This window comes from Chenopodium quinoa, unplaced genomic scaffold, assembly GCF_001683475.1.
Source record: "Chenopodium quinoa cultivar QQ74 unplaced genomic scaffold, ASM168347v1, whole genome shotgun sequence".
Taxonomy (NCBI): Eukaryota; Viridiplantae; Streptophyta; class Magnoliopsida; order Caryophyllales; family Amaranthaceae; genus Chenopodium; species Chenopodium quinoa.
In genome coordinates, this window is record NW_018745024.1 from 8574368 (window position 1) to 8628334 (window position 53967).

The 53967-nt window shown below is 35.2% G+C and overlaps 3 protein-coding genes across 8 annotated transcripts; all 3 read left to right on the forward strand.

The window, feature by feature from the left end:
* Positions 1-1256: 1256 nt before the first annotated feature.
* Positions 1257-16857, forward strand: LOC110708504 (WD repeat-containing protein 48-like). Of its 3 annotated transcripts, none has more exons than XM_021886635.1 (19): positions 1257-1766; positions 2825-2932; positions 4777-4944; positions 5226-5291; positions 5392-5481; positions 5662-5961; positions 6271-6368; positions 7892-7927; positions 9417-9537; positions 9636-9872; positions 10656-10751; positions 10870-10935; positions 11156-11194; positions 11274-11408; positions 12562-12923; positions 13694-13787; positions 14964-15155; positions 15533-15652; positions 16234-16857. In XM_021886635.1, exons 2-18 carry the CDS (start codon positions 2834-2836, stop codon positions 15629-15631), a joined length of 2298 nt encoding a protein of 765 aa, XP_021742327.1. In that variant the 5' UTR covers positions 1257-1766; positions 2825-2833; the 3' UTR covers positions 15632-15652; positions 16234-16857. The 3 variants fall into 3 exon arrangements, with proteins under 3 accessions (XP_021742327.1, XP_021742326.1, XP_021742325.1); XM_021886634.1 differs by having other exon boundaries at positions 1257-1761; positions 2800-2932; XM_021886633.1 differs by having other exon boundaries at positions 1257-1761.
* A 944-nt stretch (positions 16858-17801) lies between these two features.
* On the forward strand, positions 17802-32573 carry LOC110708505 (acyltransferase-like protein At1g54570, chloroplastic). 4 transcript variants are annotated; one of them, XM_021886639.1, is made up of 13 exons: positions 17802-17905; positions 18850-18901; positions 19394-19449; positions 20652-20810; positions 20915-21019; positions 21844-21950; positions 23691-23812; positions 24292-24400; positions 25554-25687; positions 27968-28331; positions 30165-30278; positions 31535-31620; positions 32062-32573. In XM_021886639.1, exons 2-13 carry the CDS (start codon positions 18852-18854, stop codon positions 32360-32362), a joined length of 1707 nt encoding a protein of 568 aa, XP_021742331.1. In that variant the 5' UTR covers positions 17802-17905; positions 18850-18851; the 3' UTR covers positions 32363-32573. The 4 variants fall into 4 exon arrangements, with proteins under 4 accessions (XP_021742331.1, XP_021742330.1, XP_021742329.1 ...); XM_021886637.1 differs by lacking the exon at positions 17802-17905 and adding an exon at positions 17934-18659 and having other exon boundaries at positions 32018-32367; XM_021886636.1 differs by lacking the exon at positions 17802-17905 and adding an exon at positions 17935-18659.
* A 100-nt stretch (positions 32574-32673) lies between these two features.
* On the forward strand, positions 32674-36281 carry LOC110708506 (sporozoite surface protein 2-like). The gene is made up of 2 exons (XM_021886640.1): positions 32674-33034; positions 33117-36281. Exon 2 carries the CDS (start codon positions 33926-33928, stop codon positions 35975-35977), a length of 2052 nt encoding a protein of 683 aa, XP_021742332.1. The 5' UTR covers positions 32674-33034; positions 33117-33925; the 3' UTR covers positions 35978-36281.
* Positions 36282-53967: the final 17686 nt, after the last annotated feature.

The window sequence follows — 53967 nt, forward strand, 5'->3', positions numbered from 1 at the left end:
TACTATGCAATTGCAAATTTACCCCTAAGCTAACTGCTAACTCTAATTAAGCTTATCAAGTGGCAAATATGAAAATAAAAAGAACTTTTGTATTATAAAATAATAAATAAAGTAAAACAAAATTGCAAAGTTAGTATTGATACCCACCGTTACCCTCAGTTTACAAAGTGTAGACTTTTCGTCCATATTTGCTAGCTGTTAAGGGAGCAAGATTGATGTTAATATGCAATTGCAAATTTACCCCTTGATAATTTCTATAAACTTATCAAGGTTAGGAGTTAGGCAGCCCTCGAGTTTGAGTTGGGCCAAAGGATTGTGCTTAGATTTTAAATTAGAATTTTTTAGAAAATAACACCACAAAATAACCAAAAATTTGATTATAACACCACAAAATTTCAAACTTTTATCATAACACCACAAAAAAAAACCAAAAGAAAAATTGATTTCACCACCACTTTCTAACGCCATAAAAAAAAACCGTTAGTGGGCACCACACTTTACACGTGTATTTGATTAAAACAAAGAAAAAAAAGAAAAAAACCAAAACTCCTAACCCCAGCCACCACTGGCGCCGATTCTCCCAGCCTCCACCGCCGTTACTCCATTCTCAGTTGTCGGCTCCCCAAGATGACCACCCCGGACTGACGAAACCACCCCTACTCCTCTGTCGTAAGCCCCTCTGCCACAAGCCCAACCAAGCCTCTCCCACCATCACCGGTGAAACATCCTCACCCGAGCCCATCCACCAAGCCCAACCGACGCTTAAAACATCCCAGCCAGCCACGAACGAAAACCATCCACCTTGAAACACCCTAGCCTTGAAAGTTGAACACGCTATCCCAACCACGACCGTAACGCCCGAAAGCCCGAAAACCACCCTTTTTTTTTACCGTTTCAAGGGTGGGGGAAGGGGGTGGTTTTACGTAGTGGTGGCCGTAGTAGGTAGGGAAGGGAGCGCTTGTGGTTGGCTAGGGTTGTGCGTAGGCCCATCTAGGCTAGGATGGAGCGCCGGCGGCTGGGGTAGGAGAAGAAAGGAGTGCCTGTGACTGGGGTTGGGATGCCGGCAGTGGTGGTGGTGGGGCTGGGTTTAATTTTTTTTTAACCAATAATATGGTGACATGTGGCAATATGGACCCCACTTAACGGATTCTGTCCAAAAATCTGTTAAGTGGTGTTGAAATAATTTTTTTGGTTTTTTGTGGTGTTATAATAAAAGTTTCTAATTTTATGGTGTTATAATCAAAATTTTGGCTATTTTGTGGTGTTATTTTCTAAAAAATTCTTTAATTTATCAAGTCTAAATATTTTTTTTAAGCCATCAAGTCTAAATAATTTTAGCTAAACTAGGAATCAACTTCGGGTCGACTTTGAATTGACAATTATCTAATCAGTTTCAATTTTCTTCAAGTCGATCATTAAAGTATTAAACATGTTCGGTTCTTAATTCTTATAGGTTTCTCATATCATGTATAGTTTAGTTTGAGATAGTATTTTTCGAGTTGGATCAATTTTTAACACACATACTAGTTCGATATAAATTTATCGAGTTGGGTCAATTTTTGACATCTATGCGGTTGACATAATACGAGTGTCATTAATTATTTTTCTTCCGATTTTCCTTTTTCCTCGTTTGTAGCTTTTTCACGTTTGCGCTGTCTCGCTGCATCCTTCTCTTCTCTCTCTCCTCCATTGAAGCCTACTCTCAATTCTCCATTGAAGCAGCTTCTCAGCTTTCTCTCTTCCATTGAAGCAGCTTCTGAGGTAAGGTATTTTATCTTTTCAATCATCGAATATCAATTTCACAATATAGTGTTTAATCGTTGATTTAATTGTTAGTATAGTCAATTTAGGGTTCTTCCAAGGTTGATTATTGAACTATTCGTTAATAAAACTTAGGTTATGAAAGATCACAACGAGCTATTGCGTCGATTGAATTTTCCTAATCATATTATAAAGCGAGAAGAATTCAACGTAATTTTTTTGAGCCTAGTTTGATAATTGAGTCAATTTGATTGCTAATTCTTTGCAGGTTTTTGTTTATGTAACCCTTTAATGTTAGGAAGAAACTATGAACATTAAACCTTTTATCTATCGGCACAAGGCGGCCGCCCCGCCTGCCCTGGCTTCGCTCAGGGACGGGCTTGCTTTTTGATTTGATCAACTCAGCCCTGATATAATTGTAGGATTAAGTCGTTTTCCTTACGCTCGCCCGAATTTAAATTCATCCCCAATGGAATCATAGAATAAAGTTGTTTTCTTCGATTACCATTTATAAAGTTATTATCTTCAAGTAAGGGAAAAATTAAGACTTGGCTTTTGTGCATCTTTGTAGAAGGTTACTATTTTGCAATTGGTGTGGGTTCTATTGGTTTAGTACCATAGAAAGTTGAATTAGATGCTGATGGTCGGGATTGACTTTTTTGCTATTGAGTATGGCCTATGTCTTAGAGCGGACTTTGGGACAAGGTTGCATTTTAGTTTCTTGGACTTAGATGTAGAGAATATGATGCATATGATGGGAATTTTGGGGTAAGCAATGTAGGTTGAAGAGCTGGTTTTGATAAATGCATAAGGTAGTGTACATGGTAATTTGTGTTTGATTCCTTTTTTTTTATAAAAAAAAATTCAGTCGTGGGAGGTGGGGGAGGGGGTGGGTATTGGCAATGTGCTTTCATATGACTATTTTGATAAAGGTTAAACCGAGTTTATGAACTTATCCATAACTTTTATTTCTTAGTCGAGAGTTTGATAAGCTTTGACGAATATAAGACAATTTTGTTCATGAGATATATATTGTAGCTCATAGCTGCAAAATATTGCTTAGGGGCTTGCGATGCATCGAGTTGGTAGTGCAGGAAATACATCTGGTTCAAATCGTCCTCGTAAGGAGAAGAGATTGACATATGTCCTCAATGCTTCTGATGACACAAAGGTGTGTACATCACTGTGACTTTATACAAGGTTTAAATTTCATTTTAATTGAATTTTTCTATTTGTCCCTTGTTATTCTCGTGCAACTTTACTTGTATTGGTCATGGATTTGATACTGTCTGGTATAATTGTCTGTTTGTTTACTCTAATACAAGTTACATTCTGAAATCTGTTGCCCAAAATAGTGGAATGCTTATAAGTATGAGTTCCTTTGTTGAATCCATAGCATTATACTAAAAGGTGTTGCTCATTAATTCAATTTGCCACTTGGCTCTCTCCAACTATTAATTACTTGCCCATGCTTCACGTGAGATGCCACCTGATATGAATACATCTATACATGTTCATATAGAATTATACATATAAGATTACTCAACCTGATAACCTTTTGGCAGTAATCCTTAAATGACTACCATCAAACCAACTTTAGAGTTGACGGTGTTAAGGTGATATTGAATAGAAACGGTTTTGTTTGAACTAATAAGAAATAAAAAGAAATTGTTACCCTGAACACCATCTCTCCTCTGCCTCACCATCAGTCGTGGTGTAAACTTTTACCATCAACTGTCTGAATGGCAATGCCAACTTATTGAAACATTACCTCAGATAGAGTAGGTCTTTACATTTTTAGGATTATTGCTGGCAATTCAGCTTCTGCCATGCCTGTTTTAAATGTGGGATTCATTGTCTTCTCTACGGATAAGTTTTTTTTTTTTTTTTTTTTTTTTTTTTTTTTTTTTTTTTTTTACTGTTTCTTAAGCCTCTAATAAAAAAGGATGTTCATCGCCTAAATGAGAGATGCTCCCCTCCTCCAGGGTCGTCCCAATGATTATAGAGGCCCTGTGCAATTGAAATAAAACTGGGCTCTTTTATTAATGAAATGCTAGATAAAGTAAGCTAGTGATTTAGAAATAAATATCATCTAATTAAATTTGAACCTCATATAAATGCAAGAATTTTGGATAGTAGCTACTACGTATTAGGTAAAGTGAACATATCATTGAGTTATAGGAACAACAAAAGGTAGCACTTTGTAGAGTTTTAAGAAAGTAGTACTCAATTAATAGCGTTTTTGCTTCAAAAAAATAACACTGATAGCTTTTTTATTTTGTATTTTATAATACAAACTGATTAATTGCCTTATAATTTAAAATTTAAAATAGCAAAGCAAAACGGGAAAAAAAAAATCTATAAACAGGTTGGCTTAGAGTCGATCTCATGACCTTGGACCTTCTCTAAGTGAATGGTCTCTTCAAACCACTGAACCAAAGCTTATCTATTTATATTTATGCTCAGCAAATACTTTATAAAGATTATTAGCCTGAGCCTTCCCAGACAAATTTGGGCCCTGTGCCACTGCTCAGCCTGCATCGCCTAGGTGCCTAAGGGCCGGGCCTGCCCTCCTCCCTGCCTATTTAGAAGCCATTAATGAACTCCATATCACCCTCACCCCCCCCCCCCCACCGTTCACCCTTTTGTGAATGATTTGATTGAGATTGAGCTACCAAAATTTTATGACTACCTGACATCATTGCTGAAAGGACCCTTTTTTTTTTTTTTTGTTCATCTACGTGGGGCTTTACTGTTCTTGTACCTTTCACAAGCAATATGTGATTGGATATCATTTATTCTTTTTGCTTGAATTTATATGGGCTTATGTTGTTTGTTTCCCGTATGTGTTTTTTTTTCCCTTCAATGTAGTCTATTTTTTTTTTAATATAAATGATATGGCTTTTCTCCTGTGATATGTCCTGTTCATGCTTATCATTTATTAAAACCCTGTGAATTTTAAAGCTTATTGTATTTTATCATTCTAATTGTGTTCCATTACTTGTTGCCTTTCAGCATTCAGCTGGAGTAAATTGCTTGGCTGTGTTGAAGTCAAATGGCTCTTGTAGGAGTGAGCACCTGTTTACTGGTAGTCGTGATGGAACATTGAAGAGATGGGCTATTGATGAAGAAGCAGACCAAGTAGCTACCTGCTCTGCTACTTTTGAATCTCATGTGGATTGGGTAATTTCTCTAACCTGTCTTGTAAGATAAAAATTTCTTTTTGATCGCAAGGATCTGTTGGTACCTCATCTCTGATTCATTATATGTTTATGTTACATCTTGGAGTTTCTCTGCACTGTTATTATGCAAAATTCCTTAAAATGTGTCCTACTAGAAAAGTAGAAATGCAAAGAATTAGGATTGTGGTGTTCTCATTCATCCTCCCTTGGTTATGGTTTTTTTTATAGTTATTTTCCTACATACCTTCGGATTCCACAAGTATCTAATTTTGATGTGTGCAGGTAAATGATGCTGTCCTTGTTGGTGATCATACTCTTGTGTCCTGTTCTTCTGACACTGCTCTTAAGGTTAGGCATACTTAACAAACTTCTCTTTATTTTATTATATGTTTTGGTTTCCCTTCTTGAGATGAGGTTTGTGTTTTGAAATTTAATCTTGTGCTTGCAGACATGGAATTGCATGTCCAATGGTGTATGCACGAAGACTTTGCGTCAGCACTCAGACTATGTTACCTGTCTTGCTGCAGCTGGAAAAAATGTAATATCATCTTCTATTTTTTGGAATTATTTAATGCTAGATTGCTTGATGCTATTCTTTTATTATCCTAGATTTCATTAATTCTCAATGACGTATAATCTCGTTTGCAATTTTGGCATTATTATTTCGTATTTCAAGGTTATCATTTCCTGATTCTCTAGTAGTGTTCATGCTTTTTAGAGCAATATTGTTTCCTCTGGTGGCCTCGGTGGGGAGGTTTTTGTTTGGGATATCGAAGCTGCACTTGCTCCAGTTTCTAAGTCAAATGACAGTACAGAGGAAGAAGCTTCGAATGGAATAAATGGTGGCGCGAGTAACCTACCAATTACAAGTTTACGTACTATCAATTCCAGTAATTCTTTGCATTCTACTCCAAATCATGGGTACATTCCTACTGCTGCCAAAGGCCATAAGGAGTCGGTGTACGCATTAGCGATGAATGATAGTGGGACCATACTTGTTTCTGGTGGAACTGAAAAGGTAAACTGATGCTTATGTTAGTTCACTCATTACCATGCCTCACTTATCAAGCATAATAAGGATCACTTTACTACATCTCTTAAACTAGGAGTAAAAAGGATAGAAGAATTGTATATGGCGAAGTAATTACCCGCTTTAAGTCATGAAAGAATCTTTTTAAAAAAATTTATGCTCTTGTTTGACTGTTGACAAATAGTCATGTTGGAAGCTTTGTTTGTATGAACATGCTGCACTCTAATGTTTCCTGTGTTGTTTTATTTAGGTATATATTTATCACATTCTCTTTTAATACTTCATTTTTGTACTCAGGTGGTGCGGGTTTGGGACCCAAGATCTGGTTCAAAGACCATGAAGCTGAGGGGACACACTGATAATGTCAGGGCTTTGCTCTTGGATTCTACGGGCAGGTCTGTTGATAGGGAGCTGTATTTTTGCTATAGATATTTCAATTTTGCTTGTAGTTGTCGATGCATTCTACACCTGATTCATCCTGGGTCATGACTCATTGTTGAAACAAGTTTTATTGATTGCAACGAGAAGTTATGGGTTGTCCCACTCATTAAGATGATGCATTTCCAGTATGCTTAGCTTGACATGTTAACAAAATTTTAATTTAATTGGCTTCTAATTTGATGGACTTTAGCTGTAGGAACTATTCAATTTTCATCCCAATTGTAAGATGCCTCGCCTTTTAAATTTCCCCCTTCAATAAGAAACGAGACCTTTTCCCCCTTCTGTCAGCGTTTAATTTTGGATGTTGATGCATATTTCTCATCTCAATCTTGTTTTGGGAAGTGTCTCACTGCTTTATTCACTAATTCACTTGGATTTAACATGGTGGTAATACTTTTCATGCTTCTCTTTAAGTATGCATCTTGTGTGAATGTCCTCTGAAGCTGTAAGCATGCGTCAGCTTGACATTTTGGGAATAGCATATTTTGCTCTCGGCAATAGTTTTCAATTTCTGGTGGCCATGAGAGCTTTTATAACGAATGTTCATGTTTATTTACGGGGACCTTGATGAAATCTATGACTAGAGAGTTTAGGTTATTTAAAAGCCTTTGTATGGGCTGGCTGGACCCTGCCGGAGTAAAGGTGTTAGGTTTTGAGCGGCTCTTGATTTTTTCTAATTCTGTGGTGATGTTGCTAGACCATCTTATAGTGAAAATTGAATTCTCAGATTGTATCTTCACAAAAGCCTACATAAAATAACCCTTTGTCCTTTCTGGTTATAAGTTTGCTTTGGTAATGCCCTGAAAGCTGTGCAGCTTGTATTGGGGTCAAAACTAATCGCTGTTTTTACTAGGACACTAGGCAGTGGCTGGTGCCTATTGTGATGATAAATGAATATAGAAAGTCTCATACCCTCCACTCCTAGTCCCCTACTGTTTAACCAATAAAATCATTGCCAAAAACATGCTGTATTAAATCTAAACTGTAACCATAAAAGACATTTGATTGCTATTTTCTTGTTTTAATTTTGAGATGAGATGCCTTTAATTTGGGTAGGAAAATTGGTCAATTACTTCATTTTATTCAGGCACTTTTATCACTTACTGTATTTATAAATCATTTACATATAATGCTACCTTTAGCTGGAGTTCAATGTTTTCATTCATGGTTTAATCTGTTATAGCATCAATGTTGATGTCTATTTGTTCATATCATCAATCTCGAAACCTTGGTGGTCTAGTTAAGCCTTGATTTGAATCACTTCAATCTGGCTAAAGGTAGTACTTTTGATGTATATGGTTTGAAAGGTTGTATTGGCCCCCCTTTTCTTGAACAGGCTGTAAGTCGCAGTCACTTGTTAAATATGTGGTAATAAACAAAAAATTTCAATAAGGGATCGCGTCGTTCCCTTTTCCATTAAGGAATGACATCTTTTCCTATGCCAAGCTTATATTGATATATTCCTTTCTTTATACAGGTATTGCTTGTCGGGTTCTTCTGATTCTATGATCAGGTATGCTTCTCTGCTGTGTTTTTCCAATTTTCTTGTGTATTAAACTGTGCAAGTGTTATTCTAAATTTTTTTATGCACCTAAATTGTGGCAGTTAAGATGCCAAGATTATTTCCCCAATATTGAAAATCCATCTTCTTTAGTGGCCCTAGCAAGAATGCCAGGACTACTATGACGCACCTTAGATAGCTCTTGCCCCTAAAAGTAGCTTTTAACGGGTCAAGGGGAACTGAAATTGGTAATTGGTCACTTCGATGATCTCATAACCTCTCTCCTTATATTCGCTACCCTTCACTTCCATTAGTCCATTACATTGTCATACCTTCCCCATTACCACTATACCACCCACTGTTGCATCCCTCATCAGTCAAAAATTCAATTTTAATAAGACTAGTAACTACTAACTAGAATGGGTGTATGCTTGAAATACTCTCTCTCTCTCTCTTATTCAAATACTCTGTTTGTTTCTGAAAGTGTGACTCTATCGTGTATATTCTTGTTTATAGGAAAATTTGAAACTAGTGAGTGGGTGTAAGAAAAAGGTGGATAAAGTAAGATGTAGTAATAGGAAAAAGGTGGATAAAGAGAGAGTGTGTGGTAATTTGTAAGAAGTGTGGGTAAGAGGGGTAAGGAGGTATTAAAAGGGGTTTGTCAAAATTGGAATTAAATGAAAGTGGGCCGAATTTTCTGGAACAAGCCAAAATGGAAATTAATTCTAACTTCTGGGAATGGGGTATCTTAAAAATAGATAAATTGTGAAAGTTGAGAGTTTTTTTATACTTAGTCTCAATTTTGGAGCAATATACGGGGTTACTAATTTCCAAGAAAGAACTTCAAATTTTGAATTTGTAGAAAACCTAACTTAGTATGCAATTAAGTAAGTAACTATTTAATAGATCTTAGGAATGTATGACATTCTAAAAATTTCTGGAACTTCAAAAATGAAACCGCCAGTTGTAAAGGGGTTTGTCAAAATTGGAATTAAATGAAAGTGGGCCGAATTTTCTGGAACAAGCCAAAATGGAAATTAATTCTAACTTCTGGGAATGGGGTATCTTAAAAATAGATAAATTGTGAAAGTTGAGAGTTTTTTTATACTTAGTCTCAATTTTGGAGCAATATACGGGGTTACTAATTTCCAAGAAAGAACTTCAAATTTTGAATTTGTAGAAAACCTAACTTAGTATGCAATTAAGTAAGTAACTATTTAATAGATCTTAGGAATGTATGACATTCTAAAAATTTCTGGAACTTCAAAAATGAAACCGCCAGTTGTAGTAGGTGGAATGTCTCTTACCCAATTATATTAAGTTTATCACTGATACTATGTTAGGTTTTCTACAAATTCAAATTAAAACTTTGTTCTTCAAAAATTTTGCAGTATGCCTATGCCTTTACTTGTGAATCAAAGATGTTATGTACTATTCAGAAATTCTTTCTTCAGTTATTATTTCCTAGTTTTTGTTGATCACTCACTGTCCATGTTGACAGACTATGGGATCTTGGTCAACAGCGTTGTGTCCATTCATACGCTGTTCATACGGATTCTGTCTGGGCTCTTGCCAGCACAGCATCATTTAGCCATGTCTACAGTGGTGGAAGAGACCAATCTGTGAGTATTTGCTAACCGTGCTGACTGGCAAAGCTTTGGCTATTTCTACCTATTCTTTGTTAGGCAGTCTTCTCATATTAAGGGTTTTCTGTTTACAGTTATATTTGACAGATTTGTCCACTAGAGAAAGCATTTTGCTTTGTTCAGAAGAATACCCAATATTGCAATTGGCACTTGATGATGAAAGCATATGGGTTGCAAGTACAGATTCTTCGGTTCATAGGTGGCCTGCAGAAGGGCACAATCCTCAGAAAATGTTCCAACGAGGAGGATCCTTCTTGGCTGGAAACTTGTCATTTTCAAGAGCGAGGGCTTCCCTTGAAGGATCTACACCTGTATGCTTTTTGTACTTGTCTTCATTTCTCACATAATATGTTATTATAAACACATGTTTATGAAGCCTTTTACCTTTATTATAACTAGCTAGAATAATGTATTCTAGTCCATGTGAAAAAGTTTATTAATGGGTCTTGATTGACTGGGTATGCCCGAGGCTAGAAGGACAGAGATCATTATGAGCTGAACCAAATTCACGCCATTTAACTAAGGTTGTTTAGGTAATCTTGAAAATAGGAATCAGTAATTAAAGCTGATTGATAGTTTGAGTTTCTGCCTTTCTGAGTTATGATTGATAAGAATGATTTAAGAATAGTTCATCCTCATCATCTGTAATATGCTAACCTGTGGTAGATTATCATTTGTGTTAGTTGGTCATTTGAGGTTGACCTTATCTATAGCAAATTCATTATACCGGTAACTTGAGGGATAATTTTTATTCATTCTAGCTTCTCTGCTTATAGATTTGGTCATGTTTTTCTAGGTGATATCATAGAGGTGTTTGAACTTTGAACATACAATAACTTTTGGGTACACTCAATGTACAATAATATTACAGTACATCGCCTAGTTGTAGGGTGACTTTTAACCAATTTGGGGTAACTTTGAACTTTATTTGAGGTAACTATAATCCATTATTAATTTTTATTATATAATATAAAGTAATTTTTTAGGTATAAACTTTATTAAGGGTAAAATGGTTTTTTCCTAATCAATATGCTTTTGATCCTCTTTCTAATGAAACGACCTCTTTTACTTATCTCAACATTTATATATGCCAGATTCCAGTATATCGGGAGCCAACACTTAAGGTACCTGGAGTTCCAGCAATTGTGCAACATGAGATATTAAACAATCGTAGGCATGTGCTTACCAAGGTATATAAATATGTAATCATACCTCTTATCTTGAGATGGGCATTTACTCAATTACTCATTAAATGATGCCTCAGAGAGCAGAATAGTATATCATTATATCCATCTTTCTTAACGGCAGGATACAGCCGGCTCTGTGAAGTTATGGGAGATCACAAGGGGCACTGTGATTGAAGATTATGGCGAGGTTATGCGAGTTAATTTTAATTATGTTATCTGTGATACTTTGATGTGCTTGCTGAGTTACTTGGGTTCTTCATTTTTTTTTGAGTGATGAACTGATTTAGTTGTTGAGAGATATGGCCAATGCTATTTTTTGTTTTTTTTTTTTTCCTTTTGTTTTATTGCTAGTCATTCTTGGATTACCAACTGTTCTATACTTTGTTTTTGGTTGATTATTAATACAGGTATCTTTTGACGAGAAAAAGAAGGAGCTATTTGAAATGGTAAGAAATCAAATGTTTCACTAGATCTTTATTCCATTTGTGCTTACTTCTCTCCAAATAATGTTTTTTGGTTCCTTAGGTGAGCATTCCTGCATGGTTTACTGTGGATACCAGGCTTGGTAGTTTGTCGATTCATTTGGATACACCACAATGCTTTTCAGCAGAGATGTATTCTGCTGATCTACAAATTGCTGGGAAACCTGAGGATGATAAGGTAAATTTCATTTTTGTTTTCCACAATTGATCTGTTTGTATTATATGCTATTGTATATCATGGCAAGCTTTCAAAACGTTACGCTTGAAAGTCAAAATGTTGTGTCTAAAAGAGAACGGAGCAAATTATGGAATTCACAAGGTGATTGGAGGTTTATAATTTCCGAATGACTCCTTGTTCCAGTAATTGCAAACAAATTATATAATTCTTATTTGACTCATTTTTGATTTATTATTGTATGGTTTTTGTCTTTCGTTACTATTTTTTGAGGGTATATTGTGTACGAATTATTGTAGCATAATGACAATAGTAATGGCTTGTAAGAGTTGCTCTGCTAAATTACATCCTGTAATAGATGTTGCAGTGATTCAATCAATGCTATGTTGTGGTTTCTGAGGAATAGTTTGACAACAATGTATGTAGTGGCTTTTATGGGCCTATGGCTGTTACAGCCAATTATGTTTCACATATTTTGTGATGCTTTAGTCTATTATAGCTACCCTGAGCACTTAGTTGCTGTTCTAGCAATGGCAACAGGGTAGAAAGTAGATCCTTTCTGTTCTTACTGGGGTTAGAATGTGTGGGTTCAAAACCTTCTATTTTTCTTAGAGACTGCTTTTTTTAGAAGCATTGGGGGATTGATTATCCGCGTTGGAAAGCATTAATTACTGATATAAACACTGCTCGTTTGAGGGATGAATAACCAGCTTTTTCATGAAAGAAATATATGGTCACTCACTTTATTTAAATATGGTCACCGTATGTCAGTGGCTGTTATGGGCCTATGGCTGTTACAGCCAATTATGTTTCACATGTTTTGTGATGCTTTAGTCTATTATAGCTACCCTGAGCACTTAGTTGCTGTTCTAGCAATGGCAACAGGGTAGAAAGTAGATCCTTTCTGTTCTTACTGGGGTTAGAATGTGTGGGTTCAAAACCTTCTATTTTTCTTAGAGACAGCTTTTTTTAGAAGCATTGGGGGATTGATTATCCGCGTTGGAAAGCATTAATTACTGATATAAACACTGCTCGTTTGAGGGGTGAATAACCAGCTGTTTCATGAAAGAAATATATGGTCACTCACTTTATTTAAATATGGTCACCGTATGTCATTGGTGCCGACTACTGAAAATTGGATTTTGGCATTTTGCAGGTTAACCTTGCTCGAGAAACACTTAAGGGCCTGTTAGCTCATTGGTTGGCAAAAAGAAAACAAAGATTAGGATCTCAATCGTCAGCAAATGGTGAAGTTCAATCAGTGAAAGATATCTCTGCCAGAAGTATGACCCATTCACGGATTGAGGTTGATGGTAGTGCAGAAAATGATTCAATGATATATCCTCCATTTGAGTTTTCTGCTGTTTATCCTCCATCCATTATTACTGAGGGATCTCAAGGGGGCATATGGAGGAAAAAGATAACTGATTTGGATGGCACTGAAGATGAAAAGGATCTTCCCTGGTGGGTTATGGATTGTGTTTTGAACAATCGACTACCTCCCAGAGAGAATACCAAGTAAATTCCCGCTACCTTTTTGCTTGTTAATGCATGTAGTGCTCGCGGAATCATTAGTCTTAAGCTACTTGGTGATTCACCTAGTACAATTTATATGCATCAGAACTCTGGTTACTTTGGCATTCTCTTATATCAGTTTGACTTCAGCTTGATCAATTTATTGAATGAATTATAATCACATAATCACAGAATATGAGATTATATGATCCATTCTTACTTCTGCTTTGATAGGTGTCCAACCTTAGTAATTTGTATTATAATGAAGATACTAAGAACAGGACAGTGAAAAAATATGAATTACAATTGGCCTTCCTAGACGGTGACATGTTGTATAATTTTGGAAATTTGTTTAGAGGGATAATTCAAGAAATTTTGTTGTCTTTAATTTTTTTTTTCAAAAAGATGGAAGTCGTTGATCATTAATTTATTATTGTATCTCACAAAACAGCAGATTAAGCACTTATTTTATGGTGGAGAGGTTATTTGATACATGCCTTCTATTTGCAGTACACTTTATTGCTGTCCCTTGCATTTGTTCATTGAAATGAGATTTGATTTCCTCATTTCCTATATAGCATCACAAAGAGATATCTATTTATGAAACCATATTTACTATAGCTAGAAGACTACTTTTTATTTGGTTCTCTTTGGCATTTGTTGTTTGCTTGTCTGAATTAGTCAAAGTGCACTTTGGAGTATTTAGTTGCTAAATGGTTCCATTTGAGCTTACTTATGGAGAGATGGTGATACATTTGGCTATATATCTGCAGGTGTAGCTTTTACTTGCATCCATATGAAGGCTCTACTATCCAAATTTTGACCCAAGGGAAGTTGAGTGCTCCTCGAATTTTAAGAATACATAAGGTCAGTATTACAGCTTTTTTAGTCAAGGTCTTGTCAATTGTAGCATCCAGTGTGTGTTATGAATTTATGTATGTGTTATGTTTAGTGGTAGACCTATTAGTTTTTCTGCTGACTTTTTTTTTATCCCGCTAACAATAGTAACTCTTCCGCTACAAATTCTGTGTAAAGGAATTTAGTCATTGTGAAGTGTTGATTCTAACATTAGATTATTAGATGAACTAGGTTAGAACCCATGTGATGCACGTTTATAAAACCTTGTACAAAAAAATAAGTAATTTTAAAATTTTAGATTTTTATCAAAATTATGATATAGTATGATTCAACGTCAACTAATACATATTTCAGTGTAGGAGGTGATCTATTAGTATGCCATTTAAAATTATTTTAATTTCCTAAGATAAATTGATAGGTTTTAGTTGTAATGTGGAAGTTCCCAATATTTAAAGTTTAAACATGTTAAATATAATAGCTCCACAAATATATATATAAAAAAAATAATAATAATAAATGACGTCATCTTTGCATTTAGGCGGGAAATCTTTTATTAAGAGAGCGACATGTAGGCAGTGGTGATGTGAGCATACTCTGTTTTAGTATTAGTTAATATGAGATTTAAAAATTTTATTTGAGCTCCTTAAATTTATCACTTAATAAAATATTATCGGTGGAGCAAGCTTCTTTTTGCCTTTTTTTGGAAGGGAGTACTTCGAAGTTCTAATTAGATTGTGAATCATGTATTCGTAATTGAAGTTAAAAAAAATTTCCGTTAATGAACAAAACAGAGAGAAGTAACATTTCCATTGTTTATCATGCACTTGTGCGATCTCTTTAACTCTTTAGATATTCAACTTTAATCAAGGCCAGCTGTGGCCTGTGGTGGTTATGGAGTTTTTGTGCTGGAGAGATTGGCAATGAACTTCTTGACCATAACATACCCTTGCCTACAACAGGGTTCAATAGTCAGTAGTCTTATTGTAGACAGTAATTTCCCTTTTGATATGTATATCTTAGAAGATTCCCTATATGTCCAAGGAAACAGCTGATCCACCAGCCTTGTGCATTTTTATCTTTCCATATTTAACATGTACCAGGATATGGTTTGCTGAATGAGTTTTCTTGAAGATTAAGCAATCTGTCTTATGATTTGGATCTGTTTTTATCAATTTTATTTTGTAGGTTATCAATTATGTCGTTGAAAAGATGGTTCTTGACAAGTCAATGGAGGGAGGTGTGACTGGGGATGCTACATTTGCTCCGGTTGGAGGACCCTTGCAGCATTCAACAAATGTAGTAGATGGGTCTCTCCGCTCGGGGTTGAGACCTTGGCAGCGAATAAAGCCTGCAATTGAAATATTGTGCAATGACCAGGTGTGTTACAACTGAAGTAAATTATAGCTCTACATTTCTGTCTTAAATTTAACCTGTTTAAAGATGAATTGAACTCTTATTTTGATGTAAGGAAAAGAATCTGTAGGGGTATGCTCTTGTCCTATGTTACTTCGCCATCTACTTTGGCAGGTGTCGTGTGTTGACTCGACACACATGGGAGTAAGTGTTGAGTTGAGTTTGTAACAAAGACCTAAGATCTGCTAGAGAGAGAGAGAAAGAGATAGATTTTCCCAACCACTATATCTCAGATCTATAAGCGTTTGGCAAAACCTGATTTGCTATTTAATCTAATCACTTTTTTTTATTTTTATTTTATTTTTTTTTATTTTTTATTTTTTATCCTGTGTAATTTTCAGGTGTTATCTCCTGAAATGAGTTTGGCGACTGTACGAGCTTATGTCTGGAAAAAATCTGATGATCTGGTACTTAATTATCGTGTAATGCAGGGAAGGTGACTTTACCCAAAGCCAGCCCAGGTGTGTATTTTCGGAAGATTTGCCTCTCTTAATTCAACTTCAAATAAATTATTAGGTGTCATAGTTGGTGCTGTGTGATTCTCGCCTGTATGTTGTTGCTGCTTCAAGTTTAATGCAGTAGCGCTTGTAGTTGTAGCTGATTCCAATTTTCTTGTCATTTATGATGAGGTCATTTTAAAACATGTTTTATGTGTTAATTACATTAGTGAGAATGGAGAGAATGAATGATCATAGGCGGCTGTGCTTCCTGATTAGGCCTGAACAAATCATCTGAGGAACTGTCTTTTGCTGTTGTTATTCTCAAATTTTTGTCTTAAATTGAAAAAAAAAAATGTCCACAAATTCTACTATTTGATTGCTTTAACTTTCTATATTTCCCTTGATGTGCTTCACTGAAATCTATTCTGTTAGTTCTTTATCACTTTCCTATACATTATTAAAATTCAACTTGGACAAACATTGTGAATGCCCTGAATGGGAGTAGAAAAGATTAACTGAGACTTTCCCTTCACAAGTAGTCATATGCTTGCGATTAGCTCCTGTCTGCCTGACTTTCCCCTCATTTGTTATGTTACATGCAGGTTGACTTTCAGATTTAGTGGATTGTAATGGAGCTAGCTGATAGGTCACGGTTGATATCTCATGGGTTCCTTGTATTGTTGGGATATATCGATTGCTTCATTGTATATTGGCGAAGGAAATTGATTGCTGATTTTAGAAGCATTCTTGGAAGTTTCTTGAAAAGTTCCGGATCAACATTTTCCATTTATCAGAAATGTTGCAGTGTCTGAAGCTCATATGCTTGAAATATGAGATTTTGTGAATCCTGCGACTCTTAATTGTGGAGTGTGCGTGCGAAATTGAAGAAGTTCTGTTCATGTAGAGAGCCAACGCACTAGAGCTGTGAATTTCTAGAGGAATCGAATCAGGAATTTGATGTCAAAAGCCTTGTAGATTTGTAACTTATGAAGTTTCAGTCATAGGAGATAGATGTGAAGAAAAGCTATCTGTTTTACGGAAAAAAAATGTCCTGGAAATAAATCAGTGTCCATTTGTCTGCACAGTTAATTGTTATATGTTTATTAACTTAAGCTTTTGTTCATCTTCCATGTACATTTTTTTTTGATGTTTCGGTCCACATTTGCGTGGTGCCAACAATTTTCATTGGATTATAATCTCTGTAATTAAGCTTTTTGCTTGGTGCATATGATTCGGGATTTCAGTGTGAGTATAAAACTTTAATTTAATTGAGTGAACCAAAAACTTCTTAACATGTAAGAAATCGGATGAATTGAGTGGCAATATCTAAATTATAACATTTCGAATATATGGTCCAAACTTCAATTCATTATGCTTGAACCCCAATTACGGATGGGAATGAGTCAAAACTCATGAACAATTTGAGGTTACGAAGTATTTGATTCGAACTTAGACCCTTCTTATTTTATTTGGCTCATATCCGAGTTGGTTCTATTCGAAAGCCTCCTTACCCATATATGACTTGGTGCGAATTGACCCGGATTGAACAGTCCATTTACCACCCAGGCACCCAGTATAGTTGGCTGGTTGGCCCTAATTTGTAATTTACCACCTAGTAATAAAAGATGTACTGTATAATAATTTTATTTATCAATTACTTTGTCTTTTTTAGGAATTTTTTTCTTTGCGACCCATCTAATGTAAAATAAAAAATCATTTTTTTTTTATTATTGATGAGAAGGTTTGATGGACTAAATGAAACATTAACATTACACATTCCTATGCCCCCGGTCATACTACTTGTTTTTATTATGTAAGGACGTTGATTATAAATATGAAAATTCTAACGTGATCAGTAATTAATAATCATCTCGGGCTATCCAATGTGGCAAAATATACACCACGATATAAAAAACTGGTAATCAAATTACTTGGTATACATGATCATCTTAGAAACATCCATGATAATCCATAAATATCTTCCTTCCTATACCGTTTACGTGGGTTCGAGAGAAAATTAATTCCACAATTAACCCTTGTTTAGACAGGAAGAAAAGAAAGACTACTTTTGATTGGGCAAAGACCAAACGTATATTGTTTGTAGACCCATAGTTGAAAAACAGGGAATTGAAGGTACATGTGGGCGAGCAATGACGTTACAACAGAAGATGCAAAAGCCACAATGACTTGGCAACTTCAGTGGAAGAGAAGTATCACTCTTTCAGGCCATCCTACAGCCATGTCTCCATCTTCATTACCACAACCCAATTTTAGGTAATCAATTTCCTTCTTTTGTCCTACTCTTCTAATAAAGATCAATTCTTTCTGCTCAAATTATCAATTTTTCTATTTATTTTTTTGGTTTTGTGGAGCCCACTACACTATCTGTTGAAGTATATGTCATTTTCTGTTAATGGGTTTCCTTTGAATCTTGAGTAAATGCTACATTCATACTGTTGTTCTATAATAACTTAAGAGTTCCAAGTTTTAAGGGTAGTCCCTTTTCAGTTGGGGTGGTTCAGAGAACTTTGCTGCTACTTTTGGCTTTAGGTTGTAGTTCTTGAAGTAATTCTATACTGTTTTAGCTTTTGGGCAATTGAATGAACCATGACATCAATACTTGCTTTCAGGGTATTTCCTAGCTTCCCCAAAAATTTAGGGCATAGACCTGGGTTTGGAGGGAGGGTTGTATGTAATATAGGTGGTGAGAACTCAGCAGTCTTGCACTCAGATAGTGTTAGTGTTAAGGGTGAGTCTGTTGTTAAGGAAAGTGAGAAAATTGGGTCTTCAATTGCTGGAGGAAATGGGCATGTAGGAAGCATTGGTGGAGGGAAAAAGAGGGGTAAGGAAGTTGATTTTGCAGAGTTAGAAGTGTTATGGGATGATGGGTATGGGTCTGCTAGTATGAAAGATTATCTTGATATTGCTAAAGAGATGATCAAGCCGGATGGTGGACCGCCTCGGTGGTTTAGCCCTGTCGAATGCGGGCGCCCTTTGAAGGGTTCTCCTTTGCTTTTGTTTTTGCCTGGTAACTTCAGCCTGCCCCTTGCTGTGTGTGTGCTTTGTATAACTTCTGATGCTAACTAGGATGCTAGATAATAGAGGTTAATTTCACAGCGAGGTCGTGTTGATATATCATGGATAAATTCTGTTCATAACTGTCATATGGTTGGTTTATTTCAATTTGAGCTGAATTTTACAAATTATGGTGTGTACAGGTATGGATGGTGTTGGATTGGGTCTCATAATGCACCATAAGGCCCTGGGGAAGTAAGTCTAATTAGTTTTCTGCGATTATATCAATGCTTTGAATTCTCAGTACAAGATAAAGATCACATGAAATGTATCTGATAACATGTTGGGTGATACTTTACCATCCTGTGATACTTGTAGATATTGTTAAAATGGACTAATTTTGTTTCTTTTTTTGGTTTGATCTGTAAAATTGTTAATCCTTGATTATATTTACATCTTTATACTACGTATTAAATATGTGTAGCTCAAATCCTTCTGTTTTAATTTAAGTTTTTCTATGTGGCTGCATACTTTTTCGATTTTCTTTGCATATTTCATTTTGATTTGTTCTAGCCTCAGAATAGATCATCAAGTATATAAATGATGTTAACAACAATTGAATTAGCTATATAAGTCATAATGTTAAGTATGGTATGGAATAGAGAAACCACGCTTTGTTGCTCTGCATATATGGTGCTTCTATTCAGCGATCTTCTACCACATATCTGATTTTAACTTTGGTTGTAGGGTGTTTGAGGTCCAGTGTTTGCATATTCCTGTTAACGATAGGACTCCATTTGAAGGTACACTTGCATTTTACAAGTCTTCCTTATAAAGTTATTTTACTTTGTACTACATTGTCTACATAATAAAGTTTTACTCAGTTTTTTTCCCCTTGCTTGTGATTAATTTTCATATTTTTTTTGCTCAGATTTTTCAAAATCACCATTACTACATCTAAAGCATTCAGTATTAGTACCTCCAAAGCCCCTAATGTCCATAGTTCAAATTTTCATAGCATTTTCGACTTCTTCCTCTCTTGTGTATTGTGAATTTTCTCATTTAGCTCCTGTCTCAATTGGTATAGTGTTTCGCTCTAGAACCAGCCGCGGAATGTAAAGAGCTCATTGAGCCTGGAAAAAAAAAAAAAGAATCGAAAAATCAAAATTTATAGAAAAAAAAAGAAGCCAGATCATATAAAAACGGGAACATATTATGTTCTTCAAATTATCATCAACAACAGAAAGAAGTGAGAAAAAAAAAAAAAGTGGGAGTATCAATTGTTTTCTGCTCAAGTACTATCGTTTCTAGTTATTTTTATTGGCTTTATCGTCTTCTTAGATCTTAGTGCGTGGTCATTAGGCAACTTCTACCTGTTTTCCTGTTTCTTGGTAGTAGTCTGTCAAGTTCATCCTGCTTTCTCTTTCTCTCTCTCTCTCTCTCTCTCTTTTCCCTTTTTCGCCTCTGCTTTCTCTGTTGATTATGTTTGACCTAATTTTAACCTACACTTATAGTTTATATGGCTGTGTTAACACTCTGAACTCCATGTCATTTTCTTAACAGGCTATGGAATACATATACTACTTTGCATATAGTGTGAATTAGTTAGTTTTGGTGGGAACACATTATCGCAAATAGGGAGCTTTGACGAGGGAAATATGTTTCTTCTCATCAGTTTGCACTTTGCACTTTTGCAGGACACGTTAATTGAGGTTGAGTTTTAGTATGTAGAGCAGAGCTTAGTTTCAAGTTTTGGGAAGGGGGGTGGGGCGACTTGGCATTGTAGTCTGTAGAGCTCTTCTCAGTATGATGCATAGAGGCAAGTGGCCATACATATGCTTTTGTATTACACATATGCATTGCATGCATATAGAAAAAGTATTTTATGTAAATGTTGGTCTTTGATTGCTGCAAGCTTGTGAAACTCATTTATGATAAACATGTGGATATTTCTTGTGAGCAGGAGCATTATAATTCTTAATGTCTCCTCCTCTATGTTGTGAAGGGCTGGTGGACTTTGTTGAGCAAGTAGTTCGGGAAAAGCATGCTTCATCTCCAAATAAGCCTATTTATCTGGTCGGAGATTCTTTTGGAGGATCTCTAGCTCTTGCTGTTGCTGCTCGTAATCCAATGGTTGACTTGGTTTTGATACTTGCTAATCCTGGTCAGTTTGCAGAGATGTATGAATACTAGTCAAATCTTTGCTTGCTTCTGTTTTAACAACTTTTATTGACACTTGGATGGCTTTGCATCTGTGTTACTTGATAGCAACATCGTTGGAAAGGAGCCAGCTTAAACCATTTTTTCCTATCTTGGAGGCATTACCTGATGAGCTTCACAATACAGTTCCATATCTTCTGAGTTTTGTTATGGGTATGTAGCATTATCATTGGATCCATCTCGTGTATCCTATTTGTTGACTGAAACTATATTGTCGGTTAACTATATTAATCACGGATTCGTGCTTCACATGCATCATAGGATCCTTACGCTATGTTTGGATAGAGAGAAATGGAGGGAAAGTAAGAGAAGAGAAATGGAAGGATGCATCATCCTTTGTTTGGATATCTAAGGGAGGGAAGGGGAGGGAATTAGAAGGATCCATTTTCCTCCTTCATTTAATAAACCAAATCCCTCCATTGTTGGAGAGATTTGGAAGGTAAATGGAATGTCACCTTCTCCCTCCCCTCACCTCACTTTCCCTTCCCTCTTTTTCTTTCCCCTCCCTTTCCCTTCACAATTGTTATCCAATCATAGTGTTAGTAACTTGGTATCACTTCAAATGCATGCAAGCTCACAAAGGGGGTATATTTGTTGTCCAAACTTCCAAGGGATAATTGTTTAATACCTAACAAAGTAGTAAATTTTGCTGCATGTTAGTTAATTTAACAAATAATCCTGCTCCTTACATAAAGAAGTTAAGTATAATCTCACCTTACATCTTTAGGGCATAGGGTTATCCTCTTCAACCTAGACTTCAAATTAGGTCCTTTTTTTTTTCTCTGTTTGCAGTTATGATTTGAAGTTTATGTTGAGAGGATAACCATCTGCCTTTATTAAAATAAGTTGAGAGACTGTGTGCTTCTCTTATCGTTATATAGTGTTTACTAATTAGCAATAATGTGTACATACTTTGAGTCCATATTGTTATATAGTGTGTACTAATTAGCTATAATGTGCACATACATTGAGCCCAGGTGAGCCAGTGAAGATGGCGATGGTGAATGTGGACAAGAAGCTTCCTCCTAGTCCAATGCTTCGACAATTGTCTAAGAATCTGACTGACTTGCTGCCACGTCTTTCTGTAAGATTCTTTTGCCCTGATTTTTTGTTATCCATTTCTTTACTCAAATTCCTTTTTTTTCATCTCTTATATCTTGTATGGATTTACTTTGATCATGGAAACCGTTATAGGAAATGCAAGTGCTGAAGCAGGAAAACACAAACACCATTTTTATACAAATAGAAAACATAAAAACACAAAATCTAAACTTATAAATCTATAATTATGCTTGAAAAAATAAAGTAGTGACTCGAAAGATTCTTGAGGGGAATTTTTTTGCTGGTCATAAACAGAATTCCACCGAGTTTTCCTTAACTGTCAAGTTACTGAGGCAGAAACAGTGACCTTCATGAGAGTTTCTGCTCGTCAATTTTAAATAGAATCTCTCTCTCTCTCTCTCTCTCTATCTTTTTTTTTAAACGAATTAATAGAATCTCTTTGTCAAACTATCACGTAGTTTTAATAATGGATATGATTTGAAATAGTTAAATTCACTCTGAAATGTTATTTATGTCTTCTTGAGATGTAGTTTAGTAATATACTTCTATTGGCCACAGTAGGGTGTGCTGCTGGATTTGGTATTCTGAGGGGAATCATTTCTAGGGTGTAGCAAAGTTCAACCCTTTAATTTATGGGATCCTCCCCTTGCACCTTCCATTAGTGTATTTTCCAAACTTTTTTTTTTTAGACAAGTTAGTCACTTTCGATAGAGACATTGTATTTATGCCTTGTCATGGAATTTTCCGATAAAATAATCCCTTTATATTCATCATATAAAGCACACTTTTCCACTAACTTTGCTCAAATATAATTTTATCATTGTCAATATGTCTTGAGAGGAATTAGTACTTCCTCCGTTCCAAAAGTGTTGCAATAAGGGGGGAGTGCACAAGATCTAAGAAATTGGGTAAAAGATGAGAAGGGACCACAAAGCCAATGTGAATTACCCACAAAACCCTTATAGGTGTTCCCTCTGTATTTTAAAACTGGCTCCATTTCTCAATGTGCAGAGTTTTAGGAGAAATAGTAGAAAGTAATAAAATATGAAAGAAGTGAGGATGGTGGAAAAATAAAGGGTGATAGTTGGGAGGAGAGAGAATCTGAAAATATTAAAGTATGATAGTTGGGGGTCTACTAGGAGACAAGATATTAGTAAAATATTTTGAAAAGTTTCCAAAAAAAGGAAATGGAGCAAGTAATAAAATACGGCCACCAAAAGATTGTGGAACAACTAATAAAATAAGGAGGGAGTAATGAATATGGGAGCGGACAATAAGGGTATATTGGATATTTTACAGTATGTATGAAAGGAAAGATAGGATTTCCCAACATTTGTGAAACTATTACCACCTCCATTAAGTTTTAGTTGCAACTTTGGGGCATTATTTGTGAGATATAAAATATTCCAAAGTTGCAACTAATATTTAACGGAGGTAGTATAAATGGTAGAGTTGCAACATTTATGGAGCTGGACAAATATTCAAAGTACAATATCAAAAAGTTTTGATGCCTTATACCTTTATTATGAAAAGGAGGAAGTATCATTAGTGACACTTTCCGTACACCTAAAAGAAAAATATCTGTTCAACAGATTATTGCATTAATTTTTTTTTAATTTCCTAAAATGCTGTTATGGTTTTTTCTTCTGGATGTATGGAACTTTGTGCTTTGTAAAGGTTTTATTGGATTTAATTGAGATGTTATAATACGGTTTAGATGTGAGTTTTTTTTTTTTTTTTTTAACTGTCATTTCATTCTCAGGTGATATCTGATCTCATTCCTAAGGATGCTCTTCTTTGGAAACTTAAGCTGCTAAAATCAGCTGCTGCCTACGCAAATTCTCGCCTGCATGCAGTAAAAGCTGAAGTACTTGTTCTTGCTAGGTTGGTCACTAAACTGTTCATTAGTCAGCCATATTGATTGATGAAATTTCACAAAATAAATTCCTCATACCCCCACCCTACCCTCCCCCTAGAAAGAAAGAGAAAATAAAAAAAGCACCGGTGGAAGTTTTGTGAAATAAGATAGATATGCCTGGTCATAATTGAACTACTACAGGAGTGTTTTCTTGGCCTTGCTCTGGTTAATCAACATGGGTGTTTCAGTACTACTCTGGTTAATAAAAAAAGCACCGGTGCAATTTTTGTAATCTAATTATTATGCATGCGTTCCAAAAAAAAAAAAAAAAAAAAAAAAAAGAATTATGCATTCAACTTTTACTAGAATTATTCTGTATTGTATAAAATTTCTACATGGTTTTGTTAGAAGTTGCTGCTTTTAGATATTAGGCTAAGCTTATAAACCCAAAGAATTTTGAATGTAAAAACTTAAAGATGTTTACTTATATATTTTTCCTTTTCAGTTTAAAGGATAATATGCTTCCTAGTGAAGATGAAGCAAAAAGGCTCTCTGGGTTGCTGAAGAACTGTAAAGTTCGAACCTTCAAAGAGAATGGGCACACACTTTTGCTGGTAGGATTTGTTTACGGACTTGGTCCATAGTTAAGGTTTTATTTCAATTCAAACATCAAATTTCTCTAATATGATCCGACGTAGTTTTTTTTGTGGTTCAATGTGAATTTCATCTGATGATATCTGATTTGCTAGTTAATTTTTCTGATATAATTATGTTTGTCATTTGCCATTATTACTACCTCAATTATTATTTTTCTACTCACGTTCCGATTATGGTTTTTGTTCTAATCCCCCGTCCCCACAAACCTTTTTCATACTCCCTTCTACTTTATCTTACACCACATACCTTTTTACAGTGTCTCTTTTCTTATACCTACTCATATTTCTCAAAAAAAAAAAAAAAAAAAAAGAAAAAAAGAAAAAGAAAAATAATATTACATATCTACAATGAGTTGAACTTGTATAAACGGAGGAAGTATCATTTATCAAAGTGTTATTGTGAATGTTATTTCTAAAATATTATTACTCCCTGATGTTTGTCCTATTTGACTATTCGGGATATTTTAGATACAAATTTAACACAAATATCTCCAATTCTATAAACCCAAAAATTATAAAAATCTGGTATTCTTAACTTAGAAAATGTATAAATCTAACAAGATCTCACATTTATGAATTTTCTTATAGATTAGTGAGGATTTATGGTCTAAGTTCTTACAATTTGACCCCAAATAATACAATGGGGCAAACAATGAAACAAACAAACAGAGACAAAGAGAGTAGGTTTTAACTTGCTATTTAAATTACTGCTACCAGTGTTATAATTATTGTCTTCATCCTCTAATAACTCACTTATCTTCGTCTTCAAGATATTATCCATATTTTACTTATAATGCCCGTCCTCATACACCTGATGCATTACAAATTCCATATAGCTTGATCCATTTTGCTTGGTCATGTAAAGATGAAACCCTTGACTAATTGGTTGTCTCATAGCACAATGTCATGCTGCAAGCTATACTGCAATTAGTAATAGTCATCTGTGATTATGCTCTAAAAAGGTTAATGTAGCTGGTTAATAAACAGTTGTATAAATATTTTGCTTCAAATTAGACTGCAATTTATCTGTTCACTGTCAAATATTGACGAAAACACTCAACACGCCTATGATATTGGATGGTACTGACATCGTGCTGCATTGATGGAACAGGAAGATGGCATCAATCTACTTACTGCCATCAAAGCAACTGGAAAGTATCGATGTTCAAGAAGGATGGATTATATCACTGACTTTGTGCCTCCAAGTTTTTCGGAATTCAAAACTGGATTTGATGAATATAGTGGGTATGAAAAAAGTCTACACATTTACTTTATGAAAAATTTCCTTTGCTCTTTATGTATACCGATATACAGTTCACTGTTGCTCATTCTTTGTTATGCGGGTCTTTGGGAGTAGCCTAGTACTTATAAAGGTTGCATACTATAGAGAGAATTAAGAAAAGTTAATATAATGGGGAAAACGTGGGAATACAAAAAATTGCACAAGGAGCACTTTAGCAGTAGTATTATGGAAATGCTAGAGTGGCCTTTAGCCATTGATTAAGATCTCGTTGATGCTTTTCATTTACTCAGAACAGCAATGCAATAATGCTTGAGGAGGAAGATAAGGGTGTTAGTTAGAGGAATAATACTATAAATAATAGAGGATTAGGAAGAGATTGGGGGTGGGGGTGGGATACCGAGTATTTTGGGTTAGCTAAGTAAGCAGCTAAACTGGGAGAGAATTCACCAACTGAATGTGGATTTATCATTCTTAAAAGCTACAAGTATAATTTAAGTTTATTGATCAAATTATCATCTTCCCTGATTTTTGACACTGATGATGTCTAAGCCTATGTTAATTCATAGAATTACCCTAGATAAATTCCTGAAAGATTCAGTTATGATCTACCTTCTTGCAATCCAACACTGAGATTAATGGCATCACGATGTTGTCGCAGAGCTCATTCCTTATAGCCTTATAGGTATTCTTTAGTTTTGTGAGTTGTGACAACTGACAAGCATATTTCTTATCTCTTTCTTTCATTGGGTTATGCCCCGAACCAAGGGTGTGTTTATGTACTAATCTGCCAACCAAATTTTTCCTTTTGGATTTAAGTGGGTCTTGGTAATGCCTTATTATGTTACTAGATTAGTCTCGTGCAATGCACGATTTGAACAAATACAATTTTTCTGAAATTTTTTATTTTTTCATATCAAAATTTAAAAAAAAAAAAAAATCCTAAAACAAATAAAACATCAAATATTTTAAAAAAATAAAAATACTCATTGAAAAATTGAATGATGAATGGGTACATGAGAAAAAATAATTAACTTATTATTGTTAGAGAGAATAAATTGTTTTTCAGAAACTGAAACTAATAATAATATAGCTGACCATAATTTTTTATTAAAATTATATAAAAATCATAAAGTGAAAACATCATTTATAGTTGTGGAGGGATAAATTTTAATGACAACATGATATTGCGGTTGCTATTTTATTATTAATTATAGATGATAGATAGATGATGTTGATTGGTTATTTATGACTTGTGATATTTTGGTGGTTATAGGCCTTATAGCACAAAGAGATAATCTGATGAGCTGAAAATTGTTTAAAACCTTCTATGAGAAAATTAGTTCTAGCTGCAGTTTTCCAGGGAATAATTTTGAGGATATGGGGGTTGATGGGGAAAGGGAAATGGGGTCCACTCACCTGTTTGTTTTTTTTTTTTCCATCCATTTTTGCTCGAATTTAAATTTTAAGTGGATCCAAGAATCCTCATATAATTGACTTTTTAAACCAAAACTCAAAATATATATGAAGTAGCTCAATATGAATAAATTCCCAATTTGCATAAGAACCCTAAGTCTAGGTTTTGATTTTTAAATAGGAAGAAAATATGTCATTTGGACTTAAAATTAATATAAATTGTGATAATGTATAAAGTCAATATGAAGTTAATTGTTGCAGTTTTCCCTCAAAAAAAAAAAAAAAATGTTAATTGTTGCAGTTTGTGTTCAATTTTAAAATTAATTGAATTGATGAAATTCCTTAGTTTTTCCTTGAACCTTAACTACATAACTATAAATCAAAATTAATCCATTTCAATTAGTTTGATCTGATTTAAACCATTAAGTGAGCACCATTTGAATCAAAACTTACTTGTAAACTGTTTTCCCTTGGCTATTTTATTATTTTGTTGGAAAATTCATAGTCTAGCAGCAATGTTGAGGACGTGGCTGGAAAACAAGTTTAGGTTACAATTTAAAAATTTTAAGGTAGTACTTCGTATATACCCAAAAAAATCCCTGTTTTATTTGCTGTTAATAGTGCTTTACTTTTTTCTTGCCTCATATCTGCTTATTTTTTAATCTTGGGACTTTTTTTTTTCTTAATCCTCATTGTAAAAGAGGGAGGGTGGTGTGGTGCTAATGTGTTGGTTTTTAAATTATATTTCTACTTTCTATGCCCTTTTGTGGGCATTGTCATGTGTGTATCAGTGCTTTCCTTTTCAATGAGATCCTTTTTTATGATGCTCATAATACTTACTGACTGCCTACACATCATATGAACTTCAGATGGCTTAATTATTATACCAGTCCTGTGCTTTTCTCAACCTTAGAGGATGGAAAGATTGTGCAAGGTCTCAGTGGGGTGCCCAGTGAGGGTCCTGTTATATATGTTGGCTATCACATGTTGATGGGCTTGGAGATCTCAGGTCTTGCTGAAGGATTTCTGAGGGAGAAGAAAATCTTGGTTCGAGGTTTAGCTCATCCTGCATTGTTTGGTTCAAACTCCTCAAACAGTGAATTATCATATTTTGATTACTTGAAAGTATTTGGTGCGGTACCTGTGACTGCTAGCAACTTCTTTAAATTGCTTTCAACAAAGTCGCACATACTTCTTTATCCTGGTGGAGCTCGTGAGGCTCTACATCACAAGGTAAGTAGAGTCTATTCAACTGAATTTTCGTGGTACTTTATGTTTTCACAATTACCAATGTTACTACTTTGTACATTTCTAATTTTGGCTGTGCTCCTTTCCGACAAGTGAAACTTAAATAGGTCTAGGGAAAATGAGCTTTCGAATATATTCATGTCTAGTATTATTATACTTCAACTCACCTGAGTTAAGCAACTTAAATCGAGTTGTGTTGAAGTGGTGGGGTTAGCTTTGTAATGAGTTGTGCTGTGTAAATTTGGACTTGATCGTTATAGTTGGTATATGATCCTTAGGCACCTTAGCTGTGAGTGTGGAATGAGTGTGACAGGAACATATGTCGACAATAGGATCACCCTAATATTTTTTCATGGCTAGATGGTTTTAATTTTCAATCCTTATGACTAAACCATAGAAACATTAATAAAATCTTCCATCCTCTGATATTTTAAATAGATTGCCTAGGTATAGATCCATAGACATATGATGAACATGTAGGGTTTTCAAATGAGTTTGTAACAACCCAAGTATGTAATGTCTTATATTGAATAGGAGTGAGATCGATGATCACCTTTTAATGATTAATCCTTCCAACCAAAGCACCAATTTGAAGTTTTCTTGTAGCATTTATGTAATGTCCTACTATGCTTAAATAACATTAGAACCTGTTCACTTCACCTTTAAAAAAATAATGTTCAGTAAAAACAATTTCTATTCAGTAAAAATAACTTTAGTTCAATAAAATAAGTTCAGTAAAAATATTTCAGTTCAGTAAAAATCAGTAAAGTCAAATAAGAAACATAATAGACAGTCAGTTAAATTAGTTCTAGTTCAACAAAATTAATTTCATTAAAAATAATTTAAGTTTAGCAAAGTAATTTCAGTTTAGCTTCAGCTCATCAAATATAAGGTGAAGTGAACATGGCCTAGAAAGATTTTGATGGTAGTATCTATCCCCAGGGTTAATTGTACATTTGGGTTGCATACATAATAAAAATATGCATTTTATACCGCATGGGGGATTTGATTTGATTAGGTATTGCATATTACTAACATGCTTTCTAGAGTATAGTTTTACGTTGTCCTGTGTGCCTGTGTGATAAAAACTTTCAGCTTTGGTTATTGATAATTTATTTGTAGGCAAACAACTTTGAGAGTAGCAGCTTTTGTCCCTAAGCATCTTGGCATGCCAGGGAATCACAAATATGTACTTGGAACGTAATACATGATATGCTGGGTGGAGCTCTATTATGCTAACAAAGTTCACATTCCATGTTAAAAGCTGTAACCTATATTCTTGGAATCTGTAATGTCCTGAGAAGTTTTCTAGATTAATTAATAGTGCGAATAAATTTTGTTTGGTAGCCATCCCATGTCCATTACCATTGCAAGTGTTCTGAAATTGAGTAATGAACCTGTGTGGATTGTCTTTCTGGGACAAGGGTTGTTATGCAAGTATATGCTATATAATGTTGCAGAAATAATGGAAGGGGAAAAAAAAAGAATTCATCTTTAAAAATATCGGTACTTTGTGTTCTTATGCCCATGAACTTGGAATCTTTCTAATATAGCTATAGTACAATCTACTGGGTGATTAAGCCACAAGCATATGCCTCTTAGATGTTCTGTAATTTGTTCTGAGATTAGTGGAACTTTGACAAGGTTGGGTCAATGTGTGAATTGTCCTCATGGTAATGTCCTGAGTACTTTGAAGACTTGTTAAAGAAAGACACATTTGACTGATATGAGGCCATCGCATATCAGTAGGTGATGTCCGTACTTGTATTCTTTTGGAAATTTCTACCATTGAAAATTTAACAAATTATTTGTTATCAGGGTGAAGCATATAAGCTATTTTGGCCTGACCGACCAGAATTTGTGCGAATGGCTGCAAAATTTAAGGCCAAAATTGTACCTTTTGGAGTTGTCGGGGAAGATGATATAGCAGAGGTAACCTCTCATTTTGTGTTTCTAGTACTGCTTTATTTAATCAATAAGAAATTTTCAGTTGAAATGTTCAACATTTGAACCTTTGACTTGATGTATTTATTGGCCTACTTCACAGCAGAAAAAGGTTAGAATAGGACATCATAACTAGGTAGTTCATTAGAATCAAAAAAATAACTAGGTAGTTCATCATAAAATTTCATGTATATTATTTTATGAAATGAAATCATCTATATACTGACACAATGAGCATCATACTGTGCTATTATCTCAATGCCCATGTCTCTATTGAGGCTCCTGTTTGAGGTACAGTAAGGTGTATCAAATACGTACGACTTTCTGTGTAATATTAATAATAAGCTTTCAGCCTTTTTCTCTACTAGTGCTATGTGGATGTATCCCATAAATCCTTATCCTGAAGGAATATTGGTTGACCTACATCTTCACAACAGATAAGTAGACAATTTAGGACTATAAGAGATGTTTGATCTAATCCATTAAAATCCAAAATGAAATATGCCTTTTTAGAGACTTTTCCAACTTTGCTGAAGGTGGAAGAAATAGCATCCAGTGAGAGCCAAATTGGGATTCTTATGAATTATTACCATACCTTCCCAATGTCTAGGGGGATAAATCTATGCTAAGCTTAACCGTCAAATTTATAGGCTGTTATTAATCCTTGGATTGTAAGACATTTAACTAACCAAATATTCTATAAGACTAACAAATAAGTTACAGTTGTTTGGTGCTGTTTAATATTAGTCAGTCGTCTCCTCAATAAGTACAAACTTGGTGGAATAACTAAAGTGATGAAATCTTATTGTTTTCCATTTGAATGCTGAGATCTTTCATAGAACATTAAAAAAAAAAACAGAGAAACTAAGAAATGTGAAGAACTCAGTAAGAACATCCCCATTTAAGTTGAGCTGTATAGAAACATGCAAGTTACTTGGGACTGGGGTTGATCATCATTGGCCCAGCCTGTATATTATGTAGTTTGAAAAGAAATTTTGGGATAAAAAAAAACGGCTTAAAACACTACAAAAGTGTATTTTTAAGCCAAAGCTTGTTTTGGCCTGAAAAGCCTGATCTAGCCCAGCCTGAATTTTACTGAACCCTTTGATCAAAACTGATTCCATAATAACTAAAAAGTATTAAAGCTAAGTATGGGAAATATATTAATATTCTTTCCTTCCATTTTACGTTTACTTCCTTTCTTCCCAACAGTTGCTCTAAATCATTGATTTATGTATTGGCAGTTGGTCCTTGACTATAATGACTTAATGAGAATCCCTGTGTTGAATGAACGTGTACGGCAAAGTGCTGATGAGTCTGGAAGAGTGAGGTATTTATCCCTTTTTTTTCCCCTTAAATATGATCGAATGACATTCTTTCTTTGGAGAACTATATTCTAAATTTATTTAAACTTAATTCAACATTTTTACTCGAATTTAATTTCCCTTTAGACCTACCTGTCCTTCAATGAGTGTCTCATACTCTCATTTTTTTATAACCTATTTTTAACTCTTGTAGCTTCTTGCAATTTTACTTGAGGTACCAATAATAAAAATTATGCATCATTTTCTACAAAGAACTAATGTTGTCCGTCAGTGTTTGTAACTGATTTCAGTAAATGTATATGCATATATATAATTTGGCAAACAGAGTTGCACAAAAATTTCAGTCATCAGAAATAATTATGATTCTCTTTTTTTTTTTTACCGTATCACACTACAATGAAGATGGCATTCATGGTTAACGCTGCAACAAAATTTTGTCATCACAGGACTGGTGATGAAGGGGAGGTTGGGAATGAAAACCTCTTCATTCCTGGACTTCTTCCTAAAGTTCCGGGTCGTTTTTACTATCTCTTCGGCAAGCCGATTGAAACTCAAGGGAGGGAAGAGCTACTGAGTGATAAAAAGAGTGCAGAAGAGTTGTATTCACAGATTAAATCTGAAGTTTCCTCAAATATAGATTATTTACTTAAGAAGAGAGAAGATGATCCTTACAGAAATATTATTGATAGAACCATTTATCGGTTGGCATCTACCCCTGCAAAAGATGTACCATCATTTACCCCATAAACACAGAGGGGACTATAAGTTACACATGATTTTGACTCTATGATATAAAGAGATCTCTATATTCAATATTTTTTGATGATATGTATAGCATTTTTCTGAATATTGTTATCTGTGCAGCTTTTGATTATTAACAAAGTGGTTCAGTTGAACATTTGAGCTTGTACTTGTGGGTTTATTTTTCTATAGAAAGCATTGTGAAAAATTTAATTCACTCAAATGACTCAGAGTAAATAAAGTATTTCATGAACTGAACTTATAGCATCAAATATCTGATCTCTTTTTTCTTTGATGATGGTCTTGTTTGGCCTTACAGTAGAGACTTGTAGGGGTTTTGGAATTCCTTACATGTGTACAATTCGAGAAAATATCTCAAAAGAAGGGACTTTAATTTGACTTATGCTGCCTGAGCTTTATTCTGTGTTCTTTTCGGAGTACAGAGTGAGGTGTTTTAACAGGAACCAAATACTTTTGCTGTTAATGGGTGACCAAGTATCAGAGCTCTTGTTGGGGATGAAGTTGCGTTCAAGTTGCAGATCTGCTTTCATCTTATCTCCGAATACAAGAATCAGGGGTAAAAATCCTACAAAATCCTAACTATCTGCTGACAAGTGGTATGCAGAATTTGATTCTTAGATTGCAGATTACAAAAGATTAGAAAGAATCTTTAAACTGGTAAATATCTTAGCTTCGCAGTCAGAATCATCTGTTATTTCTTCTGGTGAATATATTCCTAACCTTTTTCTATATAATGCAGGTTGCAGACACTCAATTAGTTCAGTATGCCAGAGAAAACACACAGAATCCTCTCTGAATAAGAAAAAATCTAAAAATGTCTAGATATGATTATAGCCACCCTGATCATGTCCGCGGTAGGCCAATCATCAGCTATGATGTTTCTCGGGGGACTCGTTCATATGTCACAAGAATCGAGTCACGTGCTGCCACCACATAAAAGTACCCCACTTCTCATTCGAAGGTAGATTCCTCGATGGTCAACCATGGTCGTCCTCCTGAGGTTGAGAATTTCATCACACAAATTCTTAATGAAGTCAATGGGCCACCTGGTTTGGCCACCATCCCAAATTCAGGGCCAAATTGGGGCCGGCGTAGCTCTCCAGTGAGGGTGTACCCTACTAGAGACTACGGATCTGACTATTATCCTAGTAGTCCACCTGTGAAATCAAAGGTTTCATGGGACCATGGTGATCCTTATGACCATGACGATAGATCACCGGGCCTTGTTTATGATCACCATTCTCATAGAGACTCTGGTATTCCTAATAAGGGATATTTGGATCAGTCTCGCTCGAAAGCCAAGGCTCCCAGAGATTATGAAGCTCCTTTTAGTGGGATAGGTCACCTTATCCTGCTGAAGATCCTTGGAGTCATTATAAGTCTCCAACTAAGTTAGAGATCTTTGAGGGTTATGCAGCTCCTAAAACTAATTGGGGCTCCCCTCCAATTAATCCTCATACTCCGGAAGATCATGAAGTGCCTAATAAACAATGGGACAAATCTAGCCCAAGTTATGGTGATCGATCTCCTAATAATCAACCTTCAAAGATGTGGAGAGATTACAAATTCGGCAATGATCGATGGGGCATTTCTGGTGGGAAGCCTCAGTCCTCTGATAGCTATGAAATTCCTAGAAACTCTTATCAACCACCAGTAGATGGGAAACCTAATGGAGCTCCAAAGGCCTCTAAAGTGCCTCAGTCTGTTCACAGTTATGGAATCCATGACAATCAACCACGTAGATCATCGAGCCATATCCGTGATTACTCGTTACCAAATGAGAAAAACACGGGTGGAGTTCCGAATAGCAGGTGGGAAAGCTCTTTGATGAGGCCTCAATCTCCCAAGGGTTATGGAGTTCCTAGTAACCAATGGTATAGATCATCAAGCTCTATTGATGATCACTCTCCTCCATTATCTAAGAAAAATGGGGGAGTTCTTGGTGTTCCTAGCAATCGATGGGGAAACTCGTCAATGAATCCTCAATCTCCCACGAGTCAAGGATTTTCTAACCATTGGGATAGATCATTAAGCCTGGTTCGTGATCACCCACCACCACCTAAGAACACTGGGGGACTTCCAAGTGTTCCAAGCAGCCGATGGGGTAACTCGTTGACGAAGCCTTTATCTCCCAAGGGTCATGGATATTCGAACAACCAATTGAATAGATCATTAAGCCCTAACCGTGAACTCCCACCACCAACTAAAAACAAAGGGGGAGCTTTTGATGTTCCAAGCAGTCAATGGGGAAACTCTTTGATGAGGCCTCAATATCCTGAGGTTCATAGAGTTCCCAATAACCAATGGGACAGATCATTAAGCCCAAACCATGATCACCGACCACCGCCTAAGAATACTAAAGGAGAACCTGGTGTTCAGAGCAACCGGTGGGATAACTCGTTAATGAAGCCTCGATCTCCCAGGGATAATGGAGTTTCAAACCACCAATGGGATAAAACATCAAGCCCTGACCATGATCGCCCACCACCAGCAACTAAGAACACCGAGGGAGTTTATAGTGTTCCTAGGAACCGGTGGGGTGATTCGACAAATCCTCAATCTCCTAAGGATCATGGAGTTCCCAACAAACAGTGGAATAGATCATCAAGCCCCATCCATGATCAGCCACCACCAAATGGGAACAATAGAAAAGTTTCTGGTGCTCCAAACAACCAATGGGATAACTCTGTAACGAAGCCTCAGCCTCAGCCTCTCAAGGATAATGATGTTCCCAAAAACCAATGGGGCAAAACATCAAACCCTGTCCTAGATCACCCACCACCAAATAAGAACAATGGGGGAGCTCTTGGTATTCCAAGCAACGAATGGGGTAACTCGATGAAGCCTCAATCTCCTAAAGATCATGGAGTATCCAACAAACAATGGGATAGATCATCAAGCCCTAGTTATGATCATCCATCTGCAACAAGGAAATATGATTCTGTCAAGCCTCAACCTTTTAAGAACCATGAAAATCCAAGGTCAATGAGCCTTAATCCTGATAACCAGTGGCCAAATTCCCCTGTGAAGTCTCGACCTTCTACAGATTATGGCGCTTTTAATAAGTTGGATAAGCAACCAAGCTTTGTTCATGACCACTCACCACTAAGTGGTAACATTGATGATCCTCCTTTAAAGCCGGCCCAATCTCCCAAGGGTGGTTTCAACCAATGGAATAGGTCATCAAGCTCACCACCAACTCGAAACACTATAGGAGTTCCTAACAGTAGATTGGCAAACTCTTCCGTGAATCCTCAATCACCTAGAGTTACAAGCAACCCTAATGATAAGCAAATAGGTAATAATAAAGGCGATATTCAGATTAGTAAGACTAAGCCCGATGATTATGCTTATGATCATCAACCAAAAGAATATGGAAGCAAAGTTGGGATGAAACCAAGTGCCTATCATTCTAGTCCTCCTCGTCAAACAACCACTCCACAAAGAAAGATAACTAAAACCATTGAACCTTCGCCGTACCTTAAGATTGCAACAGGCAAGTCACCTGATTATCTCACAAACTCACAATCCGGAAACAATGGATACTCATATCCTGCCTCGAAAGAGCCCGTACATGAGACTAAGACCAACATATATTGAGTATTGAAAATGGAGAAGTTGAAAGGAATTATGGTGATCAAAGTTGCCCAACTAAGCTAGACTTTGAAAAGAATTACTTCATCAAACAATGATTTATTTTTTGCATGGTGTATTAAGAAAACTACAGTAATAGTATTGTGTATTCAAATAAGTACTCGTCATTTTGCTTGTTTACAATATGAAACTACATTAGTTAATGTTAGATTATGTAAATAATCTAGTATATAATTAGTTTGTAAATTACTAATGTAGCCTCAACCCTAACCTAGTATACGCTTGTATTATATATTGACTTTTGATCAATGAGAAAGGCACGACAAATATTCTCTCATCTCTCACATTCTCTCATGGTATCACGAGTCTAGGTTTTTCAATCCGAAACCCTAACTCTTCCGCTCATTTCTTCTTCTCTTCTTCAATGGTCGATTCTAGCAAACTCCATTCGGCCACTACTGTTAACAACATCAAAGCATGTATTCCGGTGACTCTGGACTACAAGGGATCTCAATACAACCTATGGAAGACTCTTTTTCAACTCCACTGTCGTGCAAACATGGTGATTGATTTTATCATTCCTCCTCCGGTTGATCCCTCTGCCAAGAAACCCGACCAAACTGCTGCCGATTTGGCTTTCTTGCAACGCCTTGATGACATTGTTAGACAGTGGATTTATGGGACAATATCTTTTGACTTACTCAACACCATCGCCGACCCCGATGACAAGGTTGTCGACGCTTGGAAAAGGTTGGAGAATTTCTTCCATAATAACAAATCTGCTCGTGCTTTAACCCTTGATGCGCAATTCACAAACACCAAACTTGACCAATTTGATGGTGTTAAATCATATTGCTCACATCTCAAAGCCCTTGCGGATAGTTTGAAAAACTTTGGTGACATAGTCTCCGACAATCGAATGGCTTTGCAACTTTTGAAGGGTCTCTCGGAGGAGTATAAACCCTTTCGAACGTCCGTTCGTCATCTCGATCCCCTTCCTTCCTTTGATGCGTTGCGTTCCATGCTCGAACTTGAGGAGAAAACCAATGCAGCCGACGTGTCCAGTGAAATCCATGAGGAGGCGCATCTATCTCATACCTCTTCCCAGGCTTCACAATCTGTTGGAGATTACTCTCAAAATTCAGCACAATCTCGTGGTGGAAATTCTCGCAACAGTGGTCGGAAAAATAAGGGAAAAGGCGGTGGTGGCAAGGGCAAAACCACCATTGCCGGGGGTGCTGGCCAGAACAACCAGCAGCAGCAGGTCCCGCAGCAGCTGCAACGCTGGGGTCCTGCTTCCCAACAGCAGCAACAGCCTGGGCAGGGGTGGATGATGCCCCCTCCCTGGCAGTACTGGAATGCAGGGCCTTGGGCGTCTCCTCCCTGCCCTTACCCTACACAAGGGTCTACTCCATATCAGTGGCAGCCACGGCAGCCCGCCCCCCAAGGTCAGCAGCCGGGTATTCTTGGTTCCAAACCTCCGCAAGCTTATTTCATGGGAAATTCATCCTCCTCTTCGGGTTATGCTCCTACGAATATTGAACAAGCTATGCATACCTTCTCCATTGCCGATCCGAGCTACTACATGGACACCGGTGCTACATCGCATATGACTAATTCCCAAGGTAATTTGTCTTCATATGTCAATTTGAGCAATAACATTAATAATTCTATTATTGTTGGTGATGGTAGCAAAGTTCCGATTAAAGGTTATGGTCATGAATCTCTAAACCAAAACACACTTCAACTCAAAAATGTCCTTCACGTTCCTAAACTCATCAAAAATCTCATTTCTGTTAGAAAATTCACTACCGATAATAGTGTTTCAATTGAGTTTGATCCTTTTAGGTTTTCTGTGAAGGATTTGCAGACGGGGAGCAAAATAGTGAGATGTAATAGCAGTGGCGATCTATATCCCTTCTTCTCGGATCTTCAAGTCCTTTCATGTTCCACTCCGTTAGCTTTTGCCGTTATTTCTCCTAGTGTGTGGCATTCCCGCTTAGGTCATCCGGAAAATGCAATCTTAAGTTCTTTGCGTAGTAGTGAATTAATCAAATGTAATAAGGCTCGTCTTGATGTTTGTCACTCTTCTCCTTTGGGAAAATTAATAAAATTGCCTTTTTACAATTCGCATTCTCACACTACTATGCCATTTGACATTATTCATAGTGATTTATGGACATATCCCGTATCTAGTTCTCTTGGGCACAAATATTATGTTCTTTTTCTTGATGATTACACGAATTTTTTATGGACTTTTCCGATTGCCTCTAAATCTCAAGTCTATGACTTATTTCTTTGTGTCCGAACCTATATTCACACCCAATTTGAATGGGAAGTGAAAGCTTTCCAATGTGACAATGGAACTGAATTTAAAAATGATCCTTTTATTAAATTTGGTCACCAACATGGAATGGTTTTCCGCTTGTCTTGTCCATATTCTTCACCTCAAAATGGAAAATCCGAACGAAAAATTAAGACCATTAATAATATAGTTCGTACCCTTCTTTGTCATGCTTCTATGCCTCCCACTTTTTGGCATCATGCTTTAGAGATGGCAACTTATCTTCATAATATCCTACCTACATAACTTCTCGACTTCAAGTCCCCTACTCAAATTTTATATCACAAACATCCCGATTATTCACATCTTAGGGTGTTCGGTTGCTTATGTTACCCCCTTCTTCCCTCCACTAAGGTAAACAAACTTCAACCACGTTCCACACCATGTGTTTTTCTTGGCTATCCAAGTAATCATCGAGGTTACAAATGTTTTGATATTTCGAGTGGGCGTATAATCATTGCGAGACATGTATGGTTCGATGAGTCTGTCTTCCCTTTCTCTAAGGTTCATTCCCCTAAAGCTCATACTTATGACTTCTTAAGTGAAGATTTGAGTCCTCTTAATCATTCCTTTCTTTGGCAAACTAACTCAAATCCTTTCGAAGCCACCTCCCCGAGCTCACACCCCCCTACACGGTCTGATCCCACTAGCGCTGCCGTGGGTGTGGATCAAGCAGAGGGTGGAGGCTCCCCTTACCAGCCACCTCCGCAGCCTGGCCGCGGCACACAGTGCCCTGCCACAGGCTAGCCGCGGAGTCCCCTGCCCAGCTTTGCTGAGCAGCTCCAGCAGGTAGCCCGCAGCCAGGCACCTGCGCCCGCAGCCCCTGGCATTCCCCTACTGCCAGGCCGCAGGTTCCAGCTTGCGCCCGCGATAGCTACCGGGCAGCAGCAGCCCACTCCCGAGGCTCCTAACTCACTCTCTCCTACACATACACCTCTTCCTCCACCAAATCTCTCCTTCCCTCCTTCTCATTCCATGACCACCCGTAGCAAACATGGGATTGTCAAGCCAAATCCAAAGTACTCCGATCAAACACATCACACTACTACCTCCATATCTCTTATTCCCAAAAACCCGGTTAGTGCTCTTCATGACCATAAGGCTCCTATTGACAATGGTACTTGGAAATTGGTTCCTCGACCACGTGGATTTTTCGGCATAAGACTAAGTCTGACGGGTCTTTTGAGAGACATAAGGCTCGTCTTGTTGGTGATGATAAAACTCAAAGGGAAGGAATTGATTGTGATGAGACTTTTAGCCCGGTTGTCAAGCCGGCTACTATTCGGGTGGTTCTTAGCATAGCTTTGGCTAAGTCTTGGCAAATTCATCAATTAGATGTGAAAAATGCTTTCTTACATGGTCATTTGAATGAAACAGTTTACATGTATCAACCTATGGGATTCAAAGATCCGGATAAACCTGATCATGTTTGTTTATTAGAAAAGTCTCTATATGGTCTGAAACAGGCACCCCGTGCTTGGTACAAACGTTTTGCAGATTTTGTGGCTACTATTGGTTTTGCTAATAGTACATCTGACACCTCTTTGTTCATATATCGCCATGGTAATGATACTGCTTATCTCCTTCTATATGTTGATGATATTGTGCTTACTGCTTCATCGGAATCTCTCCGACGACATATTATTTCTAGGCTGAGCTCTGAATTTGCAATGAAAGATTTGGGTCCTCTAAGTTATTTTTTGGGTATTGCTGTTACTAGAGGTAAAAATGGTTTATTTTTATCTCAAAAGAAGTATACGCAGGATATTTTGGAAAAAGCAGGAATGGCAAATTGTAAACCTTCGCCTACTCCTGTTGACACCAAAGGCAAATTGAGCACTAAGGAGGGTGCTCTTTATGACGATCCTACTTCTTATCGGCGCCTCTGTGGTGCTTTGCAGTACTTGACATTCACCCGACCAGATATATCTTATGCAGTTCAACAGGTTTGCTTATTTATGCACTCACCTCGTGTTGAGCACATGGATGCGTTGAAACGCATTCTTCGATACATTAGAGGTACCACGGATTTTGGTTTACAATTGCATAAATCTCCTGTTTCTTCTCTTGTGTCATACACGGATGCAGATTGGGGCGGGTGTCCGGATACTCGTCGTTCTACATCAGGGTATTGTGTGTACCTTGGTGATAATCTGATTTCCTGGTCTTCGAAACGACAACCCACTTTGTCTAAGTCTAGTTGCGAAGCAGAGTACAGAGGGGCTGCCAATGTGGTTTCTGAATCCTGCTGGATTCGCAATCTGTTGCTAGAGCTATTTCTTCCTATTCCGAAAGCAACATTGGTTTATTGTGACAATGTTAGTGCAATTTATCTCACTAGTAATCCGGTTCAGTATCAGCGCACTAAACACATTGAGATGGACATACACTTTGTTCGTGAGAAAGTACAAAGGGGTGAAGTTCGTGTCCTACATGTGCCTTCCCGATACCAGATTGCGGACATCTTCACCAAAGGTCTGCCTAAGGTTTTATTTGATGATTTTCGGGACAGTCTAAGCGTTCATGGTCCTCCCGCTTTGACTGCAGGGGAGTGTTAGATTATGTAAATAATCTAGTATATAATTAGTTTGTAAATTACTAATGTAGCCTCAACCCTAACCTAGAATACGCTTGTATTATATATTGACTTTTGATCAATGAGAAAGGCACGGAAAATATTCTCTCATCTCTCACATTCTCTCAGTTAAGTTGATTTTAAGGTGATGTATTTGCGTTTGAATTTCTGCTTTGTGTACACTAATCAAATATTAATTAAACAATAAGTTAGTACGAAGTACTTAGCTTGTTGTCTATTCAAAATTACGTTATTTGTTTTTTTGTTTACAGTAAGAGAGTAGCTCGATGTAATTAATTTAAATTATAATGTTAAGATAACAACTTCAAACAAATTCGCACATCATATTCAATAAAACAAGCATATTCTTATTAAAATCCATACAAATCATATTCTAATCATCATTCATATTTTAAAACGTTTCATTTGACTTTATATTTATATACTTTTTTTTTTAAAGAACCTTATATTAATATACTTCATACATATAATATCTGTACATTGCTCGAGATCAAACCTAGTTAATCTAAGAAAAATATCATATTATCTCTTTGATGGGTTGGTCGAGTCGGGTTCGGGTTGGGTCACTGGTCATTTTGGGTCGGGTTACGGGTCGACAAATGCTCAACTCTAATCCAAAGTTTTTGGTTCAGGTCAACCCAACGGGTTAAGAACAATTTTATTAACTTATTTTTAGCTAATTGTTAAACATTTATGATTTTTCAAGCTTACTCTTTTTTTTTCAAGTTTTATCAAAAATTCTTACCAGTATTATTTTTAGTCATTACATGCCTATTACATAATTTAAATTTTCACCAAAGCACACTAATTTCTAATTAATGAAAAATGATAATAAAAAAAAATTAAAAAAAATAATAAAAAAAAAACTAGCTTTCAAACATTACAAAATTAAAGAAAGAGGTCAGGCCAACGGTGATGTAAGTTATGTGAATGCAATTGGTATAGGTTGATAGTTGATGTAGGAGGTTGTTAGTGAAATTTGAGCAACAATTATATGAAATGGATAAATGAGAGAAAAATAAAGGTTGGATACTAAATAAATAATCAAACTCAACCAATAAACTACATACTTTATTAATTTTCAAATTAATGTATTTTTTTTAAAAAAAAAACATAAAAACGCGACCAGACGGATTTGGGTTGGGGTCAGGTTTGACACTCACAAATTTTACGGGTTAAACGAATTCCAATTAGATCAGGTCACGGGTCAAAAAAAATAATGCTTAGGCTGAGGCTGCTGCCACTAAGCCTCCTGAAACGGCTGAGAAGGTCAAGGCTGCTGCTGAGATTGAGAATGTGTAAATTAACAAGTCTACGTAGGAACTATTTGTCAAATAAAAAGGTTCTTATTACGGGAAAACTGAAGTACTTTAATTAGAATCGCAGATCCCAACAATCGTGATTTTTTGCTACTTTGCAAAATCTTCCAAGGAAACTCTCATTCTACTATATTTCAAATACGATGCAACTTAGGACTCGAGTTTGTTTCGCGAGACCTAATGGAATTGAAAAGGAATGGGAAACGAGATGAACATCAGCAAATTCTCTTGTTTAGATAAGATCTGTTGGGGATTTTCTAGTAAACAAGGGTCACCAAGAATGGAAATGAAATTATTGGAAAAACCTTCGAAGCGTGAATGGGATCACTTTCCCAAAAGTATAATTCCAATCCTATACTAAAACCGGGTATCACGGAAATTACTCAGGAGATACAACAAAGAACAATTACTATCACTTGTAGGATGATAGCAATTCATGTATAAAAGTGTTTGTGATTTTGTGAAAATGAACAACTGATAATAACTCTCTATGCCAAAGTGATAAGATAGAAATTATATTTCATCTCTCAACCTTCATTCATCATATGAGGAGTTTCTCATATATATAAGATAGTAGCTTAGTATGTCATTGCATTTTCAAACGTAATAAACGTAACAATGCATTAAGTCATGCATTAAATAAGACTTTAAGTTAAGCATTGAACAATGTATTAAGACATACAAAAACAACGCATCAAACACCAAATGTTAAGAGATGCATTAAACAATGCATTAATACACTAAGTTATAATGCATTACGTATGTAAACGCCTAACTAGATCAAGAGAAATTAAAACTGAAACCGTAAATAGTAACGGTTGCAATAATAGTGACGACTTAGCCACTTTCTTCATTTGTCTTGATTAGTTGTATACTACTACCTTAATTATATGTTGTCTATCATGACACCTTAACCAAATGACTTAAACTTAACATAACATGAATAATAATCAACTAAATACTCTAAATTCTCCAACCAGATCAACAATTTTCTTAAATTATTTTTTTTGCTAATCAGAAATACAAAGTTAAGTCAAATTAAATACATATATTATAATAAATAAATTACATTATAATTATTTATAAATTAACAAATTACATGAAGTTAAGTATACCCGTTTTTCCTCACTCTTCACCAACTACTCCATATCATTCTCCATTGTAACTAATGTTTTTGCTCTTATTTCCATAAATGAGAATGTATTGATTTGATTGTTTATATTTATCGCAAATTTAGGAATACCCTTGTTTTTTGTAATTTAATTCTTAATTTCATCTATTTTTCTTGTTGGTTTTTATTTATTAAAATACTAGATTAGTCTCGTGCAATATATAATTTGATTTGATAAAATTTTCTAAATTTATTTTTTTATCCAAAAATTTAAAACAAAATTATTCCCAAAATAAACAAAAACATTAAATAATAAAAAAATGATAATAGAGTTCGCAGGAAAAAAAAAATTGAATGATGAAAAGGGTGTCCAAGAAAAAATAAATTAAATTATTATTACCAAAGACAATAGATCTTTTTCAGAATTTTATACTAATATAATATAATTGTAATCCCCCGTATTTTTAAATATATTATAAATGAAATTACATTTTATTTATAATATTTATTTGTATTTTTCCGGAATTTAGTTTCAAAAGTTTCAAATTATTTTGGGTGGAAAATTATTTTTATTACAATATGATTTTTATGAACCATCATTCTATAATTCATGTCCAAACAATCAAAGCCAATCTCACTTTACATACTTGATTGACCTATTAATTTTATGAGGCTAAATCTTACAACTTGCCCTACACCAATCTCTCTCCTATAAATACCCCATACATCCCCAAATTTTTCCTTACACAAAAAGGTTAGTAAACTCTCTTATTTTTATTTTATTTCTTTATTATTTTTCCCTTATTTTTTTCTTTTCTTTTCCCTTTTTTTTTATTTCTTCTCCTTTTACGTGAGTTTCACTCACCACCATTGTTGCCGCCCTTATGCCACCCAGCCACCACCGGCGCCCCTTACCACCGCCGGCCACCTGACACCGGCGACCCACCAGCGGCCCAGCCGTGGCCCACTCCCCTTTCCTCCTCCTTTGTTTTATTTTTTTTTTAGTTTTGCTTAGAATTGATAATTGTTTTGGGTTTTGATTTTGTAGTATATAGATTATATTTTTAGTATCAAAATCATGTTTTTGATAGCTTAAACCTACCATTTCAGATTTTAATTATGTTATAAACTTTCAGATTTTGTAATTTTAAAACCTAGGGTTCAATTTATTTAAATTAGGATTTTAGGGTTCTTATGATCAATTTATTTGGGGCTTTTGTTCCTATTGCATTTCTAATGATTAATTAAGCATAAAAACATGTTTTTAATGAAGTTTTAAGGACTTTAATCAAATTTATATTGCTGGAAATTTGTTTAAGTGTTAATTTGTGATTATTGGTTGTTTTCTAGGAGGTGATTATTCTCTAGGAGACTTCTAAGTGATTAAAAGTGGCACAAAGGATTGTTTATATGAGGTACGTACATGTCTACTTCGTTGTAAGTAGTATCATGTTTAGGTACCAAAGAGAAGAACTTATTCATGATTAGAGAACACTTGGATGAAAATTGTTTGGTTTTACATTTAATTAATTCATGTGCTTATGTTTATGAGACATGTTTTGGTGAATTGATTATGTTTGTATGGGATTATGGATGCAAACATGTTGAATTATATTGGGTTAATTGTTTGTATGGATTGTTGATACAGGCATATTTTTTATTGGATTGGTTTGTTAACCACATTTGGATTATTAAAGGATTGGAATTGAATAGTTTAAGTGGAATGAATCTATATATTATATTAAAAGACAAGCGCCTCAATGTGAGGATGACAAATGTCACTCTCTCATTGGCTTGTCTTATGTATTGAATATATCTATATAATTACTGTTTACATATTCAAGCATAGTTATTTTTGTTCAACTTTAAACAATAAAAGCAAGTTTCTATACATGCATAAGATTTTCATGATTTCCTAACATAAATATTGATTTAATTTTTAATAATAAAATATATACTTTTCAATACTACAAATAATTCATAACGTCTTTTCAATCTTTATTTGTAGTCAATTTAGAGAATAATAACTAATTTGAAGCAATATGATTAAAGTGGCATAATTAAGGAAACAAATATTTCGTATTTTGAAAGGATAATATTGTTTTTTTTTTATGAAAATTAAATAAAATCAATAGAATTTAGTTTGACGTCAATTATGAAATCAATACAAACATTTTTAAAAAAAAAATCAGATGTACAATAAAATATTGTGCACCTATTATAAAAGCTACCCTAAAATGAATGAAAGTTATTTATGCTTTATTGATAAAAGTTACCCAAAATAGTCTATAAATTATCCTAAACTCAATGCAAGTTATTAGATGAATACAAAAGTTTTTGATAAAAATACAAAATAGTGTAAAAATTACTTTTATCGTTTTTTGTACTCCTTGACAAATACTGAATGCTGAGCCGAAATGTTGTCTTGGAAAAAAATATATAATCTTGAACATAAATATAATTTTAATCGACCTTTCATTTTCTATACAATGCCTTTTACAATTACCTTTGTTTACATTAAAAAAAAAAGAAAAAAAAAATTGAACCAAAAACCAATCTAAACAAGAAGAATAAAAGTTAAATTGAATTAGACATTTGAATAGATATAAAATGTATTATAACTATTACTCGTGTTTAAAATTGTAATATTCGTATTAAGTACTAACAATGCTATTACTTATGAATTTTTTTAGAAAAACTAACATTTTGATTTAAAAATTGTGCATTGCTCATGTACTATACTAGATATACAACAATCATGTTCAATAATTTATGTTGTTTTATATATAATAATACTTTTAACTATAATTTAGACTTTCAAATCAACATTTTATAATAAAAAAAATATACATGTCATTTTTATTACACCTAAACATTATATAATAAGTCATGTTGTTAAAGTTCTTATTATATAATTGAAATGTAGGTATGATACTATTTTCATGTACTTTACATTCTATGTAATTAAGTATAGTATGAAAGTTAATATATTTCGTGAATATAATATTTTTTATAATATAAAAAAGTATATGTATATAATATAATATTTTATAACATGGGTCCTCCATACCAAGTGTACAGGTTGTTGGTGTAGTGGTGATTGAGACTACACTTGGTAGGGAGGACCCGTATTCGATCCCCTGCAACAACAATCGGAACGGGAGTGGAACCTAACAATCCAGAACTGATCCTCGAATCTGGATTAGCCCAAAGGGTGAATCGAATAGAACACCCAAAAAAATGATCGAGCAACTCAATGCATATATATATATAAAACAACATAAATTATTGAACATGATTGTTGTATATCTAGTATAGTACATGAGCAATGCACAATTTTTAAATCAAAATGTTAGTTTTTCTAAAAAAAAATTCATAAGTAATAGCATTTTAATACTTAATACGAACATTACAATTTTAAACACGAGTAATAGTTATAATACATTTTATATCTTTTCTTTTCCTGGGGAATCTCTTTGCATATCAAATTCATTCATTCTCAAAACCTTCTTATCGATACCCTTAATACTCATTATGGTTTCAAAAGCTCTTAGATGAAAGTAAGGGTTATCTGTTGCCTTGAATTTAGGGATGTCAGTGGCGTTGAACTTATGCGGAAGAAGTTCCTTGTCCAGCGAGACCCCTTATGAACTCATGCCCTGAAATTTATAGTCGCTAGATAGCTTCCTCAAACTTTCTTGCATGAGGTTCATTTGTTGTTGCTTCACGGGATCGTCGACCTTAAGTGTGAGAAGATTCAGTGTTTCAGTCATGGTAACCAATTGGTTCCTAAGCTCATTGACTTCTTCTTGATTTTCCATTATCTTTTTAGCCTTCCTCTTTTGACGAATCGGTTATCAAAAAGTGAGACTTGAATAAAGAGGTTGTCCTTGATTAATCGCCTTTCTTTCCTCGACCAAGTACTGTGGAAAAGGAATTTGGGGATATTTATTGTTAATTATTTGACTCAAACTTTATTCAACATGTAATGGATGGAGGAAGTGAAGAAAAATTGGAATAGAATGTGAAAGAAGATTTAGATGGAGGGATATGAAGAATTAGGAATAGAATGTACCCCCCAACTCAAATGACGGAAAAGACCGACTCATGCATGAACCTAAGACATGGCCATGGAGATGTATACTCAAAGTGTGTGCTAAGACTAGTGAGTGTAGGTGACATGTTAAGACTCGTGTCATGACCATGTGGCTAGACTATGTAACTAGACTCAAGCAAAGACTAAGTTAAGACTTCACGTATATGCATTAAACTGGACAGACTGTGGTATTTTAGTCATAACTTTTGATCTGCGACTCTGATTGGGATGAAACCAACGCCAAATTAAAGAAAAAACTCGGGGCTACAGATCCATAGGTTGTACAACTCGTTCTTTCTAGAACTCCGGCTATGACCAAAACAAGTTGACGTTTGTGCAGTATACGGGAATAAAAATTCGGGTTGACTTAAAGGAACTATGACTCGATTTTATGTTTATTTATTAGCTCAAATTAATTAATTAATTAATTAATTAATTAATTAAACAAAGTCCTTTAGTCATTAATCAGTTTATTTAGTTTTAACACAAGTCAAACAAACGGTTAGGAAAAATCACATAGAGTATGCACAAAAAATAATGCACAATTAGTCAAGTAGGCACAATATGATGCAATGAGTTTGCAACCTAACCATGGCTCTAGTTCTCTAAAGTTCGGGATATGGTTTAGTAAATAGAGGGTCCATGGTTAATTGTCCGGATGCACCGCGCGGAAGCCTAACCGTGAAGGGTTGGCGCGAGTGGATGGGACACTGCGAGTTTTAGAAAAAAAAACTCGCTTCCATGGTTTGGTGAATTCAACATTCTCGGATGTACCCTTTGTTGCACGGAGCGTTCAATCAGGTAGATGGAGCATGAATTCCCAGAGGGTTATGTCCATATGTAGAACACATATGGGTTTCAGAATAGTGAGAAAAAATTCAATCAGGAAGTAGGATCGAGCAAACAATACGAAAAACCGGTCGAAATTAGAACGCATATTTCTGGCTCGGTATTGGGGGAAATTGGCGCCAGCAATCAGAGACTGGCGCCAACTTTTAACTGTAGCGCCTGGCGCCAATACTGGCGTCTGGCGCTACGGCTAAAAGTTTGGCGCTAAGCTCTGGCCCCTGACGCTACTTCCCACATGCCTCAGCAGCTTTCTGTGCTCGATAAAATCTTCCAGTTTCGCGCGGTGTTATTTCAGTCCTAGTTGTGAAAGATATTTCTCAAATTTCCTACGTGTAAAATCCTATGTTTTTGACTCATTACGGATGGTCTTTCCAATGAGAACCTTTTTTATGCATATGACAATAATGTTAATCAAAATTACGCACATGAAATACTTAGAACTTTTCGAGTCTCATCCACTCATTCTAAATCATTGCCGATACAAATTCAGGAATTAAAATAGAAATCCTCCCCAGCGGAGTCGCCAAAAACTGTAGGGAATAATTTCAAGCCTTTAAAATCCCACTAGCTTGAACCCCACTGTGATCATACACTAAAGTACGGTGGCGTCCAAAAGGGAAGAAGATAGAGCAAAAGAGTCACCAACAAGTTTTTAAGAAACTTGTAAACCGTTCATAGGATGAAGGTTACACCCCTTAACGATCCAAGAAATCGTCAACTCCATAAGGTCATGAACCAAATAAGGGTTCGGGGATGATGGTACAAATCCAACCTAAAAAATATTGAACCTGCCCTAATAATAGGCCTCTACTTTATTCTGATCGTATTCATGTGCGCTTTTTAATTAACATGCAATAAATAGGATTAACCCTAAACCTGTTTAATCTATGATGGTTGAGTATTAATGCACAAACAAACTATTATTGGCGATCACTTGAATTATAATCATATTAACCCTAACAAGATTATTAAATATCTTATTAAGCGTGATTACAAGTATCAATTCCCTTTAACAGGCATAAAAGGTGATCAAGCAATAAAGAATAAATAATCAAGCAACATAATAATAACCATAACAATAATTATAATCATAATCATGTTCATATTAATATTAAAGCATAATAAACATAGCAAGATCCTAGGTATGATACTAACAAGATTAATAGCAAACCCTAGCATGTCACTAAGCAATAAAAATCAAATCTTTAGCCCTAACATGATACTAACAATCATAAATATTAGGAAGAATATAGGAAGCATTTTAACAATCATATTTAATATTAAAATTACCCTAGACATGTTACTAGGAATATTATAATAACAATGTAAACATGAATTCTACATCATAATATCAATAAATCAATTAAAGTACTTACTTTGATGCTTCGTACCTCTTTCTAATAACAAAATACACACGTTAGTAACTTCAAGGTAAATAATAATCAAAACAAATAAATTAAATAATTGAAAGGGAGATTTGGGACCAAACCCTCAGAAATTAAACCTTTCACGTCTAGGGCGAAGGCAACTTCGAATATGGCTAGGTGTTTCTAGATCTTGTGAACGCGGAATTTTGTATGAAAACAAAGTAAGAAAGAAAGATGAATGTTTTAAAGAATGCTAATTAAAACTTGTGAATGAAGAGAATTGGTTGTAGGGGAATGTAGATGATGAATTGGTGAATCAAAACAGAGTTTTTGATACGATATTTATAGAGATCAGCCAAAAAGATAATTTAACAAAACAGAGTCTGACGCACGCAAAACAAGGTTGGGGCCAACCCTGGCTAGCTGGCGCCAGGCACCAGTGGCTAGCGCCTGGCGCCAACCCTGGTTCCAGGCGCCAAGGCCTGGGGTTGGACGCCAGTCTTGATTTTAACGCGTTTTCGAAAATCCGATAGATTTACCGTACTGGAAGATAAAATAATATAATTTCTTCGGAAATGCTATTTGATTTTGATTAAAACTCTGAAAAGTCAACAAAGTCAACTTATCAATGCTAATTGAATTAGGAATGAAAAGAACCTTCTAGAAGACCAAAACCATTCCTAATTGCATTAGGAATGATAAATCATATTAGGCCCTCCCCTAGATCATTGGGCCGCACATAAGGCTCAAACCGGACCCAGTTTGGTAAATTGGCCATAACTTCCTCAATACTCATCGGAATTGGGCTTATAATATATCATTGGAAAGGTCTTTGCAAGCCCCATCCAACTACACTACTATTGGACCCATATCATGGAACAACCAAACTGGATTGGCTGTTTTCTTAAAATAAAGTTTTAAAAACAGAGAGAAGAGAAAAGAAATTAAAACTTTCCGCAACACTAGACCTTTCCACACTTTCGTTTCATTCGATTATGATTCGACGTGAAAGGTACTCATCACTGGGTTTGGTTTTGGGGAGACACAAATGGGTGTCTACAGAAAGTTAGATGGGATCCTAGACTAACTTTGTGAGAATGGAGTCGCGCCCATTCTTGCATCGCGCTAAACTTTTATTTTAAATGGTCATTTGGGACCAAAATGATTTGATGGATTGGAAAACCTCTTCTATTTCTTACTCCAAATTAAATTAATTAAATTAAATATAAAGAGTCAAGTGTTTGGAATTGATTAGCAAGTATGTTGAGTCGATTGAATTGTTTAAGTGTGGAGTCTTGATTAATGAATTCGAGTTGTATATTTATTTACTTTAACTAGTTGAGCATGCTAGATTTTGTGCATTGTAGCTTGTATGTACTCAGCTTTGCAGATTGCGTGCTTTTGTGTGTTTTCTTTTGGTCATGGCCTTCACCTTTCAATGACCCTGTGATGATCCAATTATTACACTTGTATTATTGGGGAACAGTATTGCACAGGTTAGCTTGATGATGTGAAGTTCGGTGATTTGACATACGCATTGTCAAGGGATTGGTGTGATTGAGAGTATTCGTTCTTTGTGTTGAACTTATTTATGTTTTACTACTTTAATTATGTTTTGGGACTTTGATTATTGGTTTGGTTTTAAATAAGGGCCTTTATGGTTCCAATTTGTAAGCTTTGACTTATTAGTTTTCTAAATTATATTATTTTTAGATTTAAGTTGTATTTCCGCTGCAATACTTTGATAAAGCCTTAACGTTTTAGCACGTGGCGGTAACATGCCAATGGTTCTCCTCTATTTTTATTTAAAGTAAGTGGTTTGGAAAAGGGATAATTATTGGGGTGTTACAGTAATTGACAATAATTTTAATAAACTAAAATTAAAATCACAAACGATGACATCATTTATAGTTTTGGAGGGAAAATTTTTAATGACATGCGTCTAATTTTAAAATAGAATGATGTCAGCGGTTTCTATTTTAGTATTAGTTATAGATATATGGATGTATCTAGTAATTTGAGGAGTGGATATGGGTTTGTCAGACAAATAGTGTTCTAAAAATTCTAATATGATATATCAGATTCGAAAATTTGGTGATCCGATCTGAAATTTCGGATATCCGATTCGATTTTAACATTTCGGATATTTCGGTTTGGATATCCGAAAAAATTTCAGCTCTCGAATCGAATACGGATCATATTTATTCCAAAATTTTTACTACCTGATTTGAAAATCCGGTGACTCAATCCAAAAATTTGGATATTCGAATATTTCGGATCGGATTTGGATCGCAATTTCTCCGATCCGAAAATTTCGAATAGCTGAATAGCCGAAAATTCGGATCGAATCGGATCAGATTTTTCGAAAGTGAACACCTCTAGTGGAAGGTATTACCTGCAAGACATACACATTATTCACACTTTTTTTTTGTAACAAATTAATTCATTAATAAAAAGTCATCCGGTATCTATAAATGAAATCTAAATTAACAAATACATAAATTTGAATCAAATTAGGGTTTACTTCATCAAAGTTATGATCGTTGAAAAGATCTTTGTAACACCCCAATAATTTTGCCTTTTCAAAACTACTTAATTTAAATAAAATAGTGGAGAACCACTGGCATGTTACCGCCACATGTTAAAACGTTAAGGCTTTATCAAAGTATCGCATCGGAAAACCAAACTAAGTCTTTAAAATAACAAAGTTTAGAAAAATGAATAAGTCAAAGCTTACAAATTGGAACCATAGAGGCCCTTATTTAAAACCAAACCAATAATCGAAATCCAAAACATAAATGTATAGCAAAGCATAAATAAGTTCAACACGAAGAACGAATACTCTCAATCACACCAATCCCTTGACAATGCGTATGTCAAATCCTCGAACTTCACATCATCAAGCTAACCTGTGCAATACTGCCCCCAATAATACAAATGTAATAATTGGATCATCACAGGGTCATTGAGAGGCAAAGGTCATGACCAAAAGAAAACACACACAAAAGCACGCAATCAGCAAAGCTGAGTACATACAAGCTACAACGCACAAAACCCAGCAAGCTCAACTAATTAAAGTAAATAAACAAACAACGTGAATTCATTAATCAAGACTCCACACTTAAACAATTCAATTGACTCAACATACTTACTAACCAATCCCAAGCACTTGACTTTTTATAATTATTTTAATTTGGAGTAAGCAATAGACGAGGTTGTCCAATCTACCAAATCATGTTGGTCCCAAACGACCATTTAAAATAAAAGTTTAGCGCGATGCAAGAATAGGCGCGACTCCATTCTCACAAAGTTAGTCTAGGATCCCATCTAACTTTCATTATGAAATAACATGTAAATACCAAAAGAAAAGAGGACATGTTGATCAAACAAGCCTCAGAAAGCCACGGGCTACCACCGTGTACCCCAACCCATAATTGTCAATACTCTAGAAGTGCACGCTTTCCAGAGTTTTATTGCTCATCCATGTATTCACTTTACGTGATTACAATTTTAATTAATAGCCGACTCATTCAAGAAGACCATACATAACAATCATACATCAATTCACTTTTTATCTTATTTAGGACAATGGTGATCACATCACAAGTTGACCTTTAATTCCATTAAACTTCCAAATTATCAAAAATTGTTGAACATAGTCAACTCACCTAGCCATTTCGGCTTAATCCACCTTTACTCAATTAACTAACAAGTCATGATTGAGTAATAAATAAATAAATAAATAAATAAATAAATAAATAACAACCTTGTGGAATAATTAATAAATACATTCCACTCAAACCATTCAATTCCAATCTTATAATAATCCAAATGTGGTTAACAAATCAATCCAATAAAAATATGCTTGTATCAACAATCCATACAAACATTTAATCCTACATAATTCAACATGCTTGCATCCATAATTCCATACGAATACAATTAATTCACCAAAACATGTCTCATAAACATAAGCACATGAATTAATTCAATGTATAACCAAACAATTTCCATACAAGTGTTCCCTAAACATGAAACTAAGTTCTTTTCTTTTGGTACCTAAACATGATACTACTTACAACAAAGTAGACATGTACGTACCTCGTGTAAACAATCTTTTGTGCCACTTTTAATCAATTAAAAGTCTCCTAGGGAATAATCACCTCCTAGAAAACAACCAATGATCACAAATTAATACTTAAACAAATTTTCAGCCATATAACTTTGATTAAAACTCTTTAAAACTTCATCCAAAAACATGTTTTTATGCTTAATTAATCATTAGAAATGCAATAGGAACAAAAGCTCCAAATT

What these genes read in the sequence shown, in the direction of transcription:
- LOC110708504 (XM_021886635.1), top strand. Translation starts at nt 2,834, where the DNA reads ATGCATCGAGTTGGTAGTGCAGGAAATACATCTGGTTCAAATCGTCCT. An exon ending in CTCTTGGATTCTACGGGCAG is followed by an intron (nt 6,369 to 7,891) that starts GTCTGTTGATAG and finishes TTCTTTATACAG; the next exon opens with GTATTGCTTGTCGGGTTCTT. An exon ending in GTAGGCATGTGCTTACCAAG is followed by an intron (nt 10,752 to 10,869) that starts GTATATAAATAT and finishes TCTTAACGGCAG; the next exon opens with GATACAGCCGGCTCTGTGAA.
- LOC110708506 (XM_021886640.1), top strand. Translation starts at nt 33,926, where the DNA reads ATGTGGAGAGATTACAAATTCGGCAATGATCGATGGGGCATTTCTGGT.
- LOC110708505 (XM_021886636.1), top strand. Translation starts at nt 18,239, where the DNA reads ATGACATCAATACTTGCTTTCAGGGTATTTCCTAGCTTCCCCAAAAAT. An exon ending in GGGAAGATGATATAGCAGAG is followed by an intron (nt 30,279 to 31,534) that starts GTAACCTCTCAT and finishes ATGTATTGGCAG; the next exon opens with TTGGTCCTTGACTATAATGA. An exon ending in GATGAGTCTGGAAGAGTGAG is followed by an intron (nt 31,621 to 32,061) that starts GTATTTATCCCT and finishes TTGTCATCACAG; the next exon opens with GACTGGTGATGAAGGGGAGG.